We start from the raw sequence: 61,803 nt of genomic DNA, 5'->3' as shown, positions 1-61,803 counted from the left end.
GGCAAGCAGTGGTCCCGTCCCACTAGTGCTTGTGTAACTGTGGGCTTGACTGGGTTATGGAGTTGACTCAGATGGAAACTAGTAATTTGTTACAGGATTAATTTGCAGCTGGATCAATGCCCTCATCTGCCTAAACTGTACATCTGTGGGAGTTCTAATGTCCACAGCTGCCACCATCTCTCAGCAACAGCACTCAGATTGGTTACTGCTGATCATAAAACCCCACCCAGAGTCTGTTCTTGGCTGTTCTAGCTCCGATTCACAGAAAAATGCAGTCTTAGGCATGGACTCCCTACCTTCCATGCTTATATTCAGTTTAGTCGGATGTTTTCCACTGTCATCAGACAAAGGGGCATTTAACAACTCCATTTCTTCGTCTGAATGAAAGGCGGCCGTCCATCTTCGCCACATTAACTGCCCATAAATCAAAGGCATATTATGAACCGCTTATTTCTAGCACTATATAATTGCATATACACACATGCTTGTAAAAAACTCATGTAGTGAAGGGCTGGTGCTGCAAAGCCCATCTCATAGAAATGGTGGGAAGAAAAGGACAGCACAGAAGCGGTCTGTTCTCAATAAAGGTCAGGGATGGCAGCAGACAGAGTTCCGCCTGTCACACATTTGCGGAGGTTTTGCATGCCCGCTCTCAGCATGCCAAACATTTTGAATTTTGTACGCATGAACAAAGCCACTCTGGCTTCTGCAAGCTGCGCACGGGAGACACCCACCACCGAAGCGTGGCTGCACTTTGAACACTGGGATCTCGGTGCTCGCCAGACCTATCGGTAAGCCCGCTCCTGCCGCACGGGCCAGCGCACGCCCACGGCGCGAAGGGGAAAACCGAAGCGCCCGGGACAAACGCCGCCAGGCCGCTACACACGCGCGGCCGCAACCTCCCCGGCCGGAAGCGGGTCTCCTCCTCTCCTCCCGCCGCAGAGGGCTCCGTCCCGCAACCACCGGGCCTCGCCAGAGTCGCGGCGAGGGCTCGGAGCCGACGCTCCCGCCCGCTCTCTGCCGAGCGTCGCGCCCTCCCGTCAGCGGCCGAGCGCGCCTCGGCGAGGGCGGGGAAGCTGAGGCGCGCGCTGCCCCCGCGCACCGCTCCCTCGCGAGAGGCGCAGCCCGCCGCCGCGCCGCGCGCCCCGCCCCGCCCCCGCGCGCCGCAGCCCCGCCTCGCCGCTGGGCTCCGGGCGGGCCGGCGCGGGGAGGGCCGGCGGGCGCGGAGCGCTGCGAGCAGCCATGATGGTGGGTCTCGGGGCGGCCGCGGTGCCGGGGCGGGGCGGGGCGGGCGTGTGCGGCCGGGTCGCTAACCTGTGCGCTTTGTCTCCCCCCACCCTCCCCGCTGCTCGGCCGTGCCCCTCCGCGTCCCCCGGCCCGCTCCGCCTCCTCCTCTTCGCCCCCAGCAGGAAGGCTCGGACGACGGCCCAGATTTCCTCTCGGAGGAGGACCGAGGTGTAAGTGCCGCGGGGAGGCGTTAGGGACCCTGGCGCCTGGGGGTGGGGTGGAGGAGGGCAGGGTTGGTCCCCTCCCCCGGGGGACCCTCCGGCCGCTGCATGGCCCGAGCCCGCTGCGCGGGTACCGGCAGGGACGCGGGATGGCGGGGGGCGGCGGGCCATCGGGGTCCGGGCTGTTTGCCTGCCGGGGTCTGCTAACGTGGGAATAGCACAGCTTCCCTCTGAAATCAGTCTCTGTGTGCGCCTGTTTTGCCGTGAAATTTTGCATTGTTCTGTCACCCAAGTTTTGGAAGGGCAGTTCTTTCATGCTTTTGTTGGAATAGCTTGCAGAGGGGGTTGTGCGTGTTGCTGGAGATTCCTGTTATCCCTCTGTGTCCTTCCCTGCGCTGATACGTGCCCCCCTCCCCCGGCACACACCCACCTTGTGCCGTGGTCCTGCCCAGGTTGACCGGCCTTGCGGAGAGCACCAGGTTCCATTTTCAATCCTGGTGAGCCAGGGCCTAAGTGAAGCAGCCTTCCCCTCTCAGCAATCTCTGGGCCCTAGAGGCTCTCCCATAGATAACAATGAGGCGTTTACGTTGCAGGCGCATGCTGCATAATAAACTCTTTATTGAAAAGAAGTTCTGTTGTTGGGACAGGATGCTGCGATTATGTTTCTTACTGAGAAAACCTTTTTTCTCTGTCCTGCTGTTTCTGGCCTTCGTTTCTCTTCGAACTGCTGCATCCGTCTTTCTTTAACTTGCCTGCCTCACTTAAGCAACAAATCGGCTAATCTAGGATAACTTGCTCAGACTGATTACCCCTATCGGTTAGTATCTTGAGAAGGATCGACTCTGAGCAAGTAGGAGAGCAGCTTGTGGGTTGCTTAGGTTGCCTTGGCTGTTGCTGATTATTAAAGTGGCTACATCCAGTATATTACTAAAAATACAAAATCTGAAAACCACAGATTCATGCATGCCATACTCAAGTGTCAAACATAATGTTGAGTACTAAGCGATTTTTTACTATATACATGTGGTAGGACTTCAGTGCATTTTATGTTCTGGTTCATGACCAGAAATTAAAAACGGAATTCTGATACTGTATTAGGCCAATTCTGGCCACTGTAGAGCTTTTGCCTTTAATTATGCAGCTACTTTAGTCAGAATACTGGATGAAAAAGAGAGAAGGTGGAAATTGTTGTCCTTTGAGTGCCTTCAGAACAAGGACTGAAAAACTTGCTAATTACGGAGTTGTGTTTTACATAGATTGTCACTGCTATTTAGGAACAGACAATTAAGTGCACAGTTAAGTTGTCTTTATCTGAAGGTGCAGGTAGAACATAACAGTGCAGATCTGATCCCATGTGAAACTTGTGTGTTTGTTTGGTTATTAGTTTTCCTTTTAAGGCTACAGGTAGTCAAGAGTTCACAAGGTAATTTGAAAGCCTTAAGAAATCTCTTAGCAGTCTCGTTCGTGCTGTTGGACAACTTACATCATCTCCGTTGGCCAAGTGCAATCTTTTTTTTTTTTCTTTTCTTTTTTTTCCCCTCCCCCATCTTCATCCAGCACTGAGGAATTAAACCAGAGCTATCTTCTTCTCCTTTCCCTATTTTTTTTAGATTTCTTAGTTTCAGTCGCTGGGGTTTTAATTTTTTCACTGCTATGTAAATCCCTGGGGTTAAAACACAGGTAGTTATCTGCATGATTTTGATTGTGATACAGAAAATCTAATCAAAGGCAATACTGTCAGTCTGTTCATGAATGGATTTGCTGTGCTTTAATCTTCAAAACCACGATTTTTTTTTCTTACTAGCAGTAGTAAAAATAAACAGCTTTTCATAAAGTGTTTCCCTGATTCTGATTTGTTGTCTTCCTCTGTTTGCAATTTAAAAAAAGAGTAGGTCAAGCCTTTATTTGAGAGCATACATGGCAACTTCTGGTTAGAGTAATTGTGCTTTTAGTTTTGAAAATCTGTACTCTTCCCTCTCTAGAATTCAAATATCACTATGACAACTGTACTTTTAATTCTTCAGAATCATGTTGGTCAGCTACGGTTGTGTTAAGTTTAATGTGGGGGTTATGGGATGAAAAGAGGGCTGGAAATTATGCTGATGCCACATAGAACAGTAATTCTGAAACTACTATGTTAAACCATGTGGAGCCTTTTCCAGAGAATTGTAAAACAGAGCACTGAGAATCCTCTTTGAGGAAGTAACAGTGGGTGGTCTGTAGAAGGAACTTATTATAAATGGTCTGCATAAAACGAACTTGCGGTAATTGCTTTTCTGAATCTCGCTTAGGAAAATACTATTGAGTTCATTTGGAGTAACTCAGTTCCTGTTGGGGTTTTTTTTTGTGGTCTCTCTAACGTAAACAATACATACTTTGAAAGGTGGGATAGTATTGTGCTACTGGTGTTGTCTTGTGTACTATATACCTATGCAAACTTTAGGCAACTTGGCTAATGCTCTTGTCTGCCCATTTAGGGGAAATGAGCTATCCCTTAGAACAGGTCTGCTAGAAACTTGGTGCTGTGGTGGCACTTTGTAATCTTTTGTTGCAAAAGGATTGTTTGTTTCCCTTGCTCTGTGTGTTTATCTGCCTGTAAAGAACCTGCCGAAGAAAGCAGCCTTTTTCTCTGACGTTTTTGAAAAAGCTTAGAGTAGTTACAGTTGTTAAAGGATAACATTACCTAGGAATGTAAGGTTTGGTTGTTTCCATTGTCTCTACCAGTTTCCTTCCATTATCATTTGAAGTATAACTGATCCTTGAGCAAGAGCTTAGGTGCTAAATCCTCTCCTTGCATTGTGTTCTCTTTTAGTACTGTAACATTGCTTGGCCCTGATTTTGTCTTCTGGTATTTTCTAGGACCTTTGAATAAAACGGACTTTCTTGGTATAGCGTGGAAAACTGTAAAGCAGCTAAACTAAGTTAGCTTTTGTTTTGCAAGTTGTTCAGCATGGGTGTAGAGCATGTATCTAAGCATAAAATTATTGTGCTATGTTGTGTGTACTAGACTGGGGGGGGGGGGCGGGGGGGCGAAATACAGTGGGACTGTATGCCACCTCTCTTTTTTCCAGAGTTTAAGGTACTTACATTCCAGGTTTTGTAGCATTTTATTTTTCTTTTGTTTTCTACTCCCTTCTTCTAGAAGGCCATCCATTGGTGGCGGTTTTCTTTTGAAAGTAGTGATGAAGAGATTGCTTAAGTTTGTTGTGTGATGACGTTGTTTGTGAATTTAATTCCCAGTAATGTAATGTGAACCATTGTGTCACATGAATACATTTAGAGTTCTTCAACTTTCTGATTGTCTTTGACACCTTTCATAAACGCTTCATTACCAGTGCAGATGAAAATGTTCCCTGTTGGCAGTCAGGCTACGCAGCATAATTTAACATATGATTAAACTCTTCAAAACTGTTACAAACTTAACACAGTATAAATCAAACAAATAGTCCTTTTCAGCTGTGTGTCATGAGCGAAGTTGTAATGTTTAGGTAGTTCTTAATTTTCTCAGCACAGAGAAGTGTTTTGTTTCTCAAGTTGTGAATAGTGCGTGTGGCCAGGGTGCACTGCACTGGGGGCTGCGTACGTGCCAGTGACAAACTCCAACAGCTGTTATACTGAATCTTCAAATCTTGTATTGCACCACTTTTTTAAAAAAGGAGGAAAAAAAGCATTTTGGTAGAAATTTTTTACCTGTGAAGGACTACATAAATACCATTTGGATAATCCATATTATCTGCTGAGGTTACTCTGTTTGTTAATGTATTCTGGGGGACTGGAGGAAAACAAACGGTACCCCAGACAATGTAACCACTAAAAACTTTTTTACTAGCTGAAAAATGTAGTGTCATGACATAAGGCAGACATTGGTATGTCCGATTATATTTTTCTTTCCTAAATTAGATGTTAAGCACGTTGGAAACTCAGTAGGAGCTAGGAGATTCTGCCTCTGAGAAGTGATTTGCATTGGATCGTTGCATGATAATATGCCGTTGTGTGAGGCAGTGACCCCCTAAACCTTGGGAAAACAAAACAAAAAGGGATGCCTGAATCACATGTGTGAATGTGTTACTGTGCAGTGGTTTTAATGATTTCCAAATTTACTGTGAGGATAAGCTGTTGCTATTTGTGTAATAGCCATTGAAATGTTATATTTTGCTAACCTAGCAGAATATGCTGGACTGTACGATTTTGGTTTACGTTAAAACACTAATTCTAAGATATATTAGTCTGGTTGCTGCTATGTAAGCTGCAGAGTTGTCCGTGCAGTGAAGTTAACAAGAAAACTAGAGTGGGAGCTGACCACACTGTGATTTAAGATAAGGATTAAGGTAACTGCTGGAAAACAAGATGTGGCAGTTGATGCTTCTCTTCTAGTGCTGCTCCAGTGCCTTGCAGCGTTACCTTCAAAATCTGCTAGTGTGTAACCTGTGTGGTGTGTGTTGCTGATACTTAAAGCGTTTTTGTACATGAGTACGGACTTCAAAATGCAGTGCTGAAAAGTTTTGTGGGAAAAAGTCTATATCTTTGTATGGCAAAGCATTTTTATCCTGGAGAGTGTGATATTTCTAGAAAAAAAGCAGCATCAAAGAAAAAACGGTGTCTCAGTAAAAAGTAAGCCTCACGAACATGATGTTGAAATGTTTTTTGACGGTGTTATTGGAGAAGATTTCCAAGTTAGTCTTAGTACTTGTAAAAATATTCTGAATGTCTGTTGATCATGATGATGATTAAATTGTTGTGGAACAAATTGCTCTGGAACAACAAGGATGCAAGGGTGAGGGGACTTGGATTTTAAGTTGGGGTCTAGAGGAGGTTATAGTTTCACCAAGTACTGTTAAAGCCTTTGGTTCAGTTACTGCCAAACATTGCAGTGCTCAGATAATCTTCAGTTTTTCTATATTTGATAATTTTCTCATTTTCTTTTCACTGTGACTTCAGAATTATTTTGTGAGAGAGCTCAGGTTTCACCACTTGTGGAAAAAATTACGCACTTTCCTTGCACTTTTGCCATTTCTCATGCTGGTTTTGAAGAGGCTGAAGTCTTGGGTTTGAGTTTTTTCATTTGTTAGTGGTTTTGCTGTTTTGGTTTGGTTTGTTGGTTTTTTTTTTTTTTTTCCCAAAAAATATTTCCAGGGAGACTTAGCTCTGAATTTCAGGATATTTTTTATTTTTAAGCTTTTTCAATATATCATGGGAAATGTTAAACAAAAGAATAGTGTAGGATAATATGAGTAAACTAGGTTTTTAATAGCTCTTGCTTCTTTGAAATATAGGACTGCTTTTCTCCTTAAAAGTACCTTTCCAACTGTTAAGTACCTTTATAATTACCTTTACAAGTACGTTTACTTACAGCAGGTTGTTCGGTGAAATGGGGGGAATGAAGAGAAAAAGCTACTGAGCTTGTTGCTGTCTGTAGATATACTGTGTCTTGATCATCTCAATTAGCAGCAAGTTAACAATACACAGAAATTACAATAGTGCACTAACAAGGACTACAGTAAAAGAAATTATTTGTATGGTCATGTGTGCCATAATGAGTACTACTGGAATTTCTTTTTCTGATGGAAATAATCTTTTAATGTTGGGGTTTTTTTGTAATCTATCTTCAGTCTTTTAAGGATGTTCAGCATTGCAGGATCAGGGTTCTTCTCAAGAGAAGTATAATTAACTTTTTTTTAATTTAAGCTAAATAGATTTTTCTTTGTTTAGCTTAGAGCAATAAATGTAGATCTCCAGACTGATGCTGCTCTGCAAGTGGATATCTCAGATGCGCTCAGTGAGAGGGACAAAGTGAAATTCACTGTCCATACAAAGGTAAAAGCCTGGGTTTGTACGCTGAACGTTTTCTTAATTATATAGAAAAAAACCTGTTTATTGAAACAAGTGTAACACAATCCAAAGGAAATGAGAAAGTAGTGTTATCTCATGTTTAAGCAACTGGTAGCTGCAGTGCTTAAGAAAAAGATGGCTAAAAAGTTAAGTAGTTAAAAAAACTGTTTAGAAAAAGTGACGTTCAGTTTTTTGTACTGATGTGTTGTCACACCATTCCCATGCATACTGATTGGCCTATTTGCAGGTAGAATGTTTAATGTACCTCAATATTCTTCAGTATATTTTTTATTAGATTAGCCATGGTTTCAGATTCTAAAAATATATTTCATAATGGAATTACATTCAGGAATCATTTTTCGTTACTGCTTGTTTATGGCTTTTCTTTTTTTAGGTTTGAATGTTTATTGATCGCAGAATCACAGAATAGTTGAGGTTGAATAAAGTTTCTGGAGATCATTTATTCCCATCTCCTTCTCAGCTTGTACCATTAAATCAGAGTGAACCAGAGCACATTGCTCAGGACTTGTCTGTGTTTTGAATATCTCCAAGGATTGAAACTCCCCAACCTCTTTGAGCAACCTATTCCAATTGATTGCCGCACTAATTAAGATGGGAGTAATTATTGCTGTATGAACTTTTTTTTTTGTCAAATCCTTACTTGGATGGTTTAATTATTTTTACAGGGATATTTTTCTTGTTCCTTCAAGGTGTTTTTCATACAGTAATGAAAAACATTTTAGTTTTTTGGTGTGTGGGGTTTTTTTGGTTTTATTTTTTCAGAATTCTTCCTCTTTTTCCCCTTCTAGAGTTCCTTACCAAATTTCAAACAAAACGAGTTTTCTGTTGTCCGGCAACATGAAGAGTTTATTTGGCTTCATGATTCTTTTGTTGAGAATGAGGACTATGCTGGCTATATCGTAAGTATTACCATTCTTTTGGTTTATGTGGACTGTATCAAAAGTACTTGTGAGTACTTTTAAATGCAATGGGAGCAGCAGATGTTCATTCCTTCTAAAATCACATCAGAAGCTCTAATACTTCATTTTATGCAATTACACAGAGTTAATGGTTGGAGGAAGCTTGGAGGAAGGTTACTGTAGTTGTCATACTTTCTTGCCTTTCACTTCTAGGGAGTGAGTAGTTTAATCTGTATCCAAATATATTTTTAGTTCATGGTGTTAAAAGTGTGGGAGATACGTGAACTGTATAACTTGGTGGTTTTGTTTTTGCAAGCTAATGTTTGACTTACTTACAAGTTTCACGTTGCCTTTGTTTTAGCCGGAATGGCTGAGTGCAGTTACTGAGCTGTAGTAATTAGACTTTTACAGTTTTCATTATGAAGATCAGAATCATTTTACCATAAGTCAGTTGGAGGGGAAAAAGACAATGCAAATACCATCTAGAACTACAGAGAACCTTAATACACAGCTTAACAACTTACGGTTTGAAGTTTATTTCAGGCCTCTGGCAAACAGAGGTCCCAAAATAGTCACCTTACAATACTGCCTATTAAAAATGGGTGCTGCTGTTCAACCTTTAATTACAAATAGGAATATTTGTCATCTTGGTGTGAAAGTTAGGTATTCATTTTGTGTTTGGGGAGCAGTCTACTGATTCAGAAGGTAAACATGTATTTCTAAGTGACTAGTGGGTACGTTATGATTAATAAAATCTGTGTTGTGTCAAACCATTCTTGAGCTAGTCTTTTATTTTGGTCAGAAAAGCTATTTGAAATGACTAGACCTTCTGTGTGATAATAACTAGTTTCAGGCAGTTGACTGTATAGATGCTGGATTTTTCTTTTTTGGTAATGCATTAGTGTAATGGGCAAATATCAGTGAACTAAAATTTAGGCATGTTTTGTTCTGTGTCCCATTACTGATAGTATTTCAGGATTAGTTGGACTGTGGTGTTTTCTCTTTCGATGTTGATATACTATATTACAAGATTAACCTAGAGACTTGTTTACTGTGTGCTTTGTTATTTCAACAGATGTATCTTTAATGTCAACAGTGCAGCAAGAAAGAACTAGTGCCTGCAAACAACATGGAATTGGTTTTTTGATTTAAAGTTTTGGGGAATTGTAAATGTGTGGTGTGAAAACAATTCCAGAATATTTTTTTCTTCCTTCAAACAAGAAACAGTCCTTACCAAATAAGCTAAACCAAAACTAATTATAAAGTAATTATTTCAAGTTTTAATTCATGGTATTGGGAAAGCTAGGTATTACTTGGTTTCTGTTGTCATTAAACTACTGAAGCCATTAGTTAATTCTTCAGTTGTCTTCAAGAACAGTTGGTCAAAATTGTAGTAATGCAGCATGTCTGACTCCTGAATGAGAGAATTTATCCATGAATGCTGTAATGAATCATGAAAGAGAGAGCCGTATATTAAAAAGCTGCTGGCAATTTACAGTTCCTGTACTGAATGGATGTTGTTTAACTGAAGATGAGCAATTAAAAAAAAAAAAATTGATCCAATTCCAGATTCCACCAGCACCACCCAGGCCTGACTTTGATGCCTCAAGGGAGAAATTGCAGAAACTTGGAGAAGGAGAGGGATCGATGACTAAAGAGGAATTCACCAAGATGAAACAAGAACTGGAGGCGTATGTAGACTTGATTACTACTTTTTTTTTTTTTAATCTCTCAACTTTGAATGCTGTTTGCTGTGCCGTATTTCTGATTTCACTGTAATGGTTCTCTGTGAGATATAGACTTGAGAATCTAGTTGCTACATAACCAGGGTTATCTTAGTGATCATGATCAGAGCCATTAGGAAAATTGTAGAAATAATTTCGTGGAAGATCTTCTGAAACAGGAGAAAAAAAATCAGCTTGTTCTTGAACATTCTTTTATGAGGAAAAAAACTAGTTGGATCCTTTTCTTCACAGAACACCTGCAAAGGGAGGAGGTAACGTCTGTCTTTTGGTTCTGGTGTTCCAGATTTTATAAGCATAATGAAATTTTAAGGTTTATACATGTAGTGTTTGAAATAGGGATTTTTGCGTGTGGTTGGTACTGTAAACATATATGCCAACTTTCTGTTCCCCAAGAAGTATGGAGGTTACTAGAAAATACTTTTTTTGTCACTACGTGATTGGGTTTTTTTTTGCACAAGGAGAATATACTTCCTGAAAATAGTATTTTCCCTTACGTGAATTTAATGTGTATTGAAATATCTGCTCTAAGGCTTTTAGTTCCATATTGAGTTACACAGTGAAGTTTCTCCTTACTTCATCCACTTTCCTTATCATGCATTCACTTCTTTGATCTTTTTCCTGTCATTGGTTTCAGTTTTCAAGTGTATATTTATGCTGCTTCTAGACTGCTTCTATCAAGAGCTCTGAATTGGCAAGAAAAGTACATAGAACTCTTAGAACTGCTGCTTTGTCTCCGAACTCCAGCTGCTGTGAGCAAATGTCATAAAAAGCTCTGTATTAGTGTTACGTGCAACATAATTTATAGCAGAGTAGATATACACTTCATATGCAGAAAACTGGAAATTAGCAAAAAACTATAGATTTTAAAGAATCTGTGGTTTTCCAGCGGCCCTGATCATGATTCTCTTGTGGTCTGGTTAGGGGTTGGATAACACAGAAAACTTTGGGTTTCTTCTACTGCCACCTCCATCCTCTGCATCCTCCTTTTTTGTCTTCACTGAATGACTACTACTCTCACTGAGATCAAACATCTCCCAACACTGGCCCTGCTGGTTTGCTGGTATGTAAATCTTAACCTCCTTGCACATAGTGGAAGCAAAAGTGTTGATTATCACTTCACCATTTGACCTCACAATGGCGAAAAGAGCCCCTTCCTCATTTCTAGACGAGTTACATTTTGTTCATTGAATTTGCAAAGCAAAATGGATTCTAACAAACTTGTATTGATAAGAATGCCTTCTTCTTAATTAAATCACAAATGAGTAATTGTTTTAAAGTTGAGTTGGCTGAACTGGGCAGCTATGCAATTGTCATGGTTAAACACAATTTTTTTGGTTGTACCTGCCAAATGCAGTGCTTAATTTCACTTTTAGAACCACTATGAAGCAAGACACCCATGTGAGCTTCAGCCCAAAAAGGCTAGGTGCTTTAACATGGAATGAAAGACTGCTATCTAAAGAGCTGACAAAACTACATGAACATTTAAATAAGTAAGGAGGGTGCAAATAGGCAAGGGGATGGAGATGGGGAGGAAGGAATTTGCACATCAGCTATGTAGTGCTTAGTGACTGTAGTCTGTATCTCAGTTTCTTGATTTTTCGGGAGTTGGGGAAAGGACAATTAAATGAGGTTACATTTTCAGCAAACCAGTCTGTGTTAGCTAGCCTTAAAAATTAGGATGCGTTTGTTGAGTCTTCATTAAAAGTATCTCTGTAATATGTTAGGGCTTCAAATTTCCCCCTAGTATTAACATTGTACTATTTATGTATGTCTCAAATATCAGAGTGATCACCTCTACTGTATCAGCTTATAATTTTGTGTCTTTACTGAGGATCTCTTAAAGCTGCTCACTAAGCTTATCTCAAACTTAATTGCTTTGTGTGAAATTCTTATGTCTGTCTGGTTTCTTGTTTTCAGTGAATATTTGGCAATATTCAAGAAGACAGTTGCAATGCATGAAGTGTTTTTGTGTCGCGTGGCAGCACATCCTATCTTGAGAAAGGATTTAAATTTCCATGTATTCTTGGAATATAATCAGGATGTGAGTATTGAAAACTGAATTGCTGGCAAGACAAATCAAGATGTACTTTTATGGTAGGATGGAAAATTGATTCAGAGGGCTTTACCTCCTGGAGCAAATTGCATCAATTCCTTCATACCTCACATATTTGTATTGTAAAAGTCAGAAATTCATTTAGTGTGTAGGAGTTCATTTTTGCTGCCACCTGGGGAACCAAACGCACTATGTGCTTTAGCCTCAACGTTAGAAATATTAATGGGAATCCAATATGTTTTGGATTAACAAGATTAGCTTTTGGTGGTGATTTCACATGACGTTATGCTTGTCCACTCTTTGACTAATTTCTTTTTTCTTTTTTGGGCGGGAGGAAGGATGGTGCAACAAAGACAGAACGCTAGTTTTTAGGATTTGGAATTGTGGTTTAAATTCTGTTGCTAACAAAACTAGAGAGGATTTCTAATGAAATGTTCTCGTAAGCAAAGACTTATTGTTAATAATGTAGGTGAAAATTGGGTTAATTTTTTTCTAAATATTGGACTAGTGTGGCTGTCCACATGTTACATACTGAATTGCTATCTAAGTTTAAGTTGATGGAGAGGACTTTCTGGATTCATAATAACTCTTTGGTGTTGGAGTTAGTGGTTGCTCATATTCTTCAGTTCTTAGTTGCTTTTTAAAATTGCAGAAATCACCATTGAATGTTGAAGAAATCATTACAAAGATTGGCTCAACTGAATACATGCTTAACTTCCAAATATGTTTCAGAGGATCCTCTTGTTGCTTGATGTAGAAATGTTTACTGGTTCAGGACTCAGTTTACCTAAATTGGGCAAATTTGGATGGACAGGAAGAGTGTGAGGGTCTGAAACCAACATTGTCCTCAGTGCAGTGAGGGGTAAATGCTTCTGTAGTTTCTGAAAGTCCAAGACCTGCCATTCTGCACTTAAAAGAGGAAAACCTGGTTATATTGGGTTAACTCAACAGCAATACTGTGCATGATAAATACCGTATTATTGATAACTGAAATGTACACATGATACATTTGATATCATCTGTAGATGCTAGAATGTTGCTGATTATTTTTTTTTTCTGAAAGAGTATTTTAGGTGATAAAGAACAGTCTAGTAGTCTAGTAAATGACATAGTCTGTCATTCTGGGTGCGTGGAGCCCTGTCCCTATTAATGTAGAGTATAAGACTAAGCAGAGAGCAGGACAACTGGTTTAGGAGTAGCAAGTTGTGGTATGTAGTTTTTGTTTGTGTTGTTTTTTTTTTTAAAGCTTTTATTGCCTGCAGAAAATGAACTAACTTGATAAATGCATTTGTTTTTCAGTTGAGTGTTCGTGGGAAAAATAAGAAAGAGAAACTTGAAGACTTCTTTAAAAATATGGTTAAATCAGCAGATGGTGTCATTGTTTCAGGAGTAAAGGTGATTATTGCTTAATATATCAGGATTTTAAATGTATTAACATTGTTGTCTTCTTTTTAATGAAGTAGAATTTTACATAGCTACAAAAAAGGTATTTTTGTAGTGATGTCTAACTTAAGAATTAGAGGTAGAGAATGGGAAGGAACCTGTGGCGCTGGATGCCAGATAACTGAGAGCTATGTGATTGCTCCTGTGAAAGAGGGCTTTCAGTACACTTTCTCCTGTTTTAGGAAATTAAGCATTTTTTTAATCCATAGAAGATTGATAATCTGGTTTTTGTTCTGGCCTGTCATTTTATATAGTGGGTAGGTGCACTAGTTTTGACAACTACTGCAGCTCAGAAGTTACTAACACAGTGTGAATTTTACGAGCCTTATAACATCCTTCTACTGTTTCAAAGCTAAGAGCAGCAGTAGAGGTAATGCTATTTTTCCCAGTAGATGCAAGAATGTAACTGAGACAAAAAAAAAAAAAGTTAATGAAAATTCAGTTTCATTTTGACTTTTCCAAAAGTTGAGATTGGTTTTATAACAAGCATAAATTCCGCAAAATATTATTTTAATCTCCCTTCTTTTTAGTGGTAACCTTCCATTTGCAAGCAAATTAGAGAAGCTAAAGTTCCTAGTTGTAAAATCTTGAGTTTTGCATCTGCTGGAAAGTGGATATAACCATGACTGGGAGAAAACTATGAAGTCTAAATAACCAACAGTTTTCATAAGCACATTGTTCAAAGCCCATGTTGTAGGCTATTCCATGGTACTGAGTATCTGTGCTATCTTAGAGGGTTTTTAAAAATAAATATAAACCAAATATCTCAGATTGTAATACAGAAAATATTAAAATTTACCTACATTTACCAACTTGAAAGAAATCTGTGGTCAAGATCAGTGTTCCTGAGCTAGGAGTTCATATCGTCTCTGCTATGACTGCCACATTTGTGCAACTGAGTGTCTTTCTTCCCCCTTCCCCTTCTTCTAGATAGGTGTCCTTTTATTAAGTACTTGACAATTATTCTGTTTTTCCGTCACCAAAGTGGTAGTTAGTAGTGAAATTTTCCTTCACTTCAGGTTTAGTTATCTAGATCTTAAAGATACTTGTTACAAATTCTTAATTCTTAATAAAACTTCAGATCATGATAAAATAAGTGAAAAAGAAATCAGTTTACATAAATGGTGTTTTTGACAATAAAAATAGATTGGATTTCATGTCACAGCAACAGCAATACATGCAAATTTACTCTGCAATCTCTCTGTACAGAGTGAGTGAAATCTTGGTTTTTAAATGGTGCTTGTTTTTTTGTAGGATGTGGATGACTTCTTTGAACATGAAAGAACATTCCTTGTAGAATATCACAACCGAGTCAAAGATGCCTCTGCCAAATCGGATAAAATGACAAGATCACATAAAAGTGAGTTCTTTTTCCAGGGTGAAAATAGTACTAGTTAAAGTTCACAGAGGTGGTTTGTGAGGAGCAGTAATTTTTAGTTTTCATTTTGCATGCAAAAAGTTAATTTCTCCAAGTGTAGTCTTCAGATAGTCTAAAGTGTAATCTGGCTTTCAAAGTTCAACCTTTCCTGTAATAGACTAGAGGGAGTAAGAACAGCCTAATGTGACACTGAAAATATCTTGATTCTTCATGCTGTCCCTTTGAAGAGCAACACACTTTATGTAATAATATTTTTTTTGAAGTCTGATTCTTAATCTTCAAAGTGTAAAGGTGGGTAATATAGCAGTGTATGTGATTTTACTCCTAATGAAGTTTCTCTTGATTGGATGAGCTTGCATTCATCAGAGTGCAATTTCTTGGCACACTAGGCATTGCATTACATTGCTGAGCAGCAAACTCCTATTTGGGCCATTAGTTCTAGACTGGGAAGTAAGGTTTCCATTTTTCAGCCTTTTAGAATGGAGACTGGAATGTGTACATTCAGTAGCTTGATTTGCAAGATGCCTCTTCTTACTGAGGCGACTTTCCACTTAGCTATTGATTTCTCTTCCTGAGCTAAGTGCTAGCTAATATGATTTCTGGAAGCTCTATATAGTCTTCTTAAGTACAGTGCATTTTTTGAGAAAATGGAAGATCTTTGGTTTAGGACTACTGCTTGCTTTAGGATTATTGTGTTTTGGGAAGCTCGGAAAAAAGTTGACCTTTATTGCCCTTGACTTTAAATTTTTGTGCCTAGATAAGTCAAAATTGAAGTACTAGGTTCTATCTGCTTTCTTGAAGCTTGTGTCAGATTCACAGATTCTGCCTTTGCTATCTACAGTAACACAGTTGACGCAAAACAAGGCCACAAACCTTTTGTGAATCTCCATTGGTTAAGGACTCGAAACTGAGTCTTTTGGACCTTTAGTATCTATGCTAGAAGATGAGGGAGAGTCAGTTGCGGCTTAATGAGGTACTAAGGGACCCTGTGTCTTCATTCAGTTCCCACCTGAAGTGGTTTCTGGTGTTTTATTTGCTTTCTTAAAATGAAAACTGTTCTTCTTTCATGGTAGTTAGGTGCCAAACTTTAAGTAGTTAAAAAGCCTTTCATGTTGGTTGTAGAACCAGGAAAATTGTTAGAAATTAGGTTATAGAGGATCTGATTGGAACTGATCAAATTTGTGACAAAGCTTCACTGGTTTTCAGGCTCCAGTCACCTAGGATGTTTATTGACAACTTCTATCAAATTGTGAATTGGGACAAATGGCACCTTTTGAAATTCTGGGTAGAGGAGTAGAGCAATGACCTGGGAAGCCTGTTTTGGAAATGGGCAATCTGTAGTTTATGGATAACTTAGGACTGACAGAGAGCTGCAGGGCTTGCAAAGATTTGACGTTCTATTTCCAGCAGAAAATCTATTTTTACATTTAAATGGGAGAGATAGAAGGGGAGGTTAATGGCTTCCTAATACCATTCTTTACTGTAACTAACTGCACTGATTCCCTTGGGCTGTATGGAGTAATGAATTGGGTGGAAAGTGACCCGCTCAATCTGTTAAAACAAGGTTGTGTTACTTTAAAAAATCCACTTAAAAATTCTGCTTCGAGTCATAAAAACTTCAAAAATAACAAGCAAATATATTTTCCTGTTCATCGCTTGGATCTGTGGTGTTTTCATCATCTATTGAGTTTATACTAAAAGCTTTTTAAAAAAGCCATCTGTGCAAAGATTTGATTTTTATGCTTACTATATAGCAATACCTCACTTGTCAAATTATGCAGCCTTCTTTACAAACCTTACTTCTAATTTCCTTGTGTAAAATGCTTTAACACTAATGCTACTTCAACGAGTGACCACTGAGGTTGGAGGTAAGGGTTTCCTGAAAATTAGATGTGCACTAGGAAAGGTGGTGTGCATATAGCACTGTATTTTGGTAGTTTGGAGTTTGTATTCGATTTACTGCTCTCAAGCACACAGACTTACTCTTTGTTACTGTTAGACTGTGAATTTTTTTTATTTTTATTTTTTAAATAGCTTTACACTTTAGATTCAGGTTTCAATTCAGACTTTAGCCATTGAGTTTGTACATCTTCCACCAAAATAATACCTAACAAAGCTGCACAATAAATTTACCCAGCAGGTGCTAATTGTATTAAATATTCCTAGATAAATTACAGATTTCATGATTTGGTGAGAATGCCCTGTTTATTGTGTGAAGTTATCCTTCATAATAAGTGACATGATTGAAATCTTGTTTCTGCTTTTATGTTAAAGCATGTTCCTTTCAGAAAAACACCTACTCTTGAAGAAAGAGAGGAACTTCAAAATTTTCAGAAAGAAGAGGAACGAAATAGTAAAACAAGTGCTTGTTTGTTTTTCTAGATGTGGCGGATGACTATAATAGAATTGGTTCTTCATTATATGCATTAGGAACGCAGGACTCCACAGATATATGCAAGTAAGATATTGTTAATAACTCACAGGAGAATTTGCTAAGGAACAGTCTTAATGGTGACCTGCTGAGATGGGTAGCTCTCTTGTTACGAGAAAACCAGAATTTAGGTAGTTACATCACATGAAGAGATTTTCTTCTTTAGTATTTCATTTCTGTAACAGGCTGCTTTAATATTTTTGCTTTAATATTTGGAAAACAATGCTGGTTTCTGCAGGTTGTAGAAAATTACGCGTGAGATGGAAAAGTCTGCATAGAATATGAAAAAAAACCACCAACTCTTTCACCAGTTGTTTTTAAAGTATTTTAAGTGCTTTGACATGGGCAGCAAGAACAGGTCTCAGTCTGAGTATACTGATTTTTTGTGGATGTTCCCTGTACCAACATCTTGAAAAATTGCTTTGCTTTTTTGGCAATTTTACTGCCTTTAGGAAAAGAGAGAAATCTACGGAGAACCCTAAAAGTCTGAAAATAGAAGAGGGTATCTATGTGCAGATGTTTTTCCTTTTATCTGTCAGTGATTTGCTTGAATATGAAGTTTGGTGTATCTGAAAGTAAAACCTCATTAAGTAGCTTAAAGATGTCGATGCTTGTGAACATGTATGCTTAGAGTTAGCGCGATGACAGGTAGGAGACGAGTATGAAAGTTAATTTATTAATTTACCTGAATTACAGTGATATACTTCGAAATGTGATGATACCTTACATATCAGTTACTTTGATTATAGTATTAAGGTTTGATGTAGTCTGTCATGAATCGCACCTGTCTTCTGTCAAAATAGTATGATTTGACTGTAATTCAGTCTTCTCTTATACTGAACCCTTGTATTGTCTCCTGTGATGAAGATGTGCCACGTTGTTGCTCAGCCTCCCTGGATTCAAAGTAGGACATGCGTCATGTTTACTGTGTGAAGAAAAGTACATTCAAATCTGAGTGAAGGACGCTTGATAATTGCGTAGGACTGTTAACCAGGGTGGTGGTGTTTGGGGTTTAATTCACAGAAGCATAAAGAATCCCTGAGGAGCTCTGCAATTATTCTTTAGTAAAAACCATCCATCTGTTAGGCTTTGTTTGTCCCTTACCTTTTCTTAAGTTGTACAATTCCCAGCTGTTGGAAGTGCTACAATTTGAAACCGTTACGTTCTCTGGATTCTGTGAATTACAATTCTAAGCAGTGCCTTTACAGTCTTTATTGCCAGACACAATATTATTATATTTTGAGTTCTAGAAAGTAATTAGACTGTTCAAATTAATGTCGTAATATAAGCTGTTTCCTTTGTGCAGGTTTTTTCTGAAGGTATCAGAGTTATTTGACAAAACAAGGGTATGTACTGTGAAACCTTTTTAGATACATTCTTTGTGTACATCCTGGAAGTGTCAGGATATCTTGTGTCAGCTAGACATTAATATGTGGATGTTTTATGGATGCTTCTATATGAAGCATTTAAGCAATGTGTGGTAGGGAATGAAAAAGCATAAGGTTTCAGTTATCTGTTTTGTAAAATGATTGATCCTTAGGAGTCTTCAGTCTACTAAACATTTCTAGGCAATCTTCCTGTCTTCTCTGTAATACACCAGTAAAGCTGCTGTTCCTCTAAAATGCTTAGAGGCCTTCCATGCTTGTTCCTGGGTAACGTAGAACTTGTTATCGAAAAAAGAAATGAAGAAATGTAATCCTTAATCCAGAGAATGGTGGTCATGCAGCTTTTATCTAGAGCCAAGGTCTGTTTCTGCAATTACTTGTCTCAGAAATACTATTGCTGATGCTCCTAACCAGATTTTCAAATACTTGTCTCTTTTGCCATATTTGTTTGGCTTGGTAGAGCAGAAGATGCATGCCATGTATCAGGGAAAGTTTAGAATGAAAAATGTGTGCATTTTTTAAACACAGTTATATCTGCATAAATACTTTGCAGAAAAGGAAGTTAATGGAATTACTTACTTTTGACCTCAAATGTTGCCTTTCTGATTATTTTTTTTTTAAATTAAAATTTTAAAAATGCACTTGCAGACTCTGTGTCTAAATTCACAGAACTGTCTGTTTCCAATACAAGCAAGTAAGCTCATTGGGCTTTTGGACCATTTGATACATGCAGTCACACAACTAGTCTGCAAAGGTGCCTGAAAAATTTGTTTTCCTTCGATCTCAAAAACAACATGAAACTTCCTGTGCAACTCTTCATACTAGATGAGTTTTTGTTTCTCTGCTGTTTTCCTACTATATGGTACATATAATTGAATTAGGAAGAAAGCATCGTTTAAAATAGAAAGCTTGTTGTCACGTTACTACTTGCGCATTTGGTTATTGCTTACATTTTAATACAGAATCCTAATAGTGCTTCTCATGATGCATCTTTAAGTATTCTGTTACAAATGCATGATCTTGGTTTTTGAAAAAGAAAATCTGTCATGTAGTGTTGTATATTTTATGTTGTATTGACATCATACAAGTAAATACCCAAAGTCTGGATGTTTTTAAATTGATGCTTTTACCTGTTTCTCCAGAAAATAGAGGCCCGGGTATCTGCTGATGAAGATCTTAAACTTTCTGATCTTCTGAAATATTACCTAAGGGAATCTCAAGCTGCTAAGGTGAATTTATGGGGTTTTTTTATTCAGTGAAAGAGAGATAAGGGATCATCCTGAGAAATAACACAGTAGATAGGTTAAAATGCTGCCACCTCTAGCCTGCAATTTTTCCCTTGGCTACAAAAACTGGATATCTGTTGTATATTAGAAATAACAATGCAGTTGCTGACTGTGGGGCTGACTATTTGAAACTGTGTGATGCACTTATACTGTACAATTTGGCTTTGATAATTAAAAATGGTGGAAGAACTGTTGGTGGATTGTTGTGTTTGCAGTATGTTTGCTGCTTGTAGATTGCAAGCAATTCTACTTTTTTTTTAACATTCAAAATGGATACTCCAGATGATCTGCAAGTGCTGATACAATAACACATGGGCTAAATTTGATATTCTATACCTACAGAAAATTTCATTTTTAGTGTTGTTTGATGTAAGATGATTAAGTAACATGACAGAGTGACGAAGCATTTGACAGAAAATGTCTGTAGTTAGAAGATCACAGCAATAACTGTTGCACAGAAAATACTAATGCTGTTTTCTTGGGCCCTGTGTGTATTTCAAATACATCATCTAAATATAGTTTGTTTCTGATCTAAGAAGCTGTGAAGTTTCCCATGATTGCCCTTTCTTAGGCTTTTTGGAGTATCATCTAAGCCATCTGTTGCTCGCCTTTGTCAGACAAGATGCAGACCAAACAATAATAAATCGTGTGTCTGATCCAGTACAGACTTGCAGGATGAAGTAAAACGAGTGCAAATAGTTTAGTAAGAACTGAAATACGGCAAGAAATACTATAATTAATGTGTTTTTTTTATTACTTGGTATATACTAAAATTCTTGGGTAGATTCTTGTGAATTCTATACATCTTTTATGTTTTGGTTTGTTTTTTTTTAATAGGATCTCCTATATAGAAGATCTAGGTCACTAGTGGATTATGAAAATGCTAATAAGGCATTGGATAAAGCAAGAGCAAAAAACAAAGATGTGCTGCAAGCTGAAACTACTCAGCAAATATGCTGTCAGAAATTTGAGAAAATATCTGAATCAGCAAAACAAGGTAGTTGGATGGTCTTTGGTTCTATGGTGCTACTTGAAAATTAATATATTTTAGGATATTACTAATGAGAATAGATGTTTGTTCTGCTTCCTGAGCTGAACTATTATCTTTTAATCAGTATTAACTTATTTTAGAAAATTCAAATAATATTTTCCTTTGACTCCTCATAGCTCCATTAGGCAGAGCAAGATCTAAGTGTTATTAAATTATTTGTTAACCACTTGTTTTATATGAATAGGATGGGATACAAAATGATAATTTCTAGCAGTAAAGGAAAAGCTTGTCTTTTACACTGTTGTTGAAATTCCCCTTTTGGTTTTATGCATTGTACTGTGAAAGAAGCAGTCTGCTGCAGAGATGATGCTACATTAGAAAAGGGAAAGATCTTGAATGAGATTTCACTGAAGTTGCAGTGCTACAGTAGCTCTAGAGAAAAGGAACCTTATTTACATGTTGCCTTTTTCCTGGAAACTTAATGTCTCTTTTTTTTAGGCTAAGATTATTGTGAGTTAGTAGTCATCTGATTCATTATTTGGGTCAGATTTGTTCAAGGTTTAAACACCATGCTTTTCTGTGTTTATCGCTTAAGAGTTGTTTGACCCTATAAATCTGGCTAATGATTCCTACAAATGAGACAGTGGAAGTGAGTGATGCTGTTAGCCACAAAGGTATATCCATAAAGCATACTTGCTTCCTCTTGGTTTTCATGCTAGTTTTAGCTTAGTATCTTCCCTGGATACTTTTATATATCAGCCTTGAAAGAATAGTGCACATGGAATAAGACAATTAAATGTTTAAAAGCATCCACATTGCAGTCTTTTTTCAAAAGAACTTTGTGTCCACAAAAGGTTAGCTAGAGACGAAGAACTGCAATTATTGTTTGCTTTCATCCAACAGTGTAGCAGCATCTTTGAGCCCAGAATGTGCTGAGATTAGACTTGAGTTTTTCCCTGTTGCTTTCCCTTACCCTTTACCTCTTCTATCTTGAAGGAAAGTCTGTTAACATTTGAGGCCACGAGCAATAATACTTTTAATGAATTCATTTTTATTTTCTATAGAACTGATAGACTTTAAGACAAGAAGAGTTGCAGCATTCAGAAAAAATCTGGTGGAACTAGCAGAACTGGAATTAAAGCATGCTAAGGTAATTGTGATCCTTTTTGGCCTCCATTTTCACTGCTATATGCTTGAATAACCAAAATGGCTACATGTGTTTGTTACTGATACTTAGAATTTTAGTAATTAGAATTTAATCAATAGTTTGTAATTAATATAGGTTGCAATTGATTTTAATAATATAAAGCTATAAGAAATATTTCAATGAAAAGTATGCTCATACAGTAACCAGATGCTGCTATGAAAGTCTTTGTATAATCCTGTATCAAGACCAAAGGGATAAGTTAGAATCATGTAGAAATTAGATAACAAGTACAAGTTGACCTACCAATTGATTTATGATACTTACATAGAACTAGAAGAATGCATGTAGCTATCAAGGTTTGGGTTAATGAGAATGAAGAAGGCCAGCCTTAACGAGTTATGGGTACTTGCCAAGAAACCATGAGGTAATTACCAGAAACTGAATTTAAGCAAAATGTAATTCCGGCAGGGGGAGATCGCGACCACCGACTCATAGGCCACCTACCCATACTATACCCCAGACTCATTTCCAGATGATTCTAAATTTTATTGCGCAGAATCGGAAATAGGGGAAGAATATGCTAATGATTTTCGGGAAATAATTTGTTTATGCATGTGTAAGCTCTATATAAGAAGTTTAATTTTGGTGCAAGGTGTGCACTCTAGGAGGAGATATCCCCCGTGCACCCGGCGCCGCAATAAAGAAGTGTCTGCTTATCTACATCCCATTGGTGTTGATAAGTTTCTTATTCCGGGTTTTTGGTAACATGTTGTGTGATACACACTTCACATTCATGAAGGGCAATTTGAAGGTAAGCATCATCCAGGAAGGTGAACTTCCTTGAATAATAGGGAAGAAAAAAAAAGTATAGGTGAAATGTCTCCAAGGGACTGGTATGCTTGAGGTGTCTTTGGAAAACATCTCTTTGAAGACAATTTTGGCTTCGGTTTTATGTTTCTCTAGCTGTTTGATATTTATAGCTGCAGAGTTTGAATACCTGCCTATTTTTAAAACCTCGTCTCAGCATTTTACTGAGAGATAGGAAGTGGTTTCTCATGTTATCCAGATGTTGGGGACTTAACCTATAGGATAGACTTAACTATTAAGCATAAGCTCACGCAGGCCTGTCTGAAGTCAGATCAGTGTTACTCTGACTATGCTCTTTGAAGCTCTTTACCTTTAAGCTATTAAGTGCTAACAAAAGTCGCAGATAGTCTTTTCACTAAAATAAATTTTGCAGGAAAAGAACTTTAAGGGGCCTGTACTGTCCTTAAATTTCACAATGTATTTGATTCTTTCAATCCATATGAAATTCATGCTTTTGCTTAAATCAAGTTAGCTGCTCTGATTTCATAGGCAAGTATAGCAGTCTCTTACTTTAGCACTTCCTATAGCAGTAGGCAGCTTTCTTTCAAAAGTCAGCTCTTTAGCATTTCTTGTTCTCATTGCAAATCTGAAACTGTGTGTACTAACCAGCTTTGAATTAACTCGGAATATATTTGTTGAAAGGACTAGTTAGGAAGAGGTGTATAGTGTTGCTGAGTTAACTTGTTGATGCTTTACACTCTTTTCAGTAGCCTTGACAGTGTCATTCTTCATTCTGATGAATGTGTTGTTTGTAAAACTAGTGCGCTCTAAAAAGGATTGTTTTGGGGACTTTTTTTATTTTAGTCTTTGTAGGTGTAAGTTCAACTTGATGGGATGTTTAGCTGGTAAAGTAATCAGTAAGGTCTGGAATACTCGACTCCTTTTTCAGATGAACAGTGCTTCCTTTAATATGCTGTATCAGAAATTCAGCTATATTTCCCCTGAAGTCTTAAAACTTCTTATAGTACTTGGTACTATTCAGCCTTCCTGCTTCTCTGTGTGTAGCAGCTGCCTATATCCAGCCCTGAGTCTCCCAGAAATCCCAATGTTTGGTCATTAATGTACTGGTTATGAGTTTTACTGAAATTAGTAGTCCTAACAGTCATACTTGAAACAGTTTTTATTCATTTGCCATATCGTGCTTTAATAAGGGAATGAATCGACAGTGCTTTCATCCTGCTTCAGTCATTGACTCTTCATTATCTTTTGTAACTGACCCTTGCTGTAGTCCTCGAATGCCTTGGAGTGGAATGCTTAAAAAAGCTCTCTTTCTCCTGAAGCATCCTTGAAGAATCACTTGTATTAACTCTCTATGCAAGTCAAAATCTTGTAGTAATGTTCTCTTGAATTTTGACAGCTAATAACTGTAAAAGGCAGGGGGGAAATGCTTAATTTCTGTAGCTTTCAGCTTACTTGGTGTGTGCTTCTTAGTGTCCTCAGTTTACTTGAAGATTGTGAATTTTTTTTCAGCTGTTCTTCCTTTGTCACCACAGCTTGCATTTAAGATGTAGTTCTTCAGATAGTCTGTTTCAGTCTGTGATTTGCCTTGCCTTAGTAAATTTACTGACAAGGAGTATATAAGGCTATTGTAGAAGCTTTGAACTGTAGTCCTGTTTTTGAAGGTGAACTTTTTTTTTACTGACCTTTTGCACCTACTTTATCATGGACCACTGTAAGAGTCACTAGACAGTTTTGAATACTTAAAGCTTTGCAATACAATAAGTCATTTTGACTAAGGGGGACAGTTCTGGAAATGTTAACAAATGTTGTGACTTGTTGAATGAAAGGATATTTTGTTTCTCACTAGATTTGAAAGTTCTGTGTTTTTCAAAGCCTGTGTTTGGTATTTATTCAAAACAAGCTACTGCAGATGAATTGGTTTGCTTGCTGTGCTTCTATTTCTGCAGATTCTCAGTAAGATTATTATAGCATTTACAAGTGCAATAGATGATATAATGGGAAATTTTCTTATTAATGCTATAACCAGCGTATTTGAGGATAGTCTTACAGATAGATTTTAGTCTGTACAGAGTATTGAAGGATGAAATAGTTTGGTGGAGACCTTCTGATGTAGTTCATAAAAGAAAGAAAGAAGATATGAAAAGACTTGGGGTTTTTTTGAGATAGCATTGTGCCCTGATGTGTGAAGAACAATGTTAGGGGAATATGAAGGTTTCTCCTTGTCCCAGAGGGGACATTTTTATACTTGTTGCAACGCAAATCATGAACAAGGGAGGCTAAGTAGCCCTGGGTTTGGCTGGGCTAAGCTGGGGTGTTTGTAGATCCTAAATTCCTCTTGGCAGTAGCGCCAAAAGAGGGCTGATAGTAGCAAAAAGAAAGCTACTTTTTCATCTAGGCAATAAATTAATGAAGTCAGATCGAAAGTCTCCTGCTTTAAGGTTCTGGACAAAATACTTTGCCTGATGCTGTGGCAGTCCCTGTCTTCAGGCTTTTGCAGCTACTGCAGGCAGGTGAAGTTTTAGCACCCCTAAATGGTAAATTACTTGGCTTGTCCATGGCATGTGGAGCATGGCACTCCCAAACTTTGCAACATGACCTGTTACTCAGGTCTAAGTGCTCTTTCCAGGAAAAAAGCTAACTGAGGAGCAGGTACTGGAGACAACAGATTACACTGCTGCAGGCTTTTGCTACAAGTTGTCTTCTTTGGTTTTGTGGTTTGTTTTTTTTTTCTGGAACAAGTACCTCCAGACTAGATGCCATGCAGATGCGTCTGTCTCTGAATCGTTCTAGCCATATGTCTTCTGGACTTGGAGTTACCTGGCACAGAAAGCATGGAGGTGAAATCTGATGCAGCAGTGGGTGCTGGAACTTACCTGAGAGGCTATCTTTGGGAGGAATTCAGCCACAGGGAAGGCTGCTGCATGACTTACTGTTAAAAGTTTTGCTCTCTGTGGCAAGAAAACCACAAATCCTAAACCACGGAGATCACTGCACTGAAGAAGTCAGAATGACCAAAGTATCAAGAGAAGGTTCTGAGAGACAGCTTGCATTTCCTGAGCTGTATCTGACTGTGTGGCTTTAGAAGACTGGAGGGTAATAGAGAAATAGAGCTTTCAGTAATTCAACGACACTGTATATACAAATACTAGGTGCATCCTCTATACCAGTTATGTTTATACTACTTCCTTATAAAATACTTGCTTTAATCTGCCTGTATCCTTTTATCCTTTCCTGTTTGCAGCTGAAGACTTTTGAAAAACGTAAAAATCAGACTGTTGGTTCAGTTTGCTTTAAGTTGATGCAAGTGCAGACTACTGCCAGGGAGGATAACGATGCATGACTCTGTTCCGTTGCTTTATGTTGGCACTATTATGTGTGCAGCTGCATAGTACGATGGAGCTAAAAGTTGCTCTAGGTTTTTCTAAGTTTTACTTTCAGCCTTGTTTTCACAGCATCCCTTGTGTAAAAACACACAGTTTTGGCTGGGAGGGGCTGTGAATAAGAGAGCGCTGCTTTCTTATCAGCAGCGTGTACCCTAGATTTACTTAAAATAGCTGCCAAACTGCAGGTTTAGATTCTGCTTGGTCCCTGATCTATACTAAATGGATCAATGTTTCTTTTTCTATGGTCAGTCTGTCTGACTATCCCTCTAGGTAGTGTTTAGCTTCTGTTTTCCTAGCTTTGTTTTCTTCATGACTTCATGCAGCTGCAGCTAATGTAAGACCCTTAAGTGTTTGGGCATTTAGTGCACAAGCTGCATTTAAACCTACTCAGTATTTTAAACAGTTGGATTTTGAGGTGTTCCTGTGTTGGACTTCATGTTCAAGAAGGGAGGTCTGATAGTTGGTGAAACTGCTAACATTATAATCATATGCTTCAAAGCATGTATAGCTTTGGCTATACTTCTAGAGTCTTTTGATAAATGAATTGTAGCTGAGTAAGATAGCCACTTCCTTCAAATAAAAAAAAAAATCCAAACATCTCTTTCCACACATACTAATATATATGCTCTTGCCGCTATGAGTTTTTGCGGAAAAAGAATTTATTGCATTGCTAGCAACAGATGTCTGTTTGGAACTGACAGAAGAAGGGAATAAGGAAAATCCAGTGCTAAGGGATTTGGTTAAATGCTTTGTCAGTGATTTTTTTCTTTCCTGAAAAGGATGTTTCTGTCACTGTGGTTTTGCCAACAGCTGTAATATCTAGAGCTTAGGAATCTGAGTTGGCAAGAAACACTTTTCTGAATCTCATTTTATAGGAGTGGTTGGACTAGATGACCTTTAAAGGACCTTTCCAACCCAAACTATTCTATAATTCTATGACTTTCTCGAGCTATGCTGATGTAGATCAAGTATGTCAGATGTTGCAGCCGGAAAGAAAAATGGCTCACAGCCTTGATTGTCCTTGATTTGTTGTAATTTAAATAAGGTGGTTCTCCTAAACTTTGAAAATTTAATCTAATGAAAATGAATGATTGCCTATTTGGAAAATTTCAGTAGACTGGCTGGCTGAGTCTGGAAATGACTGATGTACAAAGGCCATCTTGGTACCTTCTTTTCTTTAGAGTGCTACATAGTGGCCTGTGAATTGCAAATATACTTCATTCTGCTGATGGGATGTAAAGAGATGGCCAAAAGATCACTGTCACACTTTTGTTGTAGGTAACATGCATGCAGTCCACAATTATGCTTCAGACTGAAGTATTCCTTTTCATTCATTACGTCATTGTGGCCAATAATCAGCTGTTCAAACAGAGACCTTAGATTTACGAATCCTGTACACTATGAAGATGGGCCACCAAGTCCCCATGCACCTCACGTATATTGAATTTGTTCCTATCACAGAATTACAGGCCTCAGGCTTGTGACTGTCCTCTGCCAGTGTAAGCATAAAAGGACAAAAAGCTGTTGAAGCCATAACTGAAATTGCTGTCCTTTGGAGAAGACCGAAAAGGATCCAGTAGTCACAACTGGGAATCTTTTATGTGAAAGCCTTGAATTTAGTTAATTCCTTAGTCTGGATTATTAGAACCTTAATGGGGGATAGACTTATGAATGAATCATAGAATGGTTTGGGTTGGAAGGGACCTCAAAGATCATCTAGTTCCAACCGCCTTACCATGGGCAGGGACACCCTCCACTGCACCAGGTTGCCCAAAGCCTCATCCAACCTTGCCTTGAAAACTTCCAGGGATGGGGCATCCACAACCTCTCTTGGCAACCTGTTCCAGTGCCTCACCACCCTCAGAGCGAAAAATTTCTTCCTTAGATCTAATCTAAATCTGCCCTCTTTCAGTTTAAAGCCATTGCCCCTTGTCCTGTCACTACATGCCCTTGTAAATAGTCCCTCTCCAGCTTTCCTGTAGGCCCCCTTCAGGTACTGGAAGGCTGCAATAAGATCACCCGGGAGCCTTCTCTTCTCCAGGCTGAACAGTCCCAACTCTCTCAGCCTGTCTTCATAGCAGAAGTGTTCCAGCTCTCAGATCATCTTCCTGGCCCTCCTCTGGACTTGCTCCAGCAGCTCCATGTCCTTCTTGTTTTGGGGACTTCAGAGCTGAATGCAGTATTCCAGGTGGGATCTCTTATGATTTCTTACCTTTTTGGACTGAGGCACAAGTGTCCTTCTGCCTGTCTACCACAGGTCACTTGGAATGCTTTCAACTGAAAAATTAAGAATTACAAATTGTTTAGTATTTGTGTGGACTATTCATCAAGGACATGCAACTCACAGCTGTTGATACTGGTTAATTACATGCTTTTGTTTGTTTGAAGTTTTCTTTACAGGTTTCTTTTTGGATCAAAAAATTTTTTAGAAGGAAGCAGTTTCTCCCGTGTTTATAACTGGGCATTCAGACTGTTTTGTACTTGCATTTTACCTGAACCTGATAGGAATTACTCTTTAACACTGTGAACAACGTAGTAGTGTTTCTTACACAGAGATTTCAGATTTGAGAACAAATCTAATACAGCTATTTAGTAGTGCATAGCCAGGAGTTTAAAGTGATGTAAGCATAAATGAATGCACAAAACAATGTGAATACTGTGAATACCAGAGTTGTTTTTTTTGTTGTTGTTTTGTTTTGTGTTTTTTTTTTTTTCTGGAAAGTACATCCTGGCTTACTTGTCGATCAGATTTGCTCAATTCACAAGGGTATCCTTTTAAGTGTCAGTTCTGTAAATTCATTCAGAAATCTGAAAGTCAACCTATATGGTTTTATGGTAGAGTCAGAATGCTTTAAATAGGATTAAAAACTGACCTGAGGTGTTTGAAAAGAAGGGCAAAACTTGGCCTTAGAGATAAAGCTTAGTTAATGTTCTGATTATCACTTCTGTAGCCGGCTCTAATGGCTAAACTCAACTTTGATGGCTAAATCACCTGGCTAAGTGTGTAAATCAGTCTGTCTTTCAAACGAGGCCCGCCATTGAACAGAGCCAGCAGCTTGGATGGCTGCTATAGGGAGGAGATACTGAGTGCTGTGCATTGGTTAACCCTTGATGAATTCGGTATTCAGTATAATATATGAATGCTTCTGCTTTGGGAATAATATTGCAGTGATAGGGTAATGACAATACTCTGTAAAAAATGAAAACTTTGTAACTTTGAACTTCATTGCTAAGAGAGGGCTCTGCAGTGGGTGGTTTTTGCGGCCAGACTAGGTCTTCAGTAAGAAACTTGCGAAGAAACATGGAAAGGGTACTAAATGCTTATTTTTGAATCTCAAGTTGGCTCTGTTTAGTTCCAAGACACAATGCTCCTACATTCAAAAAACTCTTTAAGATGAAAGTTACTTACATAATATTTTTACATAAGCTTAATAACTGTCTGTTCTCCTTCAGTGGTGTCATTGCTGTTTAAAACGCATCTTTCTGTCACAAGCGTAAAAGAAAGTCAGGAAATGTGGTCATATTTTTCTTTATTTTTACAGGGTAACTTACAGCTGCTGCAGAGCTGCCTGGCAGTGTTAAATGGCGACACATAAGCTACGCTCCGTCCTCCCACTAACAAGGGCTGCCCTCCTCTGGATTTTGTTTTCATGACTTTAAATAGGCATTTACAGTTCCCTGGAGAAAACAGTTGACAAAGCGGGCATAAGCAAGCTCCTTCTTTCAAAAGAAATAAAACAAACACCTGAAAGTAGCTCCAGACTATATGAAGCAACAACATACTTGTTATACATACATATTCATGTTTATTTAATCATTATATGCTTTCATTGTTCAGAAACCAAATGCTCTGTTTTTGTGAAAATAGCCAATATAATTATGTTCATGTTATGAATACTATGATACGGCTGCTGATCTTATTTACCTTTGTAAGTAATTTCTGAAGTTCACCATTTGAAGCACATTGTTCAAATGGCCTGAATATTACCATTAGATATTTGAATATTGTTACTATAATGGCATTGTATACACTGTCGTAGTCTTTTTTTTTTTCCATGTACTGATATCAGGAAACTTAATCTTTTTTTCAATTGTGAACATTTCTTAGAAATTTTGGAGAACTTTGTGTAACCTTTATAACTATGATTTAAAAAGAAAAGCAAATGCATTAGGATATTTGCCTTAACTTGTAGACTAATCCAATTATTGTAAAATAAACCATGAAATTGATGATTTTTCTAAAATTATGCAGACATTGTATCATCTGTAAGCTTAATATTTTCTAGTAAATCAGATTAATTTAATTAGCTTTTTCTCTATTCATCCTGTAAAGCCATTGAGTAAGTATTCGATTGGTCTGACACTAAATACTTGCCCAGTAGTTTTTCACTTGCGTTCTCAGGTTTACCTGTTTGCCTGTCCGTTTGTCTGTGACTTTCCTATCCAGTGTATTTAAATTGCTTTGAGCTTGGTTGCTGACTCTGCAATTTCTCTGGCAGAAATGCTTTTCAGAGAACTTCTCGTGTTTCTTTCCGGAAAGGGGAAATGAAGTAGTGGAAGGGAGTTCAGAAAGTGCATAAAATATCAGTGAAAAGTAGTACTGCCCCACTTTGACACAGATAAGCAGCTCTGCTTCAGAATATAGAAAGTAAAGGTATACCAAATAAAGGAATGCCCGAAAAGGATCTCATTCTGCTAACTGGGCTTAGAGCTATGAATCCAGTTTTATTTGTTGTATTGCTTTGTCTCTCTCACTTGAACCATGAAACTTTCCCAAGAGGTGCTGTTCTGTTCTGTGATTCCGGGATGTCATAAAATTGGGCTTTACTTGGTGAATTGCTCTTCCCAGGGGGATTGCTGCTTCATGTGGGTTTGTAGACCTTCAACGGAGCGACGGAATTTTGGGTGAATGGCATGTTTGGAGGTGCAGATCCATGTAAGTCGATGTCCCTGGGATTACAGACTCCCTGTACTGCCGCACAGAGGCGCACGGTTCGTTTTGTTGTGGTTGTTTTTGGTTGTTTTTTTTTTTTCCCCTCAAATAGGGTGAATTGCACAGCGTACTATACTTACCCCGCTGTCTTGCACATCAGGATATTTCGGAGGCAGAGGAATTTCTTAGCTGACCACGCTGTTCGCATTGTGCGTTGGGTTGCACACGCGTAGCCTCAGGCTTTGACTACCAGTGCCCAGTGGCTATTAGCAACTCGTGTATATATAGTGTTTTCCAGCAATGGCTACTGCAGGAATACTGTGCTGCTCATCTTCCAGATATAGCAGGTATAATTCCTAAGGAACTCATTATAAATAAACTGTAAGGGACAAAGGCTACAATGTATATACAGTTAAAAAAATTGTAAATATTTTAAGTAGGATGTGGGAACGGTTTTTAGATTAGTCCTCGTTGTTCGGTGTTACTGGCTCATTAAATTTTTTTCAAGCCTCTTGGTATTGGGTGTGTCTCTTAAGGCTCTGACCCTCGGCTGCATCACTGTGACGAAAAATCCTTGGAGCGTGACCCGAGGACTTGCAACTCGAAGGGCAAAAGGAATCGCCCCGCCAGGCCGGGCGGCCGCCGCCGGCACCAGACGAGGGGGAGCGCCCGGCGCGGGGCGGGGAAGGGCGGGGCGGGACGGGCTCGGCCGCCGGAAGCCGGCGGGGCGCCCGGAAGTGGCGGCGGGCGGGGAGCCGGGTGCCGCCATGAGCTGCCTGCGGGAGGAGGACGACCCGTACGTGGTGGAGGAGCCCAGCGACGAGGAGCGAGCGCTCAGCAGGTGCCGGAGAGCCCCCGCCGCGGGCGGGCCCGGGGCGGCCTGTCGCTGCCTTGCCTGAGGCGGGCGGGCCGGGGGAGTTCGTCCCGGCGGCAGCGGGCCGCCGCTTCCCTCTGCTCCCCGCTCTCGCCTGGCGCCTCCTGGCCGGAGTCCGGAGAGGCGCCGCGGGGCCCGGGGGAAGGGCGGGCCCCGGTGCGGAGCTCCGCGAGGCGCTGAGGCCGGCGGTGCCTGCGGGGCGGGGGGGGCGGGGCTCGGCTCCCTCACGGCCCGGGCGCTGGGCGAGGCCGCGGGCTGCCGCCCGGGGCGTTGCAGGAGTCTGGCCTCGCCGCGGTTGCGGCGATTTTCTGCCTTGGAAGCGGCGTGTTTACATTTATAACCCTGCAAACGCCAGTGTGTAAATAAGACCCCTGCCCCTGCGCGGAGCCTCGCTGACCAGAGCGGCAGAGGCGTCGCGGCAGGCCGCAGCCAGTCAGCTGAAGCTCCTTTGCATTAAAACCAGAGTTTTAATACTAAGAAGCTAATAAAACGTTTTAATAAAAACATTTCCCATAAACACATGAGTAAGTGCTTCCCCGTGCACTCACACTATTCACATGCTCGTTCTCTAAGGGCCTAGGTCAATGTTTTGAGCTGGTTGTAATAGGTGTGTAATGCTTAAACATTTGTAGCTCAGAAGATGAGGTGGATGTGCTCTTACACGGCACTCCTGACCAGAAGCGGAAACTGATACGGGAGTGTCTGACTGGGGAGAGCGAGTCTTCCAGTGACGATGAGTTCCAAAAGGAGATGGAAGCGGAACTGAACACCACCATGAGGACTATGGAAGGCAAATGGAAATCACCAGAAACGGGTAAATCACACTTAACATCTGCTTGCATGTGAAAGCGTGAGTTAAGAGTGTGAATTAAGGGGTGTCCAGTTAAAGTGTGAAGTTGATGTGGTGGTTTTGTGGCTAGAGGTGTGTGTAGTGACAGTCGAGTGCCATTTGAAGCCTACAGAAAATCCTAAAACGGCCAATTGCTTTTGGAGAAATGGTCACCAGGTGCCACTTGAGTGGATGCCTCTGTTTCATCTTTTCTAAGACTTTGATTTTGGTGTTTCTGAACTTCTGATTTCCTGCTTTAATGTGACTTCTTTTTGTTGGATCATTCCCCTTTTTTCCATTATCTCTATAATTTCTGGTTGAAGTTGTTCTTTCACATGTATTTAGAAGTCCCTTGAGCCGGTTGCAGTCTCTTTATCTACTGACTCTGGATGCTGTCAGCATCTGGAGACCTTTCTTGAAGAAAGGAGTAGCATATGGTAGATTGAGATCCCCAGTCAGTTGGAGGAAAAAGTCAGGAAAAATACTAATCTCTTCCTCCCTTATCTGTTTACAGTTACATGTTACATCACATAGTAAAACTGTACTAAAGATATATAGTCTTCTGCTGTCTCTCTGCTATGGGTGCAAGAGATGGATTGCTTTGGCGTTTGAAGAGGATGTGTTGTTTTTACCTATTGCAGGACACCTAGTAAAGTGTTCTTAATTTCCTGGAGAATCAACATAGTCTTCCCTTTAATGTAGGGATTTGACTCTGCATTCAGCAGGATTAGTAGTTTTACCTGTGTTAGTGGGCAAATCTGATCTGTAGGTTTTATGCAATTAGGAAGATGTAGCAGTAGTTGTATCACCACATCCATCCAGCACAGAATAAAGGTTTTGGTGCAGACTGGCTGTGACAGATGTGCTTGGCAATTCATCTAGGTCTTTTTTGAACTTCTGTGGCCCTGAAATTTTGGGGGATTTTTTTTAGTGAATTTTATTGTAATCAAAGTTTGTGAAACAATGTGCCACACCTGTATGAGTGTCTAAGGTCATGTGCATTATACAGGGCAGAGACAGGCATATTTGATGTGGTGTCCTCTATGCCTAACGGGAGCGTACCTTGGGAGAAACTTTCCTTTGAACTGAGGTTCATCTCAGAGGGAGTGAGCCGCTTTGCTCTGAGAGAGCAACTGTAAATGAGATAACATAAACGATGTGGATGGTCAGGATGTGGCAGTAAGTTGAGAGAGCTGTTACTTAACACACCCAGATAAAGCAGAGCACTTCTGGATAGAGTAAGTTGAAAACGAAGGTTTGTTTTGGGCTGCATACTCGCTGTCCCTTTGGTAGGGTGTTCTTACCGCTTCTCTCCCTAATTTCACACAGATACTTCTTCAAGTACTGGACCTGCCACCACTTCAAAATACTATGATGACATTTACTTCGATTCTGATTCAGAGGATGAAGATAAAATGGGTAAATGGCTGAGGAGAGGAGAGAGGAGGACATCTTTACAGTAGCCCTCTCTTTCTCAGATCCTATAGAATCCTCTTGGGAGGGGGAGGGGTCAAGAGGCTGTTCCTGAAGGCAGCCTTTTGTGGGGGAATTACCAGCCTGTATCATCTCAGTGTAGTTCCTGCAAGTTTATGAAGTATCCCACTGTAGGTAAGGTGCATTAATGCTTCAGGGTGGTGTGTTTGGGGGAGAAATGAGCTAGACCTTTATGTTTTAGTTTAGATGTATTGCGAGTATGGAAAAGGAAAACTGAAAAACTGATATTTTGATTATTTAAGTAGAGAATCATCATATGTGTGGTGGATGTAACATGTGCTTGCATAAATCTTTCCAGTTACACAGGATGTCCGGAAAAGGAGAAAACAACAGCAACGTCGGATTCTTTCCAATGATGAGCTGTTATATGACCCAGAAGAAGACAGCAGAGATCAAGCATGGGTAGACTCACAGAGGAGGGGGTAAGAAACCATAAATATTTGAATTGTAGAATACTTAACATAAACTGAAAAATTTAAATGAAAATTGTGAATATAGAGAAAAAGCCTATGCTGTCAAGTCCATGCAGTGAAAATATTTTTTATTTAGAATTTACAACATATGAAACTTAAAAGCCTGTAAAATTTTTATGTGTATGTAATGGAAGTTGGGTCTTCAAAATTACACTATTCTAAAACTTGCAGTTTTTTAAAATCAAGACTTCTTAGTTCTTTAAGGCAGTTTTGTCTGTAGGTCTCATCTGAATAACCATGCTGTGAATGAAGAGGTTGCGAGATACTTTGCTAAATTAATATCTGTTCCTGCTAAATATTGTATTTCTAGTTTTGGAAAACTTTGAATTTAGCAAGCCACAGAATGTTCAGATAAAATAGGAACAGCACAAAGCTGCTTTACTGAGGGTTTTTTGAAGGTCTAAGTAGAAAAACAGTTGTTGCAGCGGAAGTAAAATTCTCCATGTAAATCTATTGAAAAGGATAATGTTAATGTATGTTGCCTGCAGAGATTGCACTTGAGATACCTGCCTCATCAGAGGGAAAGGTTTTTTGGCACAAATTCTCATGCCGAATGTATTTTTCTCACCAAATTAAAATTTACTGTACAAAGTAAATTAAAAGATACTGGTATGTGGTTTTCCCCCCAGTTTATTTATTTATGTGCTTTGAGTTACTGAAAAAAAAGATGTCCAGAAGGACCCAAATATTAATTGGTATGTTTTAGTATAAAAGAGGCTTGACAGTTGAATTGATAAGCCTGACAGCAAGGGTGCGTAATTTCACTTTTTTGTCTCTCCTTCCTCCTTTCTTGCCTCGGTAGGTACCGTAATCAAAGAAGAGTGCCGCAGCAGCAGCAGCCAAAACCTTCAGCTGTTCCAAACAGCGATGCTGTTTTGAATTGCCCTGCTTGCATGACAACGTTATGCCTGGACTGCCAGAGGTAATTAGTGATCAATAGGGGTCTTTTTGAAATGTCTTTTTTTTTGTCAGTACTATTTTTAGCGTATTAAATTTGATCAGTCAATTTTATCAGTTCTGTCTTGCAAGGTGACGCTACTGAAGAGAAGGCAGGTATATGTGAATCAGATTTAGGGGTGAACGCTAGTTTGTGAGAATGATGGTCACCTTAACCTGCAACATGGAGATGAAGAAGAAAAGGGTAGAACTTTAGCATAGTAGAGAAGGTAAACTGTTTTTAAAAGATAATAATTCATGGAGAGTAAACAGGCAGTTCAGGCTGGTTGGTTTGTTTTTTTTTTTTGTTGTTGTTGTTTTTGTTTGTTTTTTTTTTTTTTAAATATGTTGGCTTGATGTTTAGAGGCATAAAATTATTCCAGGTTATTTTTGTGTAAAAGTGCCTTGTAAAAGGGGAGGATTAAGCAAAATCAAGACAGTGTATTCTTACTTGGTTTGAGTCTTAGCAGTTGTGGTTTTGAGTATAGTTATATTTAAAAGTGCCTGGAAAGCGTTTAGGTGAGAATTCATAGTGTGTTTTGCAGCTTTCCAGCATCTGACTGCACTGCAAACCGAGTTAGTACTGCTAACTCCTGCTAAGGACAGCACTCTTGAACTGGGAGTAAAGGAGAGAGAAATATTGTGAAATGAGCAGTAAACTACTTCTCATTTATTTGAGTATTTTTGGATGAAATTCCACAGCAGCCTAAAATCATCTAAGTACTGAGTGCTGTTTCTCACTCTCCTCCCTTTGCTGGCTCTAGTACCCCTTGACCCTGTTCTATAGTGCAGTATTTCAGTTTGCTAAGCTGACAGAACACTGTTCATTTTTATTGTTGGACTGGTCTTTTGTGGGTTTAATTAACTGAAATAGCTCAGCACAGTGGTATACAAGCAGTAAAGCCAGCAGAAGGGGAGACAGGACTTGCGTTGGTTTAGGCTGCTGTAAAGCTGCAGCCTGAGGGACATTGTGTTGAATTGAATTGAATTGAATTGAACTGCAGCCCCGAATTTTGCTGCATACTCCAGGTATACAGTTGTTACACTCATGACAGCTGAAAATACATTTTATATTTTATTACAGACATGCTTTTTCCAGTTTTACCTGTCAGTGTTTGTTATTTATAAATAAGGAATTTCAGGCTTGCAAGACATTTTAGGATATAAATGCCAGTAGTTGAGTCATTTGCACTCGCAATTTCATGATCTTTCGCCTATCATTAGCTATACGTACCAATGCCTAATTCTGTAGTACCAATACCATCGTACTCCTCCCGGGTGTTTATTTCAGCAAGAACCAGTGTGTTTTTAAAAACACCTTAAAAAAAGACAGATGGCTACAATTCCTTTTTATTATTATTATTTTTGTAGTTGTGACTTTTGTTCTGTTTATAAAACTTCACATTTATTTCAATTTATTTCACATTATTCCAATCCCTAACATTGTGTGATTCTGTGATTTGGCTTTCAGCCCTTTGGCATGGTGCTTCCTACCTATAATCCCGTTTCCAGTGACGGTAACAGGTTTCTTGCAAGTGGTTTTACCAATGGTGTGATTTGCGTTTTCTCCCCTTCTTCATAGGCATGAATCTTACAAAACACAGTATAGAGCAATGTTTGTGATGAACTGCGTTGTTAACAAAGAGGAAATTCTGAAATACAGAAAGAAGATAAAGAAAAGAAGTAAGAAAATGAAGCACAGCAAAGATTGTACCTCCATACAATCAAATGAAGAAGAGGAGGAAGTGTATCATCCAGTATTATGTACTGAATGCTCAACTGAAGTGGCAGTAGTGGATAAAGATGAAGTTTTTCACTTCTTCAATGTTCTAGCCAGCCACTCCTAATGTGCAAAAGCGGGGGGGGGGAATCCTGCACTGTTCTAAGACTGTGTGAAGTATCAGAAATGCAGACATGTTCGCCTTTTCTAAATACGGTCTCTTAAATGTACATTTCTGTCAGGGAACTTTGTAAAGCTTGGAATGCAGTTAACTCCCTGCATTTGGGAGCAGTATTCTTTCATGCTGTCAGGTGGTTGCAGCTTGGAGGATTTAAATTTTTGTAAATATAATGTAAAATCTGTGTGTTAATGATCATTCCCTGTATATATACACTATCCATTATCTCAGTATGTATTAGAACTGCTGCATAGAATAAATACCGTGTAGTAACTGGTTCTGGCATAGCTGCACTGGTCATTTCTGTGGCGTGGGGTAAACCACTCTCGGGCGGCCTGTTGGGCTTCTTAGGCTGGTGTTCTTGGTGGATTTGCACACAGGTAGGTTTGATAAGGAATTGCCATTATATTTGGATTTTTGGCCCATTAAGATCTCAAAAATGGAAACTTTGATTTTTGCAGAGTGGAAGACTAGCTTATAGCAAGTTTGCTGGCATGGATGATTTAAATCAGCATATTAATGCTTAGTAATACAGTTTTATATGTAAATATGTGTATGAAGAAAACACTGGACGTTTTTTCTATTATCCTTTTTCCTTACGATGACATGTTTTAAGAAGAAATTTATGGTCAGATCTATGACCATAGAGCTAGTCTGTATGCTTTTTCTGTTTCTTTAGTATGTTTACAGCTTCTTTATGGAAGCATAAAGAGCTTCTGCTACTTGATGTTTAGACTTCTTCCTTAGTCTATGAAGCCACTGCAATGTTAACAATAGATCCTTCCTTCTCTTCCTCCAGCCATGCTCCCAAGAGGTGAACTCTTGTTTTTATTAATAATGTCTCCTCTTTATAGCCTGGTATTTTTTTTAACACTTCACTTTGAACAAGGGTCTGTCTGAAAAAAATTTGATCTTTATGCTTTTTCTTGTAATAGCACTAGGAATAATTTGTTATATGTGCTGTGAAGAATATTTAAACTTAGGAGGTAGGAACCTGAAGAACATACTTCTTTTGTGCTTTAGATTATAATAAAATCTTGTGACTTTTTGGTTACCTTTTGTAGTCCCTGGTGCTGTATTTTGCTAATCTACACACACTCATTCTACACAGCGTGACGTGAGATCAGGAAGAAAAAAATACGTTGATTCTCCTGTCAGAATTACATGAGGAAAACACTGACGTACTATTTTCAAGTGAGCAGAAGCTTCACCTCTGCTTGGTGAAGTAGAGAACTGTTGAGGCAGCTGCTGAGCGCTTGGTTGGCTAGTACGGTATACCTTCCTCTGCACGTGCAACCTACCATCAAAACGGAGCCATCCTTGTCTTGAGGCTTGGGATCTGCCTGAGAGAAGACCTCAGTCTCGACTTTGGTACCTACATTCAGACTGATTACTGCAGTGCCTGACTGGCATATTGATAGCTATGGGATCATCTAAAGTAGGATAAATTGTTACTGTGTGCCATGAGCCAGGAGACGTATATGGAAAACGTTGAACTTTCAAAGAACTGTTTCTTACAAGTGTGGAGAGGCAGATGTGATAGAGAATACATAGCCTGTGCTGTAGGGCACGCTGGCCTGGATGCAGCTGTCTTTACATTCCAGGTGAAGCACACAGGCTCTGTGTAGTGACAGGTTAAGGGACTTCGCACTGAGATACTGGGAACATGAGAATGCGGGAATGTAGTTCAAGGGCTCAAGTGTGGATGTGAGTCGTAGCAGGAGGAACAATAGGTGATGGCAGCCCCTAAGCAGGGGTAGAACAGAGCTGGCAAAGGAGGGGAAACTACAGAAGAATCTCGTCAATTTTCTGAAGGGGTTAACTAGCAAACAGTCTCATGAGTATGCGCCATACTGAAGAGGTGTAAGGGGCCTGGGCACCACGTGGTGGGTTAGAGCAGATGTAGTGGGAGATTTTGAAGCTGGTATGCCTTTAGACATTACCTTTCCTCTCATCTCAGGTACTTTCTTGCTGCAGCTTCTTGCTTATCACTTGAATTGCAGAGCTGCTTCTTAGGATCCGTTGGAGCAGGCGGGACTGGGACTCTTGCCCTGTGTTAATAATGTTCTTGCAGCTTTGAATGAGAGTGATGCTTTAGTTGTGCTCAACACCTCACTCGTCCTTGAACTTTGTGTTTATACAGAAAGAAGGCTTTCATGATTACCACTGCTTTTCCAAGCAGCAACACCAACGCAAGACTCCTCCAGCAGCAATTGCAACAAGCAACAGTGGCCTTGGATAGGGACAACAGCTCCTGTAGCCAGTTGTGTGGGGGTATTAATCGCGTGAATGCTCTCATTTCTTCTTCTTGTGCTGAAATAAGTCTGCATAGATAATGTGTCTAAATATCTTCTGGTTGAATTAAATCCCTTTTCAGATTCTGCTGCACCAAATAGTACAGTCTTCAGTTGTCTCTACCGACTGGTTTCCTTTTTCACAGTTATCTCCTGGTACGGTAGTTGTATTTTGCAGCTGTGTAAATAACTCATACGTGCCTCCTCCTGTGACTGTGTATTCTTGTTTTTCATGGCACTAGTAGCACAGGTGAAGGTAGGGGTGGGATGGCTGCAAGAACACAATCACACCGCTTAGTGACATAATCGCAAATCGATTTACTAAGTAGGGTGAGCATAGCGGGTCGATACCAGTTTCTCACCAGCAGTGTGCACGCTTGGTGTGTGAGGTCCTGGCTGGTGGCCCGGCTCCGGTGCTTGGTGGTTGCACTCCCTGCTCTGCTTAGTCATGGTGCCCGATTAAACTGAACGTGCCCTTCCTGCTGGCTTGCAACTAATGCCAGTAGTGAACTACAGTGCCAGTATAAACTGCCAACGGCCTTTCTAACTGTGCACTCCCACGTCAACCTCTGGGAATTTCTCCTTATCTTAGGCCAATTAGCAGTCCGGGCAGGAGCGTCACACACCCTCTGGTCTCTGGCCCCAAGTTCCTTAGGGAAGTGCCAAGTTAGCAACAGTTACAGTCAACAGTTGACCTACTGCCTCTTTATTTTTCCTATTCATATGGGATTAATCTGGTCCATGTTAGTGTCTCATATATCTGAGCCACGTTTTTGGGTGGGCTTTACCTTCTGACAACCGAAGACTCCTGCAGAGCATTTTTAACACGCTTCCCGTGGGCCCTGCTGAGCAGTCTTCGTGTCTTCCGCAATTCCCAGAACACCAATTTAGATTAAAAAGGATGAGAGAAAACAGCCTGCAGGACTGTCTCCTAGGTACGACTCAGACCGGCAGTTTACTCCAGCTTCACGGTCAGCCGTGTAATTTAATCAGATCGGACTCAAACTCCTGGATTTTAACGTTCCCTGTGGCGCGCCCGCCTCGGCTATTCCCGGCCCTTCCGCGCTGGACGCGCCCCGCTGTGGATACGCCGTGACGCGCTGTCGGCGCCGCCTCCGTTTCGGGGGGCAGCGGCCGCCCGGCCGCGGGGGCGGGGCCAGGCCCGGCGGCGGCGGCAGGGCGGGCCGCGGGCTGCCACCGCCTCACGTCTGCGCTCGGCCTGGGCCCGGCGAGCGCGGGGCGCGCCATGGCGCTTGGCTCGGCCTGGAAGCAGGTGTCGTGGCTGTACTACCAGTACCTGCTGGTCACCGCGCTCTACATGCTGGAGCCCTGGGAGCGCACCGTCTTCAGTATCCTTCTGCGGGCCGGACCCTGCCCGCGGGGCCTGGCGGGGCGGGCGGGCGTGTGCGCGGTGCTGGGGGGCCGGGGGGCCGCCCTCCCCCTGCCGCGCTGTGCCCGGCGGCGGCTCCGGGGCTGCCCTGAGGCCGGCGGCCGGGTGTGGCGGCTCCGCTTCCCCGGCGGGTGCGGTGCCGGGCGGGCGACCCGGTGCCGGGGAAGAGGCCGGGCCGGGGCCGGGGCCGGGGCCGTGGCCGTGCGGAGGGCGGCTGGCCGCCCGCGGGGCTTCCTGGAGGTGAGGGCTGAGGGGGAACGGGAGGAGAGGAGAGGAGAGCCGAGCCGTGCCGTGCCGTGCCGAGCCGAGCCGTGCTGTGCCGTGCCGTGCGGGGGAGCAGCCGGCCTGAGGCGCCGAGCGCGGCCGGTGCCTGCGGCCGGCGGAGGATCGGCAGCCTCCGCCCGGCACCGGGGCTTGTCCCCTCCTCGCAGGCAGGGGCTGGAGCTGCTCACCTTCACAGACTAACGTGCTGCCCGAGTTGGGGAATGATCCTCGTGCTGGTGTTCCGCTTCTTGGGCATAAGTTTAGATCTCGGAAGTTATTTCTCCTTTAATTTTTCTTCTGTAAAGTTATGGTAGTTCTTCTGTTGTTTTGTTTTTGGTTTTTTTTTTCACTGAAATTTCAAGGTTTGTGTTGGAGGCAAGTGTCTTTCATTATTTCTTTTGGTTTTTTGCCTAGTGGAAAGTAAACGTGCATGCTGCAGAACCTTGCAAGCTTACGTTCGCATGGGGCTTTGCCACATGATTTTTGTTAGATGAGTATTTAATCCTCGAGCTGGTAAGTTTGCTTGGCTCTTTCGGAGTGGAAGAACTTGATAGATGCTAATGTGCAGGCATCTGTGTAAAGACTATTTATAGGTCTGGTTCTTTACCCCACCTTGTCATACAGGCAGTACGTTCTCTCAAGTGTTGTTATGGCATCACAAGTATTTTAAGTGTGGCTGTTTTGATCTTGACTTAAAATGATGTCTCATATGAGCGACCCTGAGCTGTCTCAAATTAATGTAGAGAGGCAAAGAGAGAAACTTCCCAAACATTACCAAAGAGAAGGGTGTAAGAGGTAGTGAGAAGGTGCTTTTACTGACATACTGGTCAATTTTGTAAATGAACTCGCTTTTGTTACATGAAAGTGGTTGCCCAAGTTACAGCTATGCAATCAGACTTTTTTTCCTGTGTAAAGTCAGTTAAAGTGGGGATAACTTACTATTTCTCTTTTCTAATATTTATAGACTTACTGTGCACAGTTGTTTAGGTAGGGGTTCTCACTTTCAAAATACTGTGTTCCTTGCTAACATAACTTTCTCTTTTTATGCCATGCCTCTATCAGTGAGGAAATTTCATTTTTGCTTTTCTTGCAATTATATTAGTCATGAGTATTTTTCTTATTTTGTGTTAACCATGCAGCTTTTTGACTTAGGTAAAATATTTGAAGTAAATGAAAGTCTGTGTGTATGTTTACTTTTATAAAATACTTATATTGCAGTGAAGTAATTATCACTGAACTTATTAAAAATGTCATGAGCGACACAAGTACTGCTTGCGATCTCGGGTCAGCAAAACTGGTTTTTGTCCTGAAACTGGACACTTTCCTTGCAGGTGGGCCAGGTCTGCCAGGTGCTGTACAGACACGGCACAGACACGGTGGCCTTGGGAGTTAATGGTGTGTGGTTCTTCTGCGTGTCTGTCTCGCTGCTGCTTGTGCTCCACAATCATAACTGAGCGCTGATACGGAAACGTGGATTTATGACTTGACCTTCATTGTAGCATCTTGCACTTATAGTCTTCTGGGACTAAAAATACACGAAGAAGCTAGTATGCTCTAATAAGTGCAGCTAATACCTCTGCTCTGCCTCGGGGAAGTTGGTCATAGAGCGTTTGTTACACGCCTGCGATGGTGACTTGATTTCTTGAAGACATGGAGCATCTGCAGCTCCTCTGATTTCACCTGTGGAAACTGAGTCCAGTGTTATCATGCTTGTTAATCTCCCGTGCTTTTTATAGTGTTTCTGTCTAAGTTTACTGAATCTCTGCAGGTAGTTGGCTGAAATCAACAGGTTGTTATTAATTTAGAGTACTTCTTTTGAATTTCTGAAATGTTAAAACTTCAAATGGCATAATCTTTCTGTAAGCTGATGCCATGATTTCTGTAGATAAAGCTTTGTGAACCTTAAAGCTCAACAAAGGTCCAGTTGGACGTATACGTTATAAGCTGTCATCTCACTTCTTTTACAAAAGGTCCCTGCTAGTTCAGCTGTTAAAGTGGTGGTCTTAAGATTGTTTAGCAGATAGCTTCATGTGAAGTTTGTTTTGCAGTGTGATCTGCTACAGTAAAGTACTAAGGAGTATCTATTTGTTTAAATACACAAGGTGACTCCAAGCCATGCTGATGCTCTGAGGCTTTGTGAGTGAAATAGTTAGAAAGGTGTATGTCACGATGCTGCTCATACTTTTCATTCCTCCTGCGGTTTCTATTTCTGAAGTGCTGTCAAACAACACATAAATTGAGGTGCTTGCCCGTGAGGAAAGGTCTGAGCGTGACGTGCAGATGGAGAAGGAAACCAAATAATGTTGTGACTTAAAGCATAGACACTGGCAGCTAGAAACAGATTTGAGGTTTGCCACCTTTATTACGCCAACAGTACAACTTTCACACTAGGTGTGTTTTGTGCATCATAGATTAAATCTGTTGGGTCATACTGTTCCAAGAAGTTGAGGTCAATATCTCATGCTACCTGATTAAAAACGAGTAGGTCATCCACAAATAAGAACTCTTATTCAGCACAGCTACTCATATTATTTTGTTGTGGTTTTTTTTTGTTTTGTTTTGGGGTTTTTTTGTGATGGTTGACTATTTTCTGCTCAGCCGAATGGGGCTGGCTTCATTAGGTGAGACTTGCTTAACACCTAGGAAGATGCATATAAAAACTTGTATATTCTCAGTGCCCACTTTCTGTTCCTCCTTCACCCTTCCCATGCTTTGGCCCATCCTCTTGTGCCTGTGACAAGGCAGTGGATAACTTGCAAGGCATCCTTCCATAATTCAGCTAGTCACTCCTACCAGTCTTCTGGTTTTCAGTGTTCAGTTGGTTCTTCCTGCAGCTGTAATTGCTGAATACAGTTCACCCTGTATTCAGGGTCTGATTTAAAAGTGTAATGTTGTAAGATAGTTACCAGGAAAGTTTTAATGCTCTAAGTTATGTGATGTCTCTTGCGCTTTGAATTTCAAATGCCTTTTTCCTCAACTGTAATTCAGATTCCATGTTAGTTTCCATCGTTGGAATGGCACTGTACACGGGCTATGTGTTCATGCCTCAGCACATCATGGCAATATTGCACTACTTTGAAATCGTGCAGTGATGAAGAACGTATTTTCAAGGAGTAATCGGGCTCTGAAATCTGGTCTGCAAAGAAGAATGAACCTCTTAGTTTTAACAAGACTTCTGCCAATGTCAGAAAGACACGATTATGACTCTGAAGACTAGGAAACGAGACATGTAGAGCAGGGACGCGAGATGTCCCCTATGTTGTGTTCATTCCTTTTAGTTTTACAAGATACGCCCTTCTATAGTAGTTTTGTCTACTTTAACATTGTGATTGTACTTTGATATCAGTATTTTCTTAACTTTGTGACAGTTTCAATATTGCACTGTGAAAGCTTTTCTTAATTGTAATTTTGAGTAAATCCTAATTGCCTTCTATTTTTAATCGGAAAGTCATCTTATTAAATGGGGCTTAAAGCTTTTGCTATTGTATGGTATGTATTTGCCTGGATATTTCTATTAATGCGTTTTGTAAGAAAATACATCTAGATTCATATTAGAGACATGGATATATTCGTCTAACGCTATTTACAAAAGTTAGTTTGTATGACTGAACTCAGGTGTACTGTCTGCTGTCCAAGCTTTGTTTAACAGTGTATTTGTGTATATCACCTAAATTTGGAATTAGCAATTATTTCAACTTTCTGTATTCCATCTGCTGGAGGAGAGTGGGGGAGGTGAGGCATGGAGATGGCATGAAGATTGCATTCGTTATGTTTGGAGTAGTGCTGTGGTTCAGGGCTTTAGCTGGTGGGGGAAAAAGAACTTTTCTTTACTGACATAGGCCCACGTAAGGCTTTGGGATAGCACTTTAAATCAACCCTGTTTTTTCTAGCTACCAATTCAATTGTACTTTTACAGGATATTTTATTATGTTCCAGTGGTTATGGTTTCTGCCAATTTTCACTCAACAGTGTTACTATGCCTAGGTTTTAAAGGGGTTTTCTATTGCTGCTGGTGTTCCAAACATATTCTTGCTACAAACAACCAAAACATAGGGGTTTAAATGGACTTGAGTTACAACTACAGCAATAAGTAGCTGAATACTTGGCTGAAGTCCTGTCTTTTTTTTAATAGGGATTTTTTTCAGTTTTGTATTCTGAAATGTAAGATGGTGACAACCTAACTTTCCTAAGTGGAGGACTTTTTTTGTTGTTGTTGTTTAAAAAATAAAAGTTTAAAAGCAGAGCTTTGATGCAAAACTTTCTTTAAGAAGTTAATGTGTTTCCAAATGCTGCTCGCTTTTCTCAGAACTTTCCAAAAGGCAAAAAATGATACCTGACTGAAGAATTGTGGTTTTTTAATGACCTAGTAGTAATAGATACTGTTAGATTTTTTTAATGCAACTTCTATTGAAATCAGAAACTATACCTAAATTGTACAACTAAATTGTTGTCTTTTAGGTTTATGCACACTCACGAGAAAAAGAGTGTTTTTCCCACCTCTGTATTCAAGAACTTTGGGTTTATTTGATTAAAAACTCTGTTGTTGTCTTGGAGCTATAAACAGTGGACCATAAATTTCTTAGCTGAACCCTAGATTTACTGAAGGTGGTAGGGGCCTCCCACTAAATTAGTGCCTTCCCTTATTGTCTGTCTAAAACTGGTAGATTTTTGGGGTGGTGTTTTGGTTTTTGTTTTTTAAAGCATCCAGAGTTATATGTGACTATTTTAAGTATATATGGAGATAATGGTAAGTTAACAGTTAACATACTGTTTTTGAAGTAGCATCAATTCCTGCTGTCCATGGATTAAATTGGCACTGTGATGTTTCTTTGCAAACTACTACTGTGATTGATACACATCTACTGATGAGAAAGGGACTCACTTGGGGAAAGGCCCTTCTGTGCAGGGGCATTAGGAATATTAAGCATTATTTTTAATTGTGAAAGGTTTTATAAAAGGGCTTTGATATACTGACTTTTATTAACTGTCTGCTTTTTGTTGAGAAAAAAAGAGTAGCCGTAATCTCCAATCACTTGCGTTATGTTGGAGTGGGCTGGATCAATATGGTACTTGAATTCTATTTACTAATTTGAATACAATCTTCAGCATTTCTTTTTTTTTATTATAAATCAAGAATCTCATAGTCTTGGACTGTTCTTTTAGATTCCGGATACTTTGTTAAAGATGGAGTAACTTCATTAATAAAATACTGGATTATTAGAGTTTGAATTTCTAAAAGAAAGTTTCTGCAACGTGTCCATTTCATAAGGTGATCTAGTGAAGAGATTACTCAAGGGGTGATGATTATGAAGCAGAGTAAGTTCTCTTTTTTAAAGTAAGGGTATTGGTAGGGATTTGATTAATCGTTAAATCTGAATAATAAATGAATGTGCAAGCTGAAAGTCGAAGGCAGTTTAAATACCATTTGGAGACACCTGGTCAGTTACGCTTCTCTTTAAACAGGGTGATAATAATTGAGCCATCAGTAATTTAGACAAAGTTGGGAAAAAAAAAAAACTGACAGCAAGTGGCTTTATGTTAGTCCTTTAATAGTGGTAGCTCTTGGGGTTTAGATTGAGTCATCAGAAATAAGCGTTTAGAGGTGCAATAACCGCGTTACAGCACAACTGATAATACCAGCTCCATCAGCAGCCCCTGCCTGCGGCTGGCAAAAGGTGTGGCTGGAGCATCCCGCCTGGGTGGGGTGACTTGCTGTGCTGGTGGCCCTGTCAGGAGCCTGTATAGCCAGCAGCTGTGGCGGCTTCCAGAGCCGGCTCTGCAGAGGCACCTTGGCAGATATGGGGGCTGGGTGCTGTAAAAATAATCATTAAAACTCTTTGCAGAAGGAGCTGCCATAACCAAAAGAGGAAACCGAGGCACAGTATTGCAGAAAGTCAGTCTGGAGCCAGAAACGGGTCCAGGATGTGTGTGTAGGTATGTCCTGGATCAGTTATTTTGTGTGTGTATATATACACACTGGTTATTTCTTTTATATATAAACGTGCACGCAAGTGTGTGTGTGTGTGTGTATATATATATATAAACTGTTTATTTCTTGTCAGAAATTACTACATAGCAATTAGTTTGGAGACAGAGGCTGGGGGTTGGGTGTTTTTTCTTTTTGTTTGTTTGTTTCCTTTTGATTTTGTAACTACACTGTGAAGAAAATGTCAGAGAATCCTAAATGTACAATGTCTTGGCAAAATTTAGCAAGAAACCCATTTGTTTGTGGATTTGCTTAAATATCCAATATTTAGAAAGGGAGAGATGTGAAAGGAGCCTAGCACGGTAAAGCTGAATCCCGTGTGATGGATGCGCGTTGTATCACTGCCGGTTGGTGCAACCGGCAGGGTGTCGTGAAGCGTTGCCCTATTTCGTTCAGGGGCAGTAACAAAGTGTGCTATACTGACAAAGGGGTACCTGCTGTTAGCCAGCAAGAAATAAAGGTTATGTTGAGGTGAAGAGACACAGCCTGAAAAGATCTGATACCACGGGGTTAGCGGAGATGGCAGCCATCCTCTGTAACACCAGAGCAGCGTGCTCTTGACTTGGGACCCCAATGAAGGTTTTCAGTGCCAGAAGTTCCTTTCTTTCATCTGCTCGTTTCCCCATGTTTTCTACAACTGCTATTGTAGGAAGACAGTTTCTTCCTCTCCTGTTGACATGTTATCCTGACACCAGTGGATTTTTTTTCTGTTTTTTTAAAGACAAAAGTGTGAAGCTTTTCATGCGGTTTGCATTGTTTCTCAGTTTGATCTGCTAGGTCAGCCTTAAACAGCAATCCTCACTTAGCACAACAGCTGCTGTCTTTTCTGCCTTTTCTTTGTGTAGTGGTGGTTTAAGGAGAAAATCTGGCATCATAGTCCAGAGCTGGATCAAGCTGGATCAAACTTCCTTTCTCTATAATGGGGAGAGATTAAATTCTAGATCAGATATATGTCAGCATGGGATTTCACCAGAAACCCCTCTGCTTTTCTGAACATTCATGTTCATCACAAGATCCTCAGCCCATCTAAAGTGTCAGCACGATCAAAGACTTAAGAAATTAGGACCATCCGCTCCCTGAGAGTTTGGCTGGATGAGAGCTGAACAGTTCCTGATGTAAACCTGATTCAAACACTGATCTGATTTCTCAAGTATCATTAAAGTAATGCTTCCCCCCCCAATTACTTTTCAATTGCTGCAGGTATCTATCCCAAATGTTACATGTACTTATGCTTAAATAAAATGGGGAATTACGTTACACAATACCTTACCACTAAATGTTTTAACACAATGTACAAAAGCTGGGAGGTGGCCTTGGTTGGAAGCCACATTGTGCCGAGGTTGTATTGCCAGGTGCATCTCTTTGCAGCGTTTTGTGGATTCTGTGAGCCATCCAGCATGTACGCTTATAGGAATTAGCCTTATTCCTGGGTGGGCTTCTTGTTATATTAAAAAAACCCCAAACCCAACCCTGAAACCAAGCTAATTGTAAGGCACTGGCTAGCCCTTTATTTTGTATTTAGTACTGCTTATTTTAATAGTGAGTAAGATGATGATATGCATGTACAATTTATAAGCCGCCATCTGTTTATGGACCAGGTATTTAGATTTTATAATATGAACATACAGAAGGGTGCTTTATTTTGGACAGAGCCCTGTCAAGTGTCAGATACTCTTATTTTACACTTTAAACAGTTGCCTGTGTTTGCTGTTGCTAAGATTTGTGGCCCCAGAAGCATGTAACTCCTTGGCATTTTGGAGTCTGTTAAAGAGATTCCACTTTCCTGTGTGGAGAAGACCCTCTGTTAATAGCATTCTTCGTTCTGGAGGAATTTTTAAATGAGTTACAATGGTTCTAATCAAAAACTGGTTCGTTACATAAAATCAAAGGAAAGGTGCATACAGTAGAATTGATACTAAAGAAGAAAAACTGGAAATGAAAATTTTGTTTGTCTTTGGACAAGTGACAGGATGAACTGAGGGATAAAAATTCTCTTACAAAGCCTCTGGTTTCTATGAAAATTAAACCTTTATGAAATGGGTTTTTTTAATGTTTTGAAAAATTTATTAATTTATTAATCTTATATTTATTATCTTTATTTAGAAATAAAGAGTTATTTCTCTAAACAGAAAGTGTAGCCTGGTTTTCAAATCTGAAGCTGATTCCTGTGCTGAACCCCAGAACTTACTAGACGAAAGAAAGTAAACATTTCATGTAAAGACAACCAAGCTAGGAGTCTTACATTACAGAAGAGTCAGTTTAAGGGGTGATTGTACTGCCCTGATACGACTGCATATTTAGACTGTGGTTGGAATGTGTGGACCCATGGTTTCACGTGGGTTGGAGATACTTCATGCCGTAAAGGCATCTGCTTGCACTGGTAGGATGTGACACCGATTTATGTATTTATTTAAAGGCTTGAAGTGATGACGTTTGGGATTGCAGACTTAGTAATCATCCTAAAGGCTTTACTGTTACATCTTGTGTTACGTAAGCAGATGTTTCGATGAAAGAAACTGATGGAAAAACCTGCAGCCTCGACACCTGTCTTAAGCTAGACAGATAATTGTGGAGTGGTAATTGCTAAATTGGATATAGGATGTGCTGGTTGCAGACAGATAATCATGGAACAGTAATGGCTAAATTGGATATGGGCCATGCCAGTTGCAGCTACAAACCAAACGTAAAAATCTCACCAAAGACGGTGTGTCTGTGCAGGGAACAGCCATCCTCTGTGTTGGTGATCATGGTGGTGATCTTCTCTCACAGCCTGTTACTGGCTGAAATGCGCTTTTACAGGTTAACAGGAGACCTTTTTTTTTTTGTCTTCTGTTACCCTTTCTTAACCTTGAAGGGCGTGTGCTGCGTACAGTATCAATCTTGTCAGCAATAAGTTCATTAGGCTCATTACGTTGAGGGTGTTTTCATGGTGAAAAGTTGACTAAGTTCGTAGCTGGCTCTTCTAGTCTCTATTGCTTGAGTTCTGGAAATGAAGTGTATGATTAATAAACAGCTTACTACTATCTTCCCACAAAAAAATGAATCATAGTATTTCTTTTGTTTAATCCTGTTGAAGAGATTATCCAGATAATGTTTGAGGAGGAAGCCCAAGATTCAATTTATAGTTGTAGATGATTGCTTTCTCATTAAAACTGACAGTTCTTGGATGTAAATCTTCATAAGCCTGAATGTTCCTGTACGAACTCCCTGCTCTAAGATCTATCTGGTAGTTGGAACTAAGAGATGATCAACACTTCACTAATATTCCTATATGTTTTTCAGTGTTGCTATTGCATACATACTGTTAAGGTTACAAAATTCTGGAAGGCATCTTTGCATAATATTCTTGCTGGCATAATGGGATTGTGCTATCAGATCATCTGAGGAGTCATCCAGAGGTACGCTTGGTCTGAATTTGGGTATCTAGTTACAGGTGCCAGACTCATGACAGCTTGTTCTTTTGCTTATGTTATGTTACCAGCTCAAAGCTAACATTTTGGAGAGAAAGCCCCCTGTATTGCATCCCGGGACACAAGAAGTTTATACACTTGAGGGATACTTGCTGAATTTTAATCAGAATTAGCAGATTGTTCCCAGACTCAGAACTGAATTAGTATATGAAATTATTTTTTTCGTTGTTAGCCTTGTTTCAAAAAAATACTCTTCAAAATCCCTCCTGTGTGGTTGTAGACTCTTCCAGCAGGCTCGACAAAAAAGTAGTGCTGAGATCAAAGGGACAGAGGATAAAAGGGACAGTCAATCTGTCTTAGATTACAGAAACAGGGACCATATTTAGAGGGTCTGCTGAACTCCTGGTATCTAATCACATGGAAAGGTGGACTCCACTGGAAAGTGATCCAGGGGCTATCTATGCCCCAGAGGATGAAAGACAACTTGTGTGGAAGTGAAGGTCAGGACGCAGCTGCAGAGTAGGGTATGCCTGTGCAATGTGATGGTGCCTAATGCTGAGATCCAAAAGCACTTTGCAGGAGGGCTCGTGCAACTTCTCCGCATTTCCTTGGAAAGAGTTGTATTAAGCCATGCTTACATTGAAAAGATTGGAAGTGTTTGCAAGGAATCCTGAACAAGCTGAAGCACACAGAGATGGAAGCTCTTGTCTCTGTGCTGTGCCACATGGCATGAGGTGGACAACCTTTAGACATCTGCATGACATCTTGGTTTGCAGTGCTGTTTCTACTAAATGTAATGTGCACATGTGTGCACAAACGTTCTGTCTTGTGCCTTTTGAAAATCATAAGGCTTGTTCAGATGAGTGGCAGGTGTAGTTCAAGCCTTTCATTCCTTCTTCTTTGGCTGGTGATTGCAATCTGGGCAGCAGATGCTATGCTGATTGGTGGTCTCTAAGTTGACTTACAATAGTAGTATTTATTCCTTTTAAAGCCAACATCTATGCATCTGATGATGCCATTGTCATGGATGTCTTTACCTGCTGCAAGAAGGAGTCCTGTTGGGAAACTCCTTTTCGCCTGATAATTCAGCGACATCTGAGTTCTCCATACAGCTACTGATAAACCCTTTGCATTGTGCATTAGAGTGGTTTCTACCACTATGTACTTTCTCATATAGTTTCAGGCCTAGATTAGAAGGACCTCAGACACAAGAAAAATTGATTCATGTCCATTTTGTTTCACCTGGTGAGTTACCACCTGGGTTTTGATAGTTGGACATTGGAGTTACCAAGGGTAAAGCACTGCATTACAATTACAAAGGAAAACAAAATATGGAAAGTAACGCTGAGGATGCTGTGGTGAGGGTCTACTGTGACCTCCTGCCTATGAAGGTGAAGAAGGTGAATTTTTTATGCAAAAGACTTACTTATATAAGCAAGGTGCTTGTTAGTGAACTAGAAGGCCAAAAAAGAGCACTCAAGAAGTGGAAAGAAGTAAGGACATGCTACAGAGGAGACATGTAAAAGCACTGCTTAGACAACCAGATTGCCATATATGATTAAATGACTTGTTATGTGGATGAGGGCAGTGGTGGATGTTCTTGAGCCTTGACTTTAGAATGGCTTTTGACACAATCTCCCACAGCATTTTCATCTGGACCAGAGAAAGTATGAGTAAAGTGAATGGACTGTTTGGTGGTTTGAACTGGCTGGATCACTGGACTCAAATCAGGTGCTCAATGTTCATTTGTAAGGTGATTAAAAGTGGAGTCCTCTAAGGTGATACTGGGGCTGATGCTGAGATAATTAGACAATATTTCTGTATGAGTGAGGGAGTTAATACACTGAAAGGCAGAGCCTAGGTTCAGGATTTGGCCAATAGAAACCTCATGCAATTTGACAAGGAGAAATGACAAGTTCTGCACCTGATGCAGAATAACCCCATGCAGCTTTGCTGAGAGAACACCTGGGAGTTAGTGGCATGTGCTGAACATGAGCCAACAGTGAGTTCACAACATAAATAAGTCAGCCTGGATGCTAGGCTACAGTGGGAGAACATGGCCACCAGCTGTGGTACTGTGTCTGGTTTTAGGCTCTTTGGTTTCAGAAGCATGGTGAAAAACTAGAGACGGTCCAGAAGAGGCTACAAAGATGGTTAGGAGTTAGGAGCACGTTTCCTGGAGAGGTGGTGAAACCTCTGTCCTTGAAGGTTTTCAAGACTCGGCTGGACAAAACCATGAGTAACCTGACTGGAACTAGTGCTGACAATAGTCCTGCTTTCATGGGAGTTGGGCTAGGTGATCTCGAGAAGTCCCGTCGAACCAACTATTCTATTGTTTTTCAAAGACAGGTGAAGGAGCAATAGCAAAAAGTTCAATAATTAATAGCAACTGAAACAGTAGACATTAGGAGAATTATACAGAAACCAAAGTGTTAGAAACTCATAGGATGAGAGAGTGAAAGTATAGGGAAGGTGCTGAGATGACAGTGGTGACCTGATCCCAAGATGGTCTTTACAGCAACATTGCATTTTGCTCAATGCTATTATTAGTCAATAAAAATGTATAGTTAATGAGACGGAAACCAACAGAACGGAAAGCACTATTTTCTGAGCTTGAAATGAAAAAAAGAATCAGGAGAGGCATGTGCTGCAATGTCTTGGAAGTCTGTGGCTTATAAAACTGAGCAGCTTGTGAGCTGAGTAGAGTTATTTACTTTCTCATGAAGCTCTGTTTTCAAAATAGGAGTCTCATGGACTTGCCCCATAGTTTGTTGTTGTTGTTACCACATTAAAGGGATTTTTTTTTTTTTTTTTTGCCTTGGGATGTGTGTCCCGACTTGTCTTCTGGGCTCAAAGGTTGATTCGTCTTCATCCACATCTAGGGACTTTACTTGAGACTTAACGTGTTGTAGTCATGAATGACTGCTGTTAAGAAATCAAAATGTCTCATCTTCGTTTTCTGTAAAGTGTTGGTTCTGAAAGGAAACAGAAAGGAGAATCTAATTTCCACTAATTCAGTTTGAGGCTGTTCCCTGTGAAACTTGAAAATAGCTTATTTATGGGAGCTGATTGTTCTCATGAAAGGCCTGAAACTGTAAACCAGAGAAAATAAGCTTGTTTTTGCAGTCAGTATTGATGGAGTAATTTTTCTTTCCTTTTGGTTGTTATAGAATTGCTGTTAATGTTCTTTTGTGAATTCCCAAACCATATGTGGTTAAGAATTGTTAAAAAGGAATGCTTTGTTGTCTCCCAGTCCTGGATCTTCATCAACAAGAAAAAACCCACTTTGTATAGAACTTTTTTTCGTAGATGTCAGAACACTTAAGAAGTGCCACTTAGGTGCCTTCAGTCAGAGCCTAGACCTTTATTTTGTGTCCTCTTCCAGTAGTTGAAAAGAGTGGGAGGGAGCTTCTGCTCTTGCTAGAGGTGATTTTTAGCTTCTTCGGACTCTGAGATCTCAGCAAAAATGAGGATCTGTGTAACTTGCATTTCTTCTGTCACTATGTCCAGTTTAGACGGTAAGGGATGTGGTTACCCTTGCTAGCTGAAGTTAGTGCCCGCTTTACTTACATGGCTAAAATGCAGTAGTATGGGCACTCACCTGTAGCATCCTTATTAGCACACATCCAGACTAAGTATCCCTCGATCCACACTGCATGTTTGGTCCCAAGTGCATTAGCTTCCAGCTTTTGTTTATACTCAATTGAAAATTTTGCTCTGGGAATGAGACAGGTTTCCCGCTGACAACTGGATTGATATGTCAAGGTAACTACACCTGATGCCTGCGACCCCCCTGGCAACAACTCTAAACGCAGCGACTTGTTTTGAGTGACAGCACTCAAGGAATTAGAGTTCACCTCTACGGTGTGGGTGAAGCTTGTGAAAATAGTCCCTGCTCTCAATTTAATTAGCCTGTTTGTCATACCAGCTTGATGTAGTAGTATAACAAGCCAGAATGTCAAGTGGATTGCAAACATCAAATGACAACTGCTATGCTTTTAAATGAGCTGTAAGTTTAAAGTTTCTAGACAGATCAACCTTCTCACAAAGCCATCAACCAATGACAGCTCCCCAAGAATTACCCTTTAAGGAGGAGGATGCTGTCAGTGAGAGGAGGAGTTTGCAGTAGGGAAAGGGAAGCGGCATCTGTCTGGAAGTGGCCGATTCCCCAGCTGTGTGCTCTTGCAAAGAGCAATTAGACTTCCAGAGTTCCAATTAGAGATTCATTTTGGGGACTGCTAGCACAACAAAGAGCAGTACATGGTTTTGAAGAGAAGAGAATCTGTTTTCATGATCAATGAGGTCATCAATGGTTTTGGGAGCCAGAGGGTCTTCTGATTGTTCTTGTCCTTACATGTCTTTTCAAGATGCTTTTTGTACAAGCATATGATGCATACAAATAAAGGAACAAACCAGGTAATCTGTTGTGGGGTGGGGCTGTTACCCGTCTGATTATGAAGATTTTCCTCATTTCTAACCATAATCCTGCTTCCATCTAAGCCTGTTGCTATCTGTCCTGTCCACCATCCACAAAGATGACTGGTTGTTCTTTTTCTCTTTGCAACAGGTTTTTATATACTTGATGGCTGGAGGCATGAGGCAAGAAATTAACAATCTTCTATAAGCTAAATTGCCTCAAATCTTTTCTGAAACTGGATGTTATCTCATCTGAGGCCTTATCAGTACCAACTAAAGTGGAAAAATTGTATCCTGAAAGACACATGAAATAATCCTGTTCATACATCCTGTTTACTGTTTGCCTTTTCTCAGTGACATTATATTGACTTGCCTTCTGCTTGGTATCTATTGCCTTCTCGTTCTCTTAAGATCTGTTACCTCGCCAGCCATCTCCTGTCCCGGAGTCATTCAATTGGGTGTTACTAGGAAAATGCAATGCTTTACATAAGTTCCTGCTCAGTTTGTCTCCTTCCCGACTGCTTGTCCAGTTTATTTATTTTGAATTCTCTTTGCCATCCAGTACACTTGCATTCTCTCCACTTTCTCATGTGCAGATGTAATAATGTTTATTCCACTGTCCAAATTTTTAGTGAAAGCACTGAATGAAGTTGGAAGTGGTGCAGTTATCCATGAAATATCCACTTCAATGGATAGTGGATATCCATCTTTCCTTTTTGACATGGAAGAGTGGAAAATTAACCCGTAGGAATAGTGTCTGATGACTTTTGTAGCCATCCTATGGTGGTTTAATCTAATCTTTGCTTCTGCAGCTTATTTCTGAGATTGTCATAATAGGTGACATCAAAGGCCATTACTGAAATTGAGTTTTGACATCGATTCCCCCTTTCCTATCCACAAGGCCTGTTGGTCTGTTGTGGAAGGAGATTAGACTGGTTTAGTATGATCTGTTCCCTACCATTTATCTGCTTTAGTACCTTTGGTGGGTTCACAGATGGTACGATATGTTCTAGTAGTTTTCTGGTAATTGAACATGACAGGTTTTAAATTTCCAACTCCTCTTTTTCCTCCCGTTGTTAGAGGTGCAATAGGTTTTCTGTCTGCTAGAAACTGCCTATGAGTTCTCCAGGATGACCATCAACACTTCTGGGATTAATTCCTCTGGGTTTTGTGTGGTTTTTTTTGTGTTGTTGTTGTTGTTGTTGTTGTTGTTGTTTTTTAATTATCCTAGAACAAACAGCATCGTGCCCGACCAGTATGATAAGGATGGCCAAGTAATCATAACCTATTCTTTTTTTTTGGACTTTTGGGTTAAAAATTCAAGCGATTTATGAATCTGCTTTTACTTCATTACTTTAAGTTTTAAATATTTTTCTTAGAAATATTTCGGTGACTGTGCTGTATGTAATCTTACCCTTTTTGATGTTGGTATTAATTGTATTAACCACCTACATGCTGCTAACATTTCTAGTGAAGACTCCTTTATGATGACATTAAGTGTTACTGACTTGTGCCATTTTTTGATATTTTTCTTCTTTTCTGAATTCCTATTCTAAATTTCCTATTCTTCTAGCTGCTGAAGTCTTTGTGTTAATGTCTCTTCCTAGTTAACTCCTCACTTTGTCTTGCCATTTTTGATTTTTGTCCATACGCACTCCTGCTATTCTTCTATACTCATCTTTAGTAGTATGACCTAGATTGTTTTCTGTATACTTCCCTGTTTTTATCTGAGGTCAATAAAGAGCTTTTGTGAAGTTTATTTGAGGAACTGGCATTTGAGGAAGTGGCAACCTAATTACCTCCCCCCCCCCCCCCAATCTAATACAGACTAAGAGTTCATAACAGGCAAGTTTCTTTGTCTTATCTGGAAGGTAATTTTCATAATATCTTTGACTGAGCCTTCCAAAGGATCACTCAGTCTATCATGTCTTGGTTGGTGTCACCTTTACTTTCCCGGTTGATCCCTCCCTACATGTCAGCGCCAAATCTAGCAGCCTCCCTCATGTTCCCAACCTCTCCCTCTGTGTCAGCATTTTTATTACTGTCATCCGCAGGGCTACATCCTGCTGTGCTCCCTGCCCAAAAGCAGCCTGGGCAGGTAGATCCCTGCCATTACTGCGTTCTGGGTACCATTGCCAAGTGAGGGGGGTGTGAAGCCTTATCGTGTTACTTTAATCAATCCTTGGTAAGACATCTTCACATTTCTTTTCCTCTTCAGTCGTCACTGTTACCACAGGGCAGGTTTAACTCCTGATGCAGCCCAGACCTCACAGCGTTTTCAAAATTAAATAAAGCAACTTTTCTTCTTTTTGGCTTACCTGTCGTTCCATAAGAAACTTTGCCCGTTCAGGTCTGTGTAGCAGAGCAAACTGTATGCCCCGTGGATCAGTACCTCTCCCTAGGTGCCATACAGTCCCCTCCGTGCTCCTGCAGAGCCACGTACAGCTCTTGTACACAACGTTGACCCATACCAGGTTATGGGAGGAGTAGAAGATGGGCAAGGGAAGAGACGCCCATCAGTTATTAAGGAGAGGACGTGTCATAAGGCCACTGAATATATATAGCAACTAGATCGTGTGGCCTAATCAATTGTGAAACGATCATTTCTGGCTGTCAGCACTGTAGCCACTGAGGTTCGAAATATTGATTGGCACCCTTCTTCCCACCCCAGCATGCTACTTAGGCATCGTAGCAAATGCCTTGTATTCAATGTCTAAAGAAAAATAAAACAACTTTAAATATTTGCAAATCCCATCCAGAGCTAGTAAAGCGTCTGCATTGTAACAGAAAGGGAGGAGACCTTCAGATGTATGATGCTTCCCATGCCGCTTTACTCTCCTTTTAAAGGGGAGATGCGATATGTCAGTCATGAAAGAAAGGATGACAGCAGCCCTGCATTAAACCAGCACTTTTAAATGCGGAAGTTTGAGTGACTATGAAGTATGTTTGGGAAGAACTAATAAGACATACACCCCTCCACCCTCCTCCCCTCCCCCTCCCCCCAGAAAATACTCTCTTCTTCCCCAAAAGAAAAATGGTGATGGAAAGTGGTGGGGGAAGATGAGGCTGCAGGGAGGGCAGCAGGGAGTGCTGATGAGAAACCCTGAGCTAAATGTCTTCTCTGTAGAAGAAGTGGAGATCCATCTCCACCTGGATCAATGAGGCAGTTTAGCGTTACTCAGTGCAAGCGTATCTGTCCAAGGCTACCTGATAGAGGTGATGGAGCCGAAGGGAGATGAGGGGCACAGAATGTCAACAGACGCAGAGAGCAGAGCTTTGCATGCTGAGGCTGGGAAAATTGTCAAATTGTCATAAAAATTTCAAAATCCAGCACATTCCACAGAAACCCTGGGTGATTTTTCTGATGCTCACTGCTGAAGCTCCCTTTTTGGTAACTAAAATGAAACCAAGTAGAGACAGAGAAACAGTAGTGTAAGATGTATGGATTATAGCAGCAGATAATAATTTTGTGACACTTCTTTTTCTCTTTCTTTAGAAGATTTTGTTCAGATTCTCACCAGGGAAACACGTTGTAGCTCAGGTTGAAACTTTGCTGAAGCTGGTAGGGGTACAGCCTATCACTTCAGGTACTTCTAAGAAACAGTGGAGCCTGTTGCCTCCCCTCGGCTCCTTTTTCTTTCTGCTTAGTGCAGCCTTGCAGCAGGTGCAGCACCTTGGCTGTGGTTTGGGCCCCGTGGTTTGGACCTCTTGAGCCTTGTGCATTAACGGTGATGGCATAGCAACAAGCTGCAAGTAGAGGACAGGCCTCTGCTTCTCTTGAGCCAGCGCTCTTCTTTCCTTTTCTCCTCAATTTCCTAGTTGTCTTCAGATAGTGCAGGGATTAGGTAACTCTGGTGTTAGAGTAGTAATTAGCCTGGCTGAAATGCTGAGGAATCCCGGTTCAAGCCAGTGGAATTGGTATCACTGATGTGCCAAGTGTCAGGATTTCACATCGGTGTGTCTTAACCGTTTGGAGAGATTGTGCTACCTTGCTGCATTGTGTGCTGAATGCCACGTATTTACTACTTATTTATTCTCTCTATATAAGTGGGTACTTCAAATTCAAACCTTAAGCCAACTAAATCCACTGAAGTGGAGCTGAATATTTGTGAAAAACCAAGCAAAAGTCTTTTCTCAAACCATAAACACTTGTGTTTTCCTTGCACTTGATGTAAATGCTTCTGTAAAGTGAACTTAGCGCTGATGAAGCGTGCCTGTTTGAAGGCTGTGAAGCCTTCTCTATCCTCAAGGCAAATCAACAGGGAACTGCTGATGCAAAATCCTTGGCTGAACAGTTCGGCTCTGCACAGGACCAAGAGCTGCAGATAGCCTGAGCTGACTCCAGTACGGGATATAGTTCCATCTGTGGCAGCACAGCGCAGCTCCATGTGAGATTTATTTTTTTTTTTAACCTTACTTCTTATTTAAGGAAGTTAAGTATATTGAACTTCAGTGAAGAATAAAATTAAAATACGTTTTCTGATGAAAGTCCATTTGCTGTGCTTCGTAATGAGTACATCACTGGCGAACTGCCTAAAAAGCTTCTCATGGTTTAGACTGCACTTTAGGCTGTGCTTAGGGAGTTGGGTGGAAAGGGCTCTTTGCCTTCCCTCCAGAGATGTTCAAGTAGGACTTACTTCCATTAGCTTTATGATATTGTTTCAGACCTCTAAAAGCCATATGAAACTCCACCTCATCCTTACTCAGCTCGGGCGTTTATTGCACCACCAGCTCTGTGATCCACCAGCAGTGATGGTGCTACCCCCATCGGCACCGTGCAGCGCAACCAGAACGTCATGGGTGAGACTGGGCTGTGCCCTAGTAAATTAGGGAGAAAGATTTCCACTGCTTACCTTCTTCTGCAGATTGATTCCCACTAATTTTACTGGGGAGCTTGACAACAGTTGAGGAAGCGGATGGTAACCAGGGATAACTGGGAAGGAAAAACATCTGAGATTTTTAATTCCGACAGACCTATACAGGTGATAAACACAATCTCTTTCAGCATAATGAAGGGCCAAAAATTGGGTAATCCAATCTAATCAGTTCCATGCCTTCTTTCCTTCCACTGATATTAACTGTATTCCAGGTTAGGTTAAAGTGGGACCTCAAGCTGAGGAATATCCAAAAATTTCCTCCAAGGAACAAAGGCATTTCTAAAGGATGGAATAAATTTTTGATACTTTGTGTTGAACATATCTTTCGTATGGACTTCTTGGCTTTTATTGGCCTCTGGAAATACAAGTATTTTGTGGAAGAAAAAAATACGCATTTTCCTAATGCCTCATATTTTGGAGATAGGAACTAAATTTTCACGGTTAACCTTTTATCATACTTGGTGAGTGATTTGCAGTGGTAAACATCCATACATCTTAATTTTCCCTGCTTTCGGTAAGATGGTAGGATGATTCAATTGTGACTTGAAGTAAGGGCCATTTTATATGATACGATGTCGTGGTTTTTGGACTGAGGGTCGAGACAAGAACCGAGAGGGAGCACCCACCATCCATGGTCCCGGGCAAAACATGACTCAGGCTTTCTTAATAAAACAAAACAATTTATTAACAGTTACTTAACGGGAGACAAGGGAACGAAACCGGTTACTTGAGAGGAGAAAAGAGAAAACAAGGCCAGATCTTAAAACAACAACCTCCCCACCCCCTATTTTCTTTCCTTCCTGGCTCTATCTCCCCCCCCGGCGGCATAGGGGGACAGGGAATGGGGGAGTGCAGGTCAGTTCATCCATGCTGTTAACTGCCGCACCTTTCTTAAAGGAGGAGGAGTCTTTACACCATTTTTCCCTTGCTTCGGTGGATCCCCTACTCACGAAGAAAAAGTCCCCAAACTTTTCCAGTATGAGTCCTGCCCGCAGGATTGCAATCCTCCCCATGGATCGCACCAGTTTGGGCTTTACCAGTCTCGGCCTCTTAGGGAGCTGCTGCCACTCGCGTCGGCCGTCCCACGGATTCCAGATGCCTCCACGACCTCGTCGTGCATTCCATGCCCCATTGTTAACAGTACCTGGTCGCGCATCCCCTGCTCCACGACCTCTCCCGGGCTCAGGCATCTCCTTTCCTACGTGGGTCTCTCCACGGGCCACGAGTGGGTTTCTGCTCCGCCGAGTACACCCTGGCTGCAGGGGGGCCGCCTGCCATCTTCACACCGATTGCAAGGGAAGCCTCAGCTCCAGTACACCTCCTCCTGCTCCATCTTGGCTGACCCGGTCGTTGTGGTTGTTTTCTCTTAGATATTAATCCTCTCTGGGAAAGCTCGGCCCGGTGGGCACCCCGGGAGTGGGGCGCTTACCGAGTCCCCCATGCGGCTCCCCCGGCGCCATCT

At 40.6% G+C, this 61,803-nt stretch overlaps 3 protein-coding genes across 5 annotated transcripts; all 3 read left to right on the top strand.

The window, feature by feature from the left end:
* The first annotated feature begins 1,227 nt into the window (after positions 1–1,227).
* SNX6 (sorting nexin 6) lies at positions 1,228–30,996 on the top strand. Of its 3 annotated transcripts, none has more exons than XM_086614184.1 (14): positions 1,228–1,248; positions 1,410–1,457; positions 7,158–7,262; positions 8,087–8,197; positions 9,767–9,888; positions 11,860–11,983; positions 13,295–13,390; positions 14,693–14,798; positions 17,199–17,274; positions 18,554–18,593; positions 19,775–19,861; positions 20,756–20,915; positions 21,974–22,059; positions 29,810–30,996. In XM_086614184.1, exons 1-14 carry the CDS (start codon positions 1,243–1,245, stop codon positions 29,861–29,863), a joined length of 1,221 nt encoding a protein of 406 aa, XP_086470310.1. In that variant the 5' UTR covers positions 1,228–1,242; the 3' UTR covers positions 29,864–30,996. The 3 variants fall into 3 exon arrangements, with proteins under 3 accessions (XP_086470310.1, XP_086470309.1, XP_086470311.1); XM_086614183.1 differs by having other exon boundaries at positions 1,237–1,248; positions 1,407–1,457; XM_086614185.1 differs by lacking the exons at positions 1,228–1,248; positions 1,410–1,457 and adding an exon at positions 6,326–6,494.
* A 958-nt stretch (positions 30,997–31,954) lies between these two features.
* Positions 31,955–37,669, top strand: EAPP (E2F associated phosphoprotein). Its single transcript, XM_086613016.1, has 6 exons — positions 31,955–32,041; positions 32,707–32,888; positions 34,233–34,322; positions 34,696–34,819; positions 35,673–35,792; positions 37,389–37,669. The coding sequence occupies exons 1-6, from the start codon at positions 31,968–31,970 to the stop codon at positions 37,651–37,653; spliced, it is 855 nt and encodes a 284-aa protein (XP_086469142.1). The 5' UTR covers positions 31,955–31,967; the 3' UTR covers positions 37,654–37,669.
* Positions 37,670–41,198: 3,529 nt separating this feature from the next.
* SPTSSA (serine palmitoyltransferase small subunit A) lies at positions 41,199–45,893 on the top strand. The gene is made up of 2 exons (XM_086613082.1): positions 41,199–41,347; positions 44,641–45,893. Exons 1-2 carry the CDS (start codon positions 41,245–41,247, stop codon positions 44,742–44,744), a joined length of 207 nt encoding a protein of 68 aa, XP_086469208.1. The 5' UTR covers positions 41,199–41,244; the 3' UTR covers positions 44,745–45,893.
* The last annotated feature ends 15,910 nt before the right edge of the window (positions 45,894–61,803 follow it).

This window comes from Tauraco erythrolophus, chromosome 6 (assembly GCF_009769465.1).
Source record: "Tauraco erythrolophus isolate bTauEry1 chromosome 6, bTauEry1.pri, whole genome shotgun sequence".
Lineage (NCBI taxonomy): Eukaryota > Metazoa > Chordata > Aves > Musophagiformes > Musophagidae > Tauraco > Tauraco erythrolophus.
The sequence above is the reverse complement of the archived record's forward strand: the minus strand, read 5'-3'. Positions and strand labels throughout refer to the sequence as shown.

Excerpts from the sequence above, each read along its gene's own strand:
- SPTSSA (XM_086613082.1), top strand. The coding sequence starts at position 41,245 with ATGGCGCTTGGCTCGGCCTGGAAGCAGGTGTCGTGGCTGTACTACCAG. Across the intron at positions 41,348-44,640 it reads CTGGGAGCGCACCGTCTTCA|ATTCCATGTTAGTTTCCATC; the intron begins GTATCCTTCTGC and ends ACTGTAATTCAG.
- SNX6 (XM_086614183.1), top strand. Across the intron at positions 7,263-8,086 it reads AATTCACTGTCCATACAAAG|AGTTCCTTACCAAATTTCAA; the intron begins GTAAAAGCCTGG and ends TTCCCCTTCTAG. Across the intron at positions 18,594-19,774 it reads AGTTATTTGACAAAACAAGG|AAAATAGAGGCCCGGGTATC; the intron begins GTATGTACTGTG and ends CTGTTTCTCCAG.
- EAPP (XM_086613016.1), top strand. The coding sequence starts at position 31,968 with ATGAGCTGCCTGCGGGAGGAGGACGACCCGTACGTGGTGGAGGAGCCC. Across the intron at positions 32,042-32,706 it reads GAGGAGCGAGCGCTCAGCAG|CTCAGAAGATGAGGTGGATG; the intron begins GTGCCGGAGAGC and ends AAACATTTGTAG. Across the intron at positions 32,889-34,232 it reads ATGGAAATCACCAGAAACGG|ATACTTCTTCAAGTACTGGA; the intron begins GTAAATCACACT and ends AATTTCACACAG.